General features: G+C 41.6%; 2 protein-coding genes across 2 annotated transcripts; both read right to left on the minus strand.

The window, feature by feature from the left end:
- Positions 1 to 21423: 21423 nt before the first annotated feature.
- On the minus strand, positions 21424 to 46319 carry pdgfra (platelet derived growth factor receptor alpha). Its single transcript, XM_023339553.1, has 29 exons — positions 46134 to 46319; positions 43894 to 43969; positions 43531 to 43803; positions 43197 to 43454; positions 41920 to 42059; positions 39481 to 39643; positions 38869 to 39061; positions 38352 to 38467; positions 37957 to 38253; positions 37617 to 37874; positions 37375 to 37499; positions 37091 to 37259; positions 36795 to 36984; positions 36566 to 36681; positions 36316 to 36442; positions 35965 to 36161; positions 34935 to 35029; positions 34619 to 34751; positions 34252 to 34356; positions 32699 to 32809; positions 32155 to 32308; positions 30191 to 30351; positions 29787 to 29896; positions 29180 to 29302; positions 28979 to 29090; positions 26685 to 26784; positions 26404 to 26509; positions 25446 to 25681; positions 21424 to 23922 (listed from the first exon to the last, which is right to left on the minus strand). The coding sequence occupies exons 2-29, from the start codon at positions 43949 to 43951 to the stop codon at positions 23775 to 23777; spliced, it is 4374 nt and encodes a 1457-aa protein (XP_023195321.1). The 5' UTR covers positions 43952 to 43969; positions 46134 to 46319; the 3' UTR covers positions 21424 to 23774.
- Positions 46320 to 53571: 7252 nt separating this feature from the next.
- gsx2 (GS homeobox 2) lies at positions 53572 to 55044 on the minus strand. The gene is made up of 2 exons (XM_005809942.2): positions 54340 to 55044; positions 53572 to 54151 (listed from the first exon to the last, which is right to left on the minus strand). The coding sequence occupies exons 1-2, from the start codon at positions 54719 to 54721 to the stop codon at positions 53808 to 53810; spliced, it is 726 nt and encodes a 241-aa protein (XP_005809999.1). The 5' UTR covers positions 54722 to 55044; the 3' UTR covers positions 53572 to 53807.
- Between the last annotated feature and the right edge of the window lie 17045 nt (positions 55045 to 72089).

The raw sequence follows: 72089 nt of genomic DNA on the forward strand, positions 1-72089 counted from the left end.
TCTCCACACAGCATATAGACCACAACACCTTGTGTTTGTTATTTTCCTCCAAAAAGCCCCTCTGTCTTTCTGTCGACATCGGTTTTCGTCTTGCCGCAAAACTGCTGGTTGTCCTTTCGGCTGATTGCCATAGCAACCATTTGGCCTCGTGCCGACTTCGCCATAGGAATGGCAATGTTGCAGCGTCTGTGCAGCGTTAAAGTTTGTGACAAAGAACCGTGTGGTGCGGAGTATGGCAGGATATGCATTCTTTTGCAAGGAAAAGAGAAGCTGCCTAAATGTTCTCAAGCGATTTCAATCAACATGAACGTAGTTTTGTTTTGATAGTTACAGCTCAGCGGACTGTAGCGCAGACAACATTCAGCCGAGCTCGGCAGAAAGATACAGATAGCATTTTTTTTTATCTTGTTTGAAGATGGCAAAGGCTTTATGTTTTGGCTATTGAGCTTTTGCTATCCAAAGATATGCGTGTGTTTGTGTGTGTTTGGACTTGTCTCTGAAGAACTCTTTAGGCTCTTCGCTGAATCGTTTCTCAAAATCTTTTCCCACAATGGTAACGATTCTCTATAAAGTGGACAAAATAGTAGCTGTAAAATAATTTAGTTTTTACGAAGGTCACAGTTTGTTTTCTGAAAACAATCAGCTTTCCCCGTGTGGGCGATCTGCATTTCAAATATTAATCTCAACTTTTTTCGAAAATTGTCCAGAAACTCATAAAAGAAGAAAGATCAAAATCTAAACCAATGCAGGTGTTTATGACTTGACAATAAGAAAGAGATTGAGCCAAAATGGCGTTAATGGGTTATTAATGCCAAATTGATTACTAACGAATATTAATGCTCGTTTCTAGAGACCAACACTGACATGGAGAGAAATGATTTAAGGGTTTAATCATGGCTGTTCAATAATACGAATCAGACAACGGTCACTGCTCAAAATGATCACTGATCAATATCCCTCAAAACTCTCTACTGTGACTGAATTCAAAGCAGTTCTGCAAATATAAATGTCAAATTTCTGCCCAACACTGTAAAACAACCACTGCCGGTTTAGCCAAAGCGCCTGCCGGATCAGATGTTGTGGCAGAATCTAAAGGTGAAAACGTTTCTCCGAGTGTTGCTGTTGCCCCCAGAGTTTGACTGAGCGGTGGAGCGGAGGAATGATCTGAAACGGGAGCGGACACGAGCCCCACTTTACACAACGGCTCGTCCTTAAACAGTTTGTTCCTTTAATCCCGTCTCTGTCGCTGGAGTCATGGGAAAATAAACGTTCCTATCACTGCCAACGCAGTCATGGGAAAAAAAAACAAACGGAGCGGCTGCTTACAGGCAGGTGCTGCTAATAAAAACCCTCTTGTTTACCTGACTGCCAGAAAGTGACTATCTGTATCAAAGGAGGCGTTTTGGCCGCTTGGATGCGGTCCAATTGAAATAATTGTAAAGAAAAGTAATTCACAAGTGCATAACTGACCATCTTTCCTGGAATGAATCTTCCTTTAAATTCATGTCGAGGTCAAACCAAGACAAAAAAAAAAAAAAAACTGAGCTCAATCTCAGTAAGTAAGACACAGAAGATGTGTAGTGAACAAATTTAAAAAAGACCTGACCAACAGCAGGTCCATCACCAGATGAGTCTCAGCTCTGTGTAGTCAACTTCTGAAAACTAGCTAGCATCACCGTCTTAAACAGTCGTAGCTATTCATTTACCTTTGTTTTCTCAAGCTTATTTTAAATGTTCAAAGTCCAACAAACAAAAATCTTTCCAGGCAAATAACAGCTGATAATAGCAGCCAGGAACATGTTGAATAGCAGAAGTAAAATATCGCTTTGAAGAACTTTACTCACTTTCTTTATAAGGGACTGCTTGATCAGCTGCAGCTGATCCAGAATGCTGCTGCTGGCGTTCTCACTAAAACCAGGAAGGTAGAGCACATAACACCAGTTTTAAAGTCCCTCCACTGGCTCCCTGTAGCTCAAAGAATAGACTTTAAAATACTGTTGTTAGTTTATAAATCACTGAACGGCTTAACACCACAATACATTAAAGATCTGCTGTTGTTGTATCAACCTTCCAGACCTCTCAGGTCTTCCGGTTCTGGTTCTGCTCTGCATCCCCAGAACCAGAACCAAACGAGGAGAAACAGCTTTCAGCTTCTATGCTCCACAAATTTGGAACAAACTTCCACAAAACTGTAGAACAGCTGAAACACTGACTTCCTTTAAATCTAGACTAAAAACCCACCTGTTTAGGATTGTATTTGAAACGTAATCAATTACAAATTTATTGATGGAACTTGACTTAATGCTGTGGATTGATTGTATCTTGCATTGTTTGTCTGTGTCTGTAATGATGTAAAGCACTTTGAAATGCCTTGCTGCTGAAATGTGCTATACAAATACAATTTGATTTTGATTTGATTTGAAAAATACAACTACGTAAAATCAATTTCTGAATTGAAGCCTCAACAAAAGGTGAAATTCTGGCTGAAAGAAAAACAAAGTCGCCAGGACTTTTGTTTCTTTTTTTATGTGCGCTATAATTTTTATGTTAACTGCTTTGAATTTACTGTGCCAACGTATTTTATTGCACAGGTTAATGTCGTTTTTGGCTGGCTGGACATTTGAATATTATTGTGTTGATTATGTAAAAGCCCCAGTAGAGACAAGAGATCAAACTTAGCAGCAGCTTTGCACTCTCAGTGTGTTAAAGTGCCTCACAGTCTTGTCCTGCTCATGCGACTGGACAATGGTCCCAAACACTGCAGCATATGATATCATTTGTTTTTCACGTTAACGAGGATGGGTTCGGGCCCACCGTTTGAGCACATGTGCGTGCGTCGCCGCTTCGGCTCGTTGAGATTTGCTGACATTTGTTTTTTTGCTCATGACTCTGGAGGTTCTACAGCAGTGTTTCAGTCGAGAAAAAAAAAAGATATATGCACAAATGTAACAAATGCATATGCACAAATTATACCAAATGGAAAACTGCTGCTACTCATTGTCGGTAGAAGTAGATCTGTAAGTGGCTTTGTTATGCAGTTGAACGTAATTGGTTACTCGGTTGCTTATTAATTTGACTTTTTGAGAAAAAAAAAGTGTGGATCATACCAGATTTTCCTTCTAATCTATTATTTATTCAAATCAGTTGTTCATATTCTGAAATAGCAATTAGTTGGGTTGTTTTTTTTAGCCAATTTATTAAAACTGGTGTTTCATAGACATTGTAGTCGATTTAGCTGTTTTTAAGTCAAATGATTAGTTATAATTATTTAGTTGTTTAAATTGCAATAAATTACACTAAAAGGGTTTGTGGCTTGTAGCAAAACACTAAACCAGTATGAAAGAGTTTATAACTGGTCTAAATTTATTCTGGCTGCATTCACGCTGTGAGCTGGGTGTTCAATAAATAAAACGAATCTCACTGAATGTCTGCTCGCATCTGATATGCGCGGCATCAAATGCGCCGCACAAAAGAAGGATGTGGTGCAGCCAGAGAAAACGAGGCCTCCTTTAAAAGTGGAAACAACAGAAAAAGTTTTCCTATTGTGCACGTTTTGTGGGTTTTTTGTTTTTAAAAACATTTCTCAGTCACGTTAGGATTTTTCCCACGAGGTCCCCACAGGACGACACGGCGACCGACGACGAGGGAGCGCTCGAGTCGACAACAGGGTCAACCTGCGGCCGCTGGAGCGCCGGCAGTTTAACTTTAGAGCAAATAAAAAATAAATAAAGCGTGGAAGTTTTTTGTTAGGGTATGGGCAGAAACCCTTTAGCGTTTAGACAAAGCACACCAACACCCGTACACGCACAGGAAAACCAAAGTTAAATATTTGGTCCACACCACACTGGGAAAAGAGCTGATGGAGAACGGCCTCGGGAGAAGAACCCACAGACAAAACTGGCTTTGAAAAAACCCATAATGTGACACAGAATGTGATGGAACCTCTGGCTCTTCTGCACCAGAGGGGCAGGAAGCCTCTGAACGGCACGCCATCGAGACTGAACGTTTACATCCACTGTTATGAAAGAGACACAAGCCTTTAGTCTTTATCCGTCTCACTCCCTGGCATCTAATTGTTTTGCAGGTCAAATCAAACAACCACAATTATTTCAATTTGCAAAAAAACACCAGAACATTATGTATTTTTATTGCTTCCATCAAACACAGGCGTTCACACACACAGTAAGAGTGTCATGCTTTCAATTACACGAGGAAACCCGGATGATAATGCAAACCCACGGTAGGCGGCCATGCCATATTTCACTCAAATTCACACTTGTGAATTTATTAAGAAACACACTGCCTACCTGTGCTGCAAATAATTAAAAATCAATCTATTAAGATTAATTTACCCCTAGAAGTCTTTTATTTTTTCCCCTGAAGGAGCCATTATACCGTTGAGGAATGAAGCAGGTTCTGTGTTCCTGAGATGAATGATTGTGCAATTTTGTGAATGAAAGTGGAATTTTCTGTTAAATAAGCCTGATCATCACCCCTCCACCATCACAATTAACTGTTGTTGTTTTAGTTTTTGTCCAGATGTGCTTGCCGTTTTCCAATCATATTACCACCCATTATGGGCAAAACATCTCAACCTTTGTTTCTCATCTGTCAAAAAACCCCAAAAAACAACGTCGTACCAGAAGATGCAAGTCGTCAAACTCAGATTGCGCTGCCTTTTTAGAGACAATAAGCTGTCTCCTAGCAACCCTTCTGAACAGGGTAAAGCTGTCGAGTCAACTTGTGAGTTAAATTGAAGCAAAGTTCGCAATGAAACCTTTTCTTTATTTTTTAGGTCTGCCAATGGGGTGAGTTTGTCCAAACGTCTGTTTGTAAAGAGTTGCTGGTGATTGTTTATTCAGATTCAGGAGCAGGATCTCACTTTCTATCTGGAATCCAGTGGAAGCTCTTTCAGCGTTGGCGTAACCAATGCTAACTTTCTTTTAGGGGTCAGCAGAGGATCAAATGTTATACATCGGGTTAAGGTTCGGAGATGGGATCATCTCACCAAAGTTCCCAACTTTGAATTTCGAATCTCTCTCGCGTTATTTGTTGGATTTGATCAGCTTTGAAGCCCTTTACTTCTCATTGTCTTTTAGGTAATTTATTTGACCAAATTGGCTTTTCACACACACTCCGCACCTCACATGTACAGCTCATGTGATTTTTTTGTTTGTTTGTTTTCTCCCCCCTCTATCACTTTTTTCCTTTCTCTCACATCCTGGACAAGGTTACGTTTAATAACATTTATAGATTAAAATTAAGCTCTCCTCTCCTCTCCTCTCCTCTCCTCTCCACTCCACTCCACTCCACTCCACTCCACTCCACTCCACTCCACTCCACTCCACTCCACTCCACTCCACTCCACTCCACTCCACTCCACTCCACTCCACTCCACTCCACTCCACTCCACTCCACTCCACTCCACTCCACTCCACTCCACTCCACTCCACTCCACTCCACTCCACTCCACTCCACTCCACTCCACTCCACTCCACTCCTCTCCTCTCCTCTCCTCTCCTCTCCTCTCCTCTCCTCTCCTCTCCTCTCCTGCTGAGTGAACTCCTTCAATTTTATATGCGTCACATGAACTTGTTGCAATCTGCTCCAAATATAATACTTTGCTTGTTATGGGCCGTAAAACTATCAACATGATACCAACAGGCTGCAGCGAGCCTCCGAGAGTCACAAGAGAGGAAGTTGCGAGCCCGACACGACTGTATACTTTCGGTACAGCCAACTTCAGATAAAGGCGCAGCTGTCACGATGTAAATAATAAAAATCTCGTTTTCCCAGCCAGAGCGCGCTTTGCTGCTGCTTTCGCTCCTGACACATTTACAATATTGACACGCACTGCAACAGGGCACTTTGAGGAAGGAGACAGCTTTACGGTGGAAGTATTATTTATCCCGCCATTGCTCGCTTGCTCTATTTTTTTTTTTGTTCCAGGTATTGTTTAGAAAAGGTCATGCAGCTTTACGATCCCTGCCCCAATGTTTTTGTTGACTCGAGCACGTATCGGCCGCGTTCAGGCGGGAAAAAAAAAAAGAAAGATGGTAAACACAAACTGCAGCGTTCGTTAACATTGTTGCGTTTCCACGTTACAACCCCAAATGAGATGTAGATGGAGTGATTTAAAAAAAAAAAAAAAAGATTTTCCTTCAATTGCTCTTCTGAGCAGGAAGTTGAGGAGGCATGATGTCTGTCATCGTGTTGGATTGCCTTTCGATGCCAAAGTCTGGATAAAGATGCATTCCACTTTTTTTTTTTTTCAAAGAAAGTTCTTAGCAAAACGTATTAAAAGCCTTCTCTGATTCTTCCTTCATTTATGCACTTTGACTTCTTATCATTGAAAGTAGGTACATTTGAGGTTGCAGTGCGACAAACTGAAAGAGGTCGAGGCGTATCGGTAGATCGGAAGATCGCCGCGTTCTCGTCGACCAGTAAAGCGACCCTGCAGTTTGCAAAGGTGTGCCAGTTCCTCCCACTGTTGAACCTGTGCGGCCCCGTTAAGAACAACAATGCGTGCAGTAATCTCATTTTGGACTTTAAAGGAACACAGCACAAATGTGACTGGAGGAGAAAACTGCGTCGTTCTGAGAAGATGCGGGTCACAATTTTACAGCTAACCGGACTTGATCATCCTCATACTACACGCTTTCTCTTCTCAAAAAAAAAAAAAACAAGACGTGATTGACAGCGGTTTTTGTTTACGAGCGACACTATGATGAGGCTGGCTTGTGGGAAATGAGAGGAACTCTTAAACACTTTGGAAAAAAAAACAAAAATCACTGACCTCCTGCCAAAAGCTGCGCAGCAAATACCTTTGAACCATTTTCATCCATGAATTTGAAAGACAGCCTACATTTCTGTTCTTTTCCCACCACACAGAATCATCCAGAATAGATGAGTCTGTCCTGAGGATCCAACTGCAGTATCTGAGCACTGTGTTTAAAGTCAACACGCCTGATAGGTGGGGCCTGTTGTACGGTTACATGTTGTCTTCATAAAGAACAGGAAAATAATGGCACAACTAACAATGGCTTTGACCATTGCTAGCAACATTTAGCATGCAACATGTGCATTTTACAGGGGTCTCAAACTCCAGTCCTCGAGGGCCGCAGTCCTACAGTCTTTAGATGTGCCACAGGTACAAAACACTGGAATGAAATGGCTTCATTACCTCCTCCTTGTGTAGATCAGTTCTCCCAGCCTTGTTAATGACCTAATTATTCTATTCAGGTGTGGTGCAGCAGAGGCACATCTAAAAGTTGCAGGACTGCGGCCCTCGAGGACTGGACTTTGAGACCCCTGTAAGCAAAACCTGAAACGTCTAAATCTAAATTTGAATGTGATTTTCTTTTCCTGTGTTCGGTCAGTAAGAAAAACCAAAAGTCCAAAACGGCTCAGGGAGGAAGAACCATTCTCTCTTTATTATGACATCTAGCAAAAATGCAAATATTGTATTTTTTTACTCAAACAGACCCACGTGAAAGAAGAACAGTTCAGTCTGGTCGAATATCAGACTGTATGTGTTTGTACACATCTGGTTTCAACCTGTGCACCAACAGCCTGTTTTTGGAGAATGGCGACGTCGACGGTCTCGCCGGATCGACGAGTTGACGTGTTTCACCGCCCGCTCAACTCGTCCTAGTAAAAATCTCAGTCGACGGCCTTTGCGCAACAGTTTTGTTGTGGCTCAGAGTTTACCGTCGTCTCCTCCAATGTGATCAGGTCTGAGGAAGTGCGTGGCGTTATCTGTCTCCTTCGATCGAAAGATCAGCCCCGTTCCTGTTATCTGGAGTGACTTCCCCAGTCAGACCGCTTATCTGTGACTAACTATTGCAAGATGCCACATTTACTGTCATCATTTGTTTGCTTAAACAAAAATAAAATAAAAATGTAAAAAAAAAATCTACTGCTTTTATTCATTTTATTCAAGTGAAAACTTGAATAAAACTTTTTAAATAATTTGATCCCATTTTTAATTAAAATCCGATTTAGGTTTCAGTTCAACTAAATTCAAATTCAAAAGTACTTTGTTTGTCCCAAAAGGAAATGAAATGTTTCTAACTCATATCATCCAAGTATCATCAAACAAAGGCTGATTTAATTTTAACATCCGGTTAAGTTAGTGTGTTAGAGTAAATCAACGTCCGTACTGGTGTTCATGGGAACAGAGTAATCAATCCGGTCCAAGAGTGTCAGAACCGACCCACTGCTACCGTCACACTCTTCATGCTGGCTTGACCCACAGTACAGCTGACCAATTGGAGCAGTTGTTGAGCAGTGTTTTCCATAAATGTATATTTAAAATTCTACATGCAATACATGCGGCTATTCTGCAGCTTCCTCTCTGCGACTGGTCCTGATTTTCCCCAATAAAAAAAAAAGCAAACAAAAGAAACCCAAAGTCTTAAATCACAGTAAATCGGTCCCTGGTGTAACACTTGGCCGTCTTTCCCTAAATAAAAAGGGGAGGTAACTGGAAAGCAGGTGGTGCTATTTAAAGTCACATTTATCAAGCCTTGAAAGACAAGTACAAATCGACTCCTTCTGAGATAAACTGTGATGATTTTATATATATGTACAGTACAGACCAAAAGTTTGGACACACCTTCTAATTCAATGGGTTTTCTTTATTTTCATGACTATTTATAAGGCAAGAAATCCCACTTATTAACCTGACAGGGCAGGTTGACCTATGAAGTGAAAACCATTTCAGGTGACGACCTCTTGAAGCTCATCAAGAAAATGCAGAGTGTGTGCAAAGCAGTAATCACAGCAAAAGGTTGCTACTTTGAAGAAACTAGAATATAAGGGCTATTTTCAGTTGTTTTACACTTTTTTGTTTAGTGCATATTTCCACATGTTATTCATAGTTTTGATGCCTTCAGTGTGAATCTACAATGTCAATAGTCATGAAAATAAAGGAAACTCATTGAATTAAAAGGTGTGTCCAAACGTTTGGTCTGTACTGTATATATTTTTTTCAATCATAAAGCTTTTATGATTGTAGATAAAGTACTTGTCTCCGTCCCCGCTGCTGGCACAATCGTCACGCTTGGATCCTCAAAGCCTGAAAACGATTTTTTTCTTTCCTCATTTCACACTTTTCGTCGTTTCACTCCCAGTGATCTGGCTGAGAAAATTGCAATTATTAGGACCTCTAAAACCAGCGCTCCAACTAAGCCTTTTCAGGATGCTTCATTTTGGCTGTTCTTGACGCGATGAACGTGTCTCTGAATATGTGGAACTTGTCATTCACATACTAAAGAGAGAATCAAGAATAAAGTCACGCCGATATGGAAGAGTCATCCTGTTTACGCTGCTCTTTGCGGTAACACCACTGGAACAGCGCGCCGGGCTGGCAGTGGTTGCAGAGAAATAAATGAATGAATGGATGAATGAAATGAAAGCATAAAGAAAGGAAAGAAAAAAATGTTAATCTGTTAGATTCCTGATTGACCTTGACTGCAACTAAATCAGATGCATAACGCTGATATTCCAACAATTTCACGGCTCTCTTCACTGTGATTGAATTTTATTGACTGCTGTGGCCGACTGAACGTCTCAGATGGGATTTTGTGAGACAAGCATTAGATGATAGTTGTTTTTGTTTTTTAATAAACTGATTCACACAAAAATAATTTAAGCTTTTTGTTTGTTTTAAAAAATTAAAAGTTGAAACATTTTGACAATCTAACTTTTGTCTGATGTCAGAATCAAGATTATGTTAATCATGCTGCAGCTTTTGGGGCTATGAATCTTTTGATAATAAGTTGTTTTGTTTTTTTTTTTTAATTATGGCACAAATTAGTAAACAAAAAACCTGGAAAAGAGGAATGAGATGTATATTTTTAAACCATCATATCAGTGTCCTTTTCCTGTTAGTCATTTCTTTTGCTACGTCCAAAATTTTGGGTTTGCTCAAAAACACATTTTACGTTTGTAGGCTTCCCTTCATCACAGGGAGATGCTCACAATTGGCTTTTTAAACCCCCCAAATTCAAGTCAAGCCAAATGGTTTTTGAAAGGAAAATCCAAATCAAGTTTCAAGTCTCTACTGAGACTTTTGTCTCAGAGAATAGTGCATTACATTTCAACCTTGGAGATATTCGCACAAGGACAAAGCAGCTCCACGGTGATGATAAAGACCTTCTGAACGAGTCTTGGTCAAAGTGTATAGTTGTTTAGATTTTTGTGCATAACCCTGCCGTGCAATGCTAACTCAGAAGTGACACGCATTTATTGAAATGATCTAAACTTAACCATTAATACCAACAGAAACCATTCTTGTAATACATCCCTGATGACAGGAAACAGATTTTTCTCAAGCCTCAAATGCAAGAACTGGAGATGAAGTCAAGTCCTGGCTGTACAGCTCTGGAAAAAAGGAGGAGACCCTTTAAGATGATCAATTTCTCTGATTTTACTTCTTATATATGTTTGAGTAAAATGAACTTTGTCCTTTTAGTCTATGAACGACTGACAACATGTCTCCGAAACTCCAAGCGAAAATGTAGTATTTATTCGGAGAAAATCAATACTACATTTCATAAGTATTCATTTGTTACTTTTTGTCAAAATAACAAAAACGATGCAGCGCTTTCAGACCTCAAATAATCCAAAGAAAACAAGTTGATATTCATTTAGAAACAACAATGCTAAAAGTTTAGCTCAAGAAGAGTTCAAACAACATCAGAAACATCAGAAATCAACATTTGGTGGAATAACCAGGAGGTTTTCAATGGGGTTCTGTGCAGTGGACTCTTCATATTTTCCAGAGCTGCTTATGCTGTTAAGTCTTCGCTTTTGCGATTTAAGTGCAACAAGTCTAGGTCCTCCACTCAAGTCACCGTCTCTGCGTCACATTCAGATGAGGAGCCCTCCCACTTTCAGATCCGGTGGAGAAGCCCGGTGTCAGATAGGGCGTTTAAGGCTGCGGCAGTCTGGGAGACAGATGAACTCTGCTGACTTTGGAGACTTCAGTCAGTCAGGCACAAGGAAAAAAATATGTCTGCCCACCGAGGCCCAAGGCCTAGAAATACATCCCACTACAGCCCACTGCCACTGATCACATGAACAGAAGGATATCATCCCCAGGCCAAGGCCACAAGTCAGCAAGCACATGACTACTACTGTCGTTTGGTAGCATGCGAGCGCACAGTGGTCCACACAAACACTCATTAGACACACCAGACCCAAGCTAAAGATGTTGCAAAATACAAAAACTTGTTTTGTGCACAAGCAAGACTTCACATACATACACACAAGTACTAATTTCTTTGGGTAAACATTGATTTATCCAGGTCAAACCACCAGGAGGCAAGAAGAGGCACAATGTTCCATACTGAATGGTATAAAACACAGAGGAGGGGGCGAGGGAGGGCCTGAGAAAAAATAATATTAAAAAAAAAATATATATATATATTTCAAAAAAACTAAAACAATCATCACTCTGTCCAGCACTTCCAAGATACTTGGGTGTGTTCTGGGTTGATGGGAAGGAGAAGAGGGTAATACAGACGCCCCGGGACATGTTCCTTTGTAAAAAAAAAAAAAAAAAAAGTATGGAGGCAAGAAGCATCAATAGATTGCTTGTTCGCTATAAATGGCTGAGGAGCAAACAAGGCTGAGCACTGAGACGGCTCACAATCACATTTATATGTGTAACAGCAGCAGTGGGCTGCAGCACAAAACCCACTTAAAATTGTCTGATGATTGTGTGGTTTGGGATCCAATTTATTTATTTTTATTTTTTTTTCGTAATTCAGACCGCTTAGCAAGAAACGCAAAAATGGATCTCATTGGTGTTTGAGATCTGGAAAGATATCCGTTTAAATGAAATGTATGACCTGAAACTAAATCCTTTAGGTGCATAAACTTCCTGAAAGGCTTGTTACTTGCTATTGGTGAGTTGGTATAAATAGCTCTAAAAAGAAACAAACAACTTTTTATATTTACTCAACCATCATAATATGGTTTATTGATTTACTCCAATTAAAAGCTGCACACATTTTTAAAAAATTAAGTATAGAGAGATGACTTTGATTACTCAGATCTGTCGTTTTTACACTTTTCTTTTGGTCCAAATGTTAAATTCCTCCCGACTGTGAGGGATCGACCGTGCTGACGGCTGCGTCTGTCCAGGGGACACCGCTGCACACCTTTTTGAACCGTCCTCGCTTGTTCACCTGATTGAAAACTTATTAAAACTTATTGGACTGGATGTCAAAAGGTCCAAGTTCCACAGAGCGGATGGTGAAACCGTTTTCACCAAGTGGATAAAAGTTTCTACGAGCCCACAGGAATCCCTTTCATCAGGTGCAACGAAGCAAATTGTCAAATAAATCACACAGTAACATAAAGGAAACATACTACTCAGCTTTTTAGGCACTTTTTTTGGCCTTTCTTGGGTTTTTCTTGGGCCATGGCTTTAAAACATTTATCCAGTTTGAATATTTTAGTCGGACTTGTATGTCACTGTCCATTTAGAAGACTCATTTGACCCCGAGCTTTAACTTCCTGGCTGTTGATTTTAGATGTTTCAAGAGCAATATGTTCTTTCCTCATAATTCCATCTATTGTACAAAGTGCACCAGTTCCTCCTGCAGCACACAGCACCACAACGTGATGCTGCAGCACCCATATGCTTTACCGTTGGGAGGCTGTTTCCCCGTGTTTTTCTCCAAACGTAACAATGATCGTTATGGAGAAACGGTTCCACTTTAGTTTCATCAGGCCACGTGACTCGTCTACAGAAGTGAAGATCTTTGCATTTGAAAACTGCAGACTGGCTTTTTAATGTTTCTTTTGAAATAATAACGTCTTTCTTGCCTTTTAGTCCATATCTGTACAGAAAATGTTTGACCGTGGATAATGACACTGCCTTACAAGTCTTCGGCTTTTGTTCTGGGTCTGATTTACACATTTTCGATCCAAACACGTTCATCTCTGGGACACAGAGCCCGTTTCCTTCCTGAGCGGTTTGATGGTCGGACATTCCTATCATGTCCGTACTTGCACAATGTTTGAACAGATGAACGCCCTCAAGCATCTGGAAATTGTTTCCAAAGATGAACCATATTTGAGCCTCTCCAAAATTATCTTCCTGATATCTTGGCAAATTTTTTTTTCTATACTTTCCCATCGTCTCAAGCAAGACAGCAGTGTGGTCTGGATGTGACTTTAACACACCCGCAGGTGAGCCTCCAGTCTACTCAAATGTTTCTGTTAACCTATCAGAAGTTTCCGAAGTTATTTGGATCATCATCCACACTTTCTCTCTATGTTTAGAGAGACAGTAGTGATTCTGCATGCAAACCTCTGATTTGAAGTGTGTAACCTTAAAGAAAATACATGCTGCCACGTTTCAAAGGCAACAAGAAAAACATTAAATATGTACATCATCTAATCATCGGTAATGTCAGGCACATGATATTCCACTTAAAGCAGTGCAAAATACATTAATCCATAAAAGGGATTTTGGAGTCAATTAAGAACTTTACGGATTAAGATGGCACTAAGCAGTCTCAGACTTTCTAATCGAGGGGGGGAAATGGGACCAAACAAAAGTTGTCTTGGTTACTTGAAAGAATAAATATAAAAGGAATTCTTAAAAACGCTGTTTGGGATCTTGTACTATCCCAGCCTAGAGCAGGCTCATATGATTCCTGAGAGCAAATGCTTCTCAGAGTCATGAGTTAGCATGTTTTCCTGGCTGGCAGCAATTTCCCAACAACAAGGCCTATGTGATGGGAGCTATAAATTTGAGGAGCTCCAGGAGATCAATATGTTTGTGGCTTTACGCAGGATGCATGTGTTCTATATGTCTGGCATGCCTCGGTCAGGCTAAAAACTTACTTTCTCGTGACTGCTGCTTACTGCTCCCATCCCACGCAGACAGATCAATGGCCGTATCTGTTACAGTGATGGCGTTTTAATCTGGATATGACGCTGGCCTGTCAAACAAAAAGCTTGTGGGGAGCACAAACGAGGCGAGCTCCTCGGAGAACCTGAAACAAGACACCAGCCTTGAGGACACGCGGCGGCCCAGGGAGGAAAATATCTTTCGCAACAGATATGTCCGAACCTTGAGCTGCTCCTGGACCCGATCTCCCAGAGGAGCGCTGGATGGAGACCACACCGACGGCAACGGGGGCGTCGGGTTTCACGAAGGAGACTGATGTTACATATCAAACAAACCAAAGAGATTGCTAATCCAATTGTCTCACACTCACTCTCGCAGCCAAATATATCAAAATCAGATTCCCTCTCACTCTCGCAAAGTAAAACCTAATGCAATCAAATTTTCCTCAATCTCTTCTGCGGCTTGTGATCTGGCAAGGCCTCGCTGAGTCTTTCCAAATTGCTAAAGATATCTTGATTTGTCGTGGTAAATCGTATCCCCTGTCATTGCGGTTCTCAGAGCATATAATCAATCTCTCACAGGCTTGTAGTTTGTTTACCAGAACATATATTATTTTGCCAAAGTACTGGAACAATTGTCACCCCCAAAATGGCGGCTCAAAGCAAGATACGTACGTTTGATGATGGGGAACTCTAATGGATCTGTCCTGACAAACATCTCCTCCAACATCAGTGCCTAACCTCTGAAATGCTCTCTTCTAACCATGGTGACATACAGCTCTGGAAAAAAAAAATTAAGAGACCACTTAAAATGATCGGTATCTCTGATTTTACTTTTTATAGGTTTATATTTGAGTAAAACGAACATTGTTTTTTTATTCTATGAACTACTGACAAATTGTCTCTGAAATTCCAAGCAAAAATTCTGTATTTATTTGCAGAAATTGATAAATGGTCAAAATAACAAAAAAGATGCAGCACTTTTTCAGACCTCAAATAACGCAAAGAAAATATTCATTCATGTTCATTTAGAAACAACAATACTAATGCTTTAACTCAGGAAGAGTTCAGAAATGAATATTTGATGGAAAAACCTTTGAGGTTTTCAACGGGGTTCAGTGAAGTGGTCTCTAAAGTTTTCCCAGAGCTGCGTTTCTTTGGATAAGCTCCCTAATCTTGTGGACAACTTCGCCTGCCGGTCAAAAGAAAGGAGCAGTATTGGTAGAGAAGTAGGATCATCCAAAGTTTTCATGTCATTCGCATCGCTACATGTTGCTGCGACATATTAACGTGCGCAGCGGTTGTGCACAAGGTATGTCTGACATGCGTTGACAGAGATTATTGTGCTGCAGGGCTATAAAAGTTCTGAGAAGCTCTCTGAATTTCCATGGGAAATAAAGGAAACAGTGTGAAGCGCATCAGCAGCTTAATAAATAAACAAATGTTGACACAGTTGATAATGCGCGTCTTTGTACCATCGCCCTCTCCTCTCAGAGAGATGGATACCGTTGCGTGTTAGAGCCCATTGGTCAGGTTAGGATACGCTGTTCAGAGGATCCGCTTAGCCTCGATACATCCGACTGTTTTTTTTTGTTTGTTTGGCATATGTGGAAACAGCAATGCAGAACGAGGCTGGAAGAGATTACCTTAATTATTTAGATCCAGCTCACCGTGTACTTTTTAAAAATGTCTTATATCTAGCACGAGTGATTAGAGAGGACTCTGAGCTTGACTGTTTTAAGGCATGAAATAAAACACACATACTTTTGTCCACATGTTTAGGGGGGGAAAAGGGTTTTCTTCCTGTATTCAACATAGGAAGAAAGCTTCCTGTATTGTACAGGGGCTGTTGGATCAAGCCTATAAATTGCTCAACCAATAAGTAAAGAAAAACCATAAGGTGCAAAGATTTATTTCCAGGAGTCTGCAGATTATTACACTGACAGGACTTACGCTGTGTTTAGTGCTGCTCATTGGGAAATTTTCCTGTTAAATAAGCAGAGTTGGGTAGGAAAGAGTTACATTTACTTGAGTAAATTGTGCTTGTAGGAGAATTTTATTACACCGTATTTTTTACTTTGCTTGAGTAAAATGTCTGGATTCTCTAACCAACGTGAGTAACTTCACTGCATCAAGAACAAGCTTGATTTCTCCACCTGCAGTTTTTTGTAAAATTTTATGAGTTTTATATTGAAACAAAATGACTTGGAAAAACTTTCATTTTGCCTGATTTTGCTACTTTGTAATTATGTTAAATTTCATGAATTATTTTCATTTCAGTCCTTAAAATACCAACCTGTTAAATGACATTGTATTTTGTTCCATCTGACAATGTAATTTTTAAATATTAAATGATTGCGCAGTCTTTTTAACAAATACTGTTTACTCTTGAACAATTTCTTGGACTGCTACGTTTTTTACTTTTACTTGCATAAAAATATGTTGAAGAAGTTTTACTCTTGAGACCAATTTTTTCTGGCTCCTCTTCCCACCTCTGCGAGGTTTGAAGTAAATGTGAACAGGCAAAACAGCAAACAGACGAGTTACGAAATCACATTCATCAGAAAGGTATTAAATATGAAGGGATGTGGTGAAATGTCGTGGCCTCCAATTAGACAAAAGAATAAGTTTGAAGAACTGAAAAGAACACGCTGATGGTCTCTCAAACACAAGCCTCAGTTGTATTTGGAAGAAAATTGGATGTGGCGCTAGAAATGACCAAAATAGAGATAATTTGAATTAGCCTGTTTCCTGGAACATGGATGGCTTTTAATCACAGTCCACAAATTGTTAAAAAGGGGTTGAGGCCAGAGCCATTCCAGGATCTTAGTCTCACCCAATGCTATTTTAAAACCAGTTTTAATGAGAGCTTGGGGTCACTGTCCTCTTGGAACGACTAATTGTGTCAAGTGTTCGACTACTGTGGGATTTCAAGTGAAGTTGAGGATTTTGGATGTGTTGATTCGTCTTCGTTACTCTATGTATCATATGCTGGTGACACACCAGCAGCAAAGCAAACCATCTGATAGTCCCACTAGGCCTGACAGCTTAAACTAAAATCCCTCTAAATTTTTCTTGCCTGACCAGAAGACTTTTCTCTAGAAGGCAGTTAGCAGCTGAAAATTTACTTAATTTCTTTTTGTTGTTGTTGTTGTTGCACCAACTCTGTTCATGGCAATGGAAGTATTGCATGGTGGAGAGTGACACTGTCAGAAACTTCTAGTTTCCAATAGGCTTGCGTTGTCCCCGGGTTGTTCCTAAACATCCTGTCCGATTCCTTTTAATATCTGGGAGCCAGTTAGGGTCAGATGTTGAGATGCAAATATATATTTAGGACAGAGCAATAATCCAGAATACAAATAAAAACTGGTTTTAGAATGCATAAAGTGGATTAAACATTTAGCTTTTATAATGGCTCTTATCTCGATTTGATTGAAGATTGATTGATCTGACTCGGTTGCACATCCATTGGTGATGTGTCTATTTCTAATAACTGCACATAATTTTCTGTCACTGACTTTTACAGTATGTTCTTATAGTTATTATTAACTTTAAGCTTGTTTTTTAAATTTTGCTTTTAACATTTCAAGAACTGAACCATTAAACGTGTTGCCACTGTTACAACTAAATTTCCGCTTTGTGGGACAATGAAGTCCTTTTCTATTTTATTCTATTTATTGACTCTGATTAAAATGTTGTCTCTGTGCAAAGAAATCCACCAATTTGAATAAACTCTAGTATTTCTGATCAGACGATTTGTGAAATATCCAGTCAGATCTCGCTGGGGACTCCAAAAATAAAACGTGGTTTCGCTGCAACTTCCTTAGGGACATTTTTCCCCCAAAATACAAGAGCAGACATATGTACAATAAATCTACTATAAATTCAAACTTACATTTAATTAGTTCCTGTTTGTAAAAATTACCACAAACAAATTACCATAAACACAGTGGTTGTTGGGAATGCTCCCCGCTGTGAGTTACGATTGCTGACGCGAACGCTGAAACCAAAGCAAATTAACTCCAACTCTGAGGCTCACAGAGGTGCTTTCATGCTAAAAGTGAAGCCAGTTTTTCCACTTATGTTCAGAAGGCGCATCTGCTCGTGTTTTCCTGAAAGAAATCTGGAGGAATTACAGGGTTTTTATTTATTTGTACGTAAGAGGGAGAACAGTTTAATACCCTTAAACTAGCTGGAAAAGCTTCAGCTATTTTATTGCTTTATGTTCACCAGAACACTTTGCATGCATGTCTCGTATTAGGCAAAGTTCAGTGAATGCCACATTTGTTATCATTATGGGGTGAGGAGAGACTACTACTCCCCCCAAACCCACATCCACACCCACACTCGTCCGCACTCTGCATACCACAAGGGGGGAAAAAACACAAAGCTTTCTCTGTGGTTAATCTGGGACATGGTAATCTGTTTGCAAATAAAGAAAAAAAAACATCAGAATATGCTCCTGACATTTATAGTAATAATTTGGGGTGTTATGACATTTATTTGTTCCCTTTTTATGCCCATGCTGATAAACTCCGGACCAGGTGTCCATCGAACAGCCTGTAATTGGACGCCAGATGTGAAGATTATTGTTGCTTTCTTGGCCCATCTGTAGGTGCTTCTTATGAAAACATAAAAGACAAACCTGATCTTTTTTTCTTCTTCTCGTCTGCGTTGTTCAGGCGCAACTCTGCTTAAAACACAGCCCTAGGGCACATCTTTATTGAATATTATTACTCGTTTATCCAGCCGTGGCTGATTTGTTACTTGTTTTTTTAGTTCCACCTGTTGCTTGGAGGAAGCATTTATGCTTTGGCGCGCACTGAGTGTTTCAATTTCAGGACTGTCAGAGAGTTTAAACAAAAAACTTGGCAAAAACATCCCAGCAAGAGCAAATAAACAGGACAAATAAACAAAATGTTTATGTGTTGAAAATCCAAGAAAGGTTAGAAATATCCTGAGGTTATAAGATACTTAGAATGTCAGCAAACAGTGTAAAGTTAGACTGTAGCTGTATAATAAGCTGGTTTTGGTGTCCAACCTAAGTCTTCACTTTCCTCCGTCCACATCAAAACACAAAGGTCAAAAGTAAGAGACTGCTTAATGAATGGGGACCACTAATGTAGGCTGGCTTCATCTCTCTCTGCATTGTCTGCCAACATCCCCTTTCTCGCCAAACCCCCCGGTAAGCATTATCTGTATAATGTCTCCCTCTAGTGGAGGTTCCAGGTAATAACAAGATCTGCTTTCTGGGGGTCTGAAAAATGCATCGGAAACGTTCAAATTTCACACAGATGAGGAGTTTGCTCCACAAAGCTAATTCCAGTGAAAGAATGGGGATATTTGTATTGTAGTTTGTTGCAAAGGCAACCTTAAGGTGCAGATCAAATGCAATTTTCAATGCTTCCATTCACTGGAGAGATGAGGGGAACGAACTTATCCCACATAAGTGCTGTTTTGCTATGTTGAAAAATGTCTCTTTTTACGTTTAGATCAAGTTGTCGATAAAAAAAAATTGATATTGTTTTTATAGGACAAATATCTCATTACTTTTATCTGAAACTTGTATTTTGTGTTTTAATCAGAAATAAACATAGTGAACTTATAAAATACGTGTTATAATTAAACGGATTATGAGTTTATAGAAAAAGTGTGAGGTAAAATCCCAGTTTCAAGTTTACAAACAATCTTCAGTGACATGAATGTCATATAAACATGATAAATTAAATTGAACATTTTAAATTTGTGCATGTAATCTATTCTTTCTGAGATCCACGGTTAGTTATAGCAACAGACTTTGTTTGAAAAATACTTAATTTAGATGTAAAAACAATACAGTAATAACACTGTAGGTTATTTAGTTGATAGCTAGACGACGCCATGTTGTTTACGCTACAATGCATTATGGGTAAAATACCTACGCTAGTTCTGACTTTGCTAGCTTCGTCCAGCTAAAACAGCGAAAAGTAACGTTAAGACTTTTCAAATTGAACTGGGGCCAGATGAAATTGACTGGACTGTAGAAATCACAAGAGGTAATGAAGATGAGGAGGACCAAACAGAGGAAGAGGACAGAGAAAGCCGAAGAAGTTGGTGTTTAACTGCTGCTGCCGCCTTTAGCTTTACAAATTAAACAATGAATGACACATACCTCAGTGGGAGCCGGTAAGTAGTTCTGTAGCTCTGTGTCCGGTCCAGTAACAGTTGTTTAGGGTCCGGTGTTCAGTGTCAGTCTGTGGCTTCACATTCGGCAGCAATAGCAATAGCTCCATTAGCATTTAAAATAGCTTCCAGAGTTGCCTGTCTCTGATGTTTCCCCCAGCGTTTCTCGCCTTCTAGCAAGCGGCAGCGCGGATTAGGCGCTTTGTGGATAAAGACAGTCGGCCAGCATTTGGTTTTAGCCAGTGATGGCATAGTTACTTTGAAAAAGTAACTTCAATCAGATTACTGATTACTCCTTGAAAACGTAACTCAGTTAGATTACTGACTACTTGATTTGGAAAAGTAACATTAAAAGTAACTTTTTTTTCAGCTGCTAACAACAACGCTGTGAAAATTACATTGATCTTTGCCAATACTTAATTATAAGCTATTTTATAATGGTAACATCAACAATGTGTCTCCATTTATAAGGTTGAACTGAAGGGGAGATTTTTTAAAGGTTACAGTACAACAACAACAAAAAATGTTAGTAATTTGTGCATGTTTTTGTGTTGTCCACTATTGTCTGGAAAACTCTAAGAAGGATCCTTCATTAGTTTTGCTTGTATAAATGACTCAAAGTCTTCTGGAGAGAAATGTTGAGAGCACAAATAGATCCTTCAGAAGTTGTGTTGGGCTCTCTTCTGGGCTCTTCTTTTTTTATGTGGGAAGCAATGCAGTCTCACCTAGCAATCTCTTTTTTTAATCACAGCCAACAGCGACACAATGTGGCATTATCTGAAATCACACCAGTCAAACGGAATGTGATTCGACTACAACTTGGGTAAAGTTAGCCTTCCTGTGTTTTACTCTGTAGATTCCAGTACAGAACTGGAGCAAACTGAGCAAACCACGTCATCAACACAGCAGGTGACAAAATGACGACCTCCATAGGTGAAAAATATAACAAACGATGTATATTTTTGGAAGTAATTATGAGTTTTGACTCAAACAGCAATTTTTAAGTTAATATGATAATTACAAAAATATTTAGGCTAACATGTTCAACTGATCATGGATCTCAGATAAATTCTCCAAAGTACAGAAAGTCTGTGTCTCTCATACAGTATGTTAGTGTTTAATATTTTAAGAAAACATATTAATAGACAGAGGGTTTATCCGTTTCTGCTCTACTCCATAATTTATGTAGCATTGGTGAATCAAAATATGAAACTCCCGCATAAAAATGAGCCCCATTCATCTTCCCAATGAATTCCTATTTTTCTAGCATAGGATGTCTTTGAGAATAAAAAATAAACCACCCATTTTTATCCGTTTCCGAAACGCCTCATTTTTCATTTTCCCATGTCAGACATATTAACAACGGAGACAAATGGAACCTGGCGTTTGTTTACATTATAAATCATTTATTGAAATATAAATCATCTGAATGTACATGATGTCAAATAATGAAACAATATTAAAAGGTCATACTGGGTGTGATTATCTTCGACTACAGATAGAGTACCATCATCAACACATCACTCACAGACACTCACATCCACACTGCTTTATACAGCTGAGGCAAAGGAAGAATACAGTATTTTAGGTTCTGCTTGCGTATTCATCTGCAACACATTAGACACATGGGACAAAAAAAAGCAAAGTGCAACAATGATTGTAGTTTGTATCACAGTCAACGGGATGAGGCAGAGGTACAGTAAAGCGAGAAGATGCCGGTGGGGTAACACATGTAACAGATGTATCACAATACATTGAATTCAATAGTAATGTCTCATTAGAGCTAGCTAGAAGCTACTGGAGGTCAAAATGGCAAAGACAGTTGAAACACGACATGATAAAAGGTCTTTGGCAGGTATTATGTTTGATTAAATACTACCTTGGCTTTGATTCATTTCATTTTATAGCTCCCAGGGATGTAAATGCTGAAAGCCTTCTGCTTGGACTTCAATCCATCTCTTTAAAAAAGTGTCAATTGCTGTTTGTCTTCTAACAAGGCATGGGCTGGTATCAATATCAAAGGCTAAAATTTCCCATCATACAAGTCTTCCAACTTAAAGTCTTTCTTCCAGTGATGTTATCAAAGTGTTCTTCAGCTGTGGAGCATTAACTAATGTCTCCCACCTGCTGCTGCACACTGCCGATCAGCAGGCTGAAGGAAGGGTAGTTTACTTTCCTACACTTTTAGAAGTATTTCACTGTGTTTGCAGTTTAAATATTTAAACTGGTCTTGCTCTATAAAAGAAAAAGAAAATAAAATGTTGTTCTGGCCAATAAACCCTTAAAAGCCACAATTAAATTTGTCATGATTATTATGATACTTTTGGCATAAGTCTATGCATCAAATTAACAAATAATGTTTTAGATAACAAATATTATAACTTCAACCATCAATATGCAATTACATTTTTGAAGCGATATGATTTATATTAAAGAAATCCAATTGGAACGTGTTATACGTTTCAATTAAGAAATTTTGTGCATGTACCCTGGAATCTAGCTGGAGATCGGCACCAGCACCCCTCCCGACCCCACTAGGGACAAGGGTGTTAGAAAATGGATGGATGGATGGATGGATGGATGGATGGATGGATGGATACCCTGGAATCTCAAACCAGCCCATGATTTGTTCTAATCCACACATTTCATTGAGATGTCCCCATGGTGTTCTGTAGACCTAACAGATGTATTTTATAAAAACAGTGTCTTCATAGTAGCAGATACGGATGCAGAAGCTTATTTTTTGTACTCGCATACAATACTTGAGTATTGCCCCCAGTAATTCTCTCTTATAAAACAACTCTGGAGCTATTTACATTACAATCACACTTCATTTGGAAAAAAAAACAAAACCAAAAAACAGGCCCACGTGTCAAATGTGAGCTAGGTCTTTATCTGGAATAAAGCTGAAGATCTTTTTTTTGTGTGTGTGTGTGTTTGGGGCAGAAACTGAGAGGTTATGCAAAGACTAATGCAACTCAGAAGCTCTTCTTGCACCCACTCAGACAGCTACGATCTGTTACTAACTATTGGTTTCACAACAATACATGTTCTTATATTGATGACGTAAAAAAATAAATTTGAACTACTGCACATACTTAGCTATTTGAGAACACTATATAGTCACAGAGAGAGAGAAAAAAAGACGCACTCAGTCCAAAGGTTGTGCTTTATCTCAAAGTATTGCTACTGATTGTGCCAGCATCAGGTGCTTCCCTTGTAACAGTTCCTACTTCCTCGTAATACAGTTCCTGGTATTGGAGTCGTATAGCAACAATAGTGCATTTGTAGTGGTATGTTGTAGGAGTTATGCAAAGTTTCTGACCAACACGTTCGATTTGTTCCTTCTTGCTTATACTGCAGGTAAAAGAATGCCCAACACAATAAAGCTTTTCAAATGGAAGATGTTTCTTCTTCTTCCTTTTTTCTGATTTGTTTGATCCGGATACGTCCAACACCAACACTTGCTCCCTCTTGGTATCCATCCTGTCAGTCACTCTTTCTTTATTGCTCATCCCCATCTCCGTTGCCGAAAAAAAAAAAAGAGTCATCGTCCACAGAGAAGGGATGGCCGTACCTTACGTCACCTCGGACTCACCGAGACTGCGAAGTGGTTTTGCTCTGTCCTTGTAGAAGGAGTGTCACGGCCAGAGTCTTTGGCTGATTTACAGGTCCCACTCTAGTGTCCCACTGTCCTTGCAGCTCTGCCCCATGCCACTCCTGCTGAGGCTGGGCAGCTGTCACAGAAAGCTGTCCTCGGCCAGGTCGCTACAGTCCAGACACATCTCGTCCAACAGCGTGATATCCTCCAGGGTCTCGCCCTCGCGCTTGGCGTAGGTGGAGCTACTGGAGCCTGTCTCAATGGCGCTCTCCTCAGACGTTTGAGAGCTACATGGGGGAGAGAATAACACATCGTTGTTAGTTTTTGTCACAGAACTACGACAAAACTATTTTTATTTAAAGTGATCTAATTTTGGCCCATTCTTCTTTCTAACATACGTCAAGCTCAGATTAGATGGGAAGCCTCTGTTAACCGGGATCTTTCCACCGATTATTGAACATGATCTAGTACTAATTGGATTAAGGTATAGACTTTCACAGGACTGTTAAAAAACATCATAATGAATTGATCCAAACCACCGGATTGTAATTCAGGATGTTGCCCGTTTACACAGAGCTGTAAACGGGCAAATGCTCTTTAACTCTTTTACTCTTCAGCTAAAGAGTCACATTTTTCACAACACAGTGACCGGAGTCGCTCACGCTGGCACTTTTTGAAACCGGGTCTCAGAGTGAAACTTTCCTGTAGCACCACCTGTGGAAGTGTGAAGTACTCTGCAGGTGCGAAAGCTCACAAAAATAAATAAATAAATCAATGAAAGTAACCCGCAGAACTGTAGGATTTACTCAATGCATGAACTGGCAGATAACAACAAAAACAATGGTGGATGGCTGTGTTGTGCTACTTTACCTGTTCAGTTTAGCGTAGTTTTTAATAACGAATGTATGTGTTACATGAGCACTTCATTCATGGAAGATGGAGACAGGTTACTCTTTACTATCAGGTGGAAGCTAATGGTCAAAAGCACACATAAGTCATTCGATGACATGATAAAATTACAGCACTATTGTGACTTGACATGTCATCTACAGCTGACTCTCGATGTCTTGGTGGTGTTGACTAAATGTGGAACTTTTTTCCCAATCAATACTGTCAGTTTGCAGGTAGCATTAGCTGTGTTTCCATTACAAATGTGCCCAAAACTGTGTTGATATTCCGCTAAGGTCCAGAAAACACAATTTTGCAATTGTGTTGTATCCATTAAATAAAACATGCAATTAAAATTGCATGTCAATAAAGTTTGTTCACGTGATAAATCCTTATAAAACATGCAGCGCCATCATCCTCCAACTACTTCCTGTTGTCGTCTTCTTCATGGTTTGCGCCTCTGGCAACATCCGGTAGTTGATCTTGTGACTTGTGTGATGCTAAAAACGTCTTTCCATTGTGGCTTTGCGAAATAAACAACTTACAAGATGGCCAAGAAATCACCTCATCTTTGTTTTTCAACTTTTCATTGAAAAACAAGTTTTTTGTGGGTTTTTTTTGGTAAATTAGCATGTTTCTAACAAGCAAATTTATTTAAAAAAATATGTGGTCAATGGAAACGAGCTACCATCATTGTTCAGAAGTTTTCTTCATTGATTATCCAAAGTTCAGTTCATTCAAACCTTTTCCATGTTTTGCTTGGCCTTCTGGGACTTTTAAAAATAACTGTCCTCTGGCCACTTTTCCATAAAAACCATGTTTATATATATATATATATACTGTATATATATATTATATATATATATATATATTATATATATATATATATATATATATATAACAAAATAATGACTCTGCATACCTGTGTCTGTTCCTCTTTCCGTAGTCATCATCAGATATAGGGTCCAGGTCAGGGAGTGGGATGATGTAGCCGCTGTCGGAGCTCAGCCGCTGCTCGTCGAAGCCGCTTTCCCTGTCCTTTAGCTTGCCCTGGTTCTTGTAGGGAATGTCGACGTAGTCCGCTTCCGTCTCGATGCAGACTCGGGTAACGGCGGGATGGTCGCTCTTCAGAAAATCGTGGTTCACCTTCTCATAGTGCTGCGTAAGAAAACCGTACGTGGATTTAAGAAGCTGATCTAAAATAGACACTTGTTAAATGTCTCGTGCTGCAAAGAATAAACGCGGTTGGAACATAGTCATTGGGGTGTGCGCGCGTCAACAGAAAATGCGTCTCCGAGAGAGAAGGATTGGTGTGTGAGGATTTTGTCATCTGCTGGATGGTGTGACCCAAGCTGGAAATCACAAACATCCCCGCCAAACCAAACGTGCAAAAAGACTGACTGCTCCTGAGCTGCTGGCCATTAAAACTGGGAGTAGGACAGGGGCAAAGCTGTTCTGACGCACAACATGTGGTGTGGAAGTCTAATTAAGGCTGGGTGGTGGAGGCGAGAACCGAGGCTGTGTCATTACCCAGACTGAGGCCAGCCACTATGACCATCCAGCAGCTCTAATCACTTTTACACAGATGGAGGGAGAGAGCCTCCAGGAACCCTCCCAGTGTTCTCACAGAGGTTGTGGACTGGCTTTTGAACTGTTAACACTGGGAGTACCAGCTACCAGCAGCTTTAACAGGGGGAGGGGAGAAAGGACTCTCAACCTGTATTTTGCTCGGCAAATAGTTGGCGACAAGACCAGTAAAGCGACCCAAGAATGAAAACAACTAAGACGGGAGGCGGAACGTATCGGTCAGTAATGAGTGGTGGTAAAACATGCAGAGCAGGTGTTCCAGACACAGAGAGCACTGAGATGGGAACGCTCACCCTCTTGTAGCTGGAGGGCAGCAAAGACGCCACATTTTCACTCAGACCCATGAAGGAAGGCCTCTTCTCCGGCTCTGTGTTCCAGCACTTCATCATCATCTCGTACCTGAAAAAGGTGCGCACAACATTGCTGAAAAAGGACGGCGCCACCCAAGCCTCGTAATTTCACCGTGGTGAATGTCAGTCGTTGGCACATTAGAGCTCTCAGAAATGACATCGTTCGGCGTGACGTCAAGGAGGTCCTGACAGATACGGCATGCCTACAACACGAGATCACGTACACATCTTGCGGCGCGTGCTCAGGTTTTGACATCCTGTATCCGCTCTTGATTTTGTTGTAGAAGCTGGAATCCACCACCATCCCTGGGTACGGAGTGCCACCTTCACACAAAGAGACGGTTATTTATGACTGAGAGCCAGCTGCTGTCGTCAAGTAGCTGTTTCTCACTTTATTGCACATAGTAAAACTTTGATCGATGCGTAGATATGTAGCGAATTAACTCCTCTTTAACTGCAGGAATATAATCTAAGGCAAATATTCTCTGAAATAGAATAGAATTTATTACCAAGGAAAACAGTAATAGTTTATCCCAGTTCTGCTTAGCACAAGAGGACCCTTGAGCATCTTGTTTTACAATAACTTTTTAATCTCTGATTAGCAAACCATGAAAATTGGATACAAAATGTACATATGCAAAAGCATCTAATTTACCAAAATATTATAGAAGTAATGTTAAGTGTGCCAAATATGGGCCACTGAAATTGTTAGATATTCACTTTCTAACACACAATCGTTTTCTAGCTTACTTAATGTAATTGAATTATAGGTACAAGTTTTCTTAAAACAAAGCCTGCAAATGTTTTTTTTTTTTTTTTTGCAGGTGCCAATAAACGTGGAGAATGCTATAAACGTCTGTGCAAATAAATAATAAAGACAATATTTCTACAACGAAGAGCTCTTTGTTAATTAAAAACATTTGTTTAAGTAGGTTATGTTAAAAGATCACAAACTGTCATTTTATCACATGCAGTTGCTAACTCAGTGACTTTTGTGAATCCACGTCGGTTGGCTGAACTGAAGCGAACAGGTAGTCTTAGAGGGACCAACACTGCTATAAACTCAAATTCATCATGGCGGTTTATGCAAATTATTATTTTTTTGTTTTGTTTTGTTTTTTTGCTAGCGTTTCAGCTGTCATTGAGTTTCCATTGTGCAGTTTTTACACAGAAGCTGACAAATGTTTAATGGAAAATAAAGGTAGGTTTTGCACCCCCAATAATGTCTCTGTGTGAAACATGGACACATGGAATAAGCATCGGAAAAGTCAATAAAAGTGTTTACTACTATATTATGTCTCTCTACATCATTTTACTTTCCTATTCCATTTTCACTACATTTCAGAACCGTCGACACCTTCTACCTCCAGCTGCTTTGTAAATATGCTCCACCTTTTTTAACAAACACCCAATGAAAACGCGATGATGGTTTGATGCTTTGTAGACGACCGTCACAAATTCATCTCAAGCCACCGCATCGGTACTCTACTTATACACATTGATGCCAATTCAACACATACACAGGATTATGTTTGATTTACTTTGTCACCATCAGAATTGGTTGGAATTATGCGTAATTTAGCTAATTTACATACTGAATACATGAATGTACATTGATTGTTTTTGCTTAACTTAAAATGTCTATTTAATTTAAAACAATATCAGGTGGTAAGGGGTTAAAGATATGATTAGACACATGAAAGTGTTTGGTTTTTTATTTTATTAGATTTAAAATGGTAAAAGTCCACTTTAGTCTTTACCTACTAGCTAGCATTAAGATACAGCCTCAAAGATCATCTACTCTGAACATCCATCCATCCACCCTTGTTTCTAATGGGGTCGGGAGGGTCGCTGGTGCTAACTATCTCCAGCTACGTTCCGGGCGAGAGGCGGGTTCACCCTGGACAGGTCGCCAGTCTGTCGCAGGGCAACACAGAGACAGACAGGACACACAACCATGCACACACACACACACTCACACCTAGGGAGAATTTAGAGAGACCAATTAACCTGACAGTCATGTTTTTGGACTGTGGGAAGAAGCCGGAGTACCTGGAGAGAACCCACGCATGCACAGGGAGAATGTGCAAACTCCGTGCAGAAAGACCCCAGGCCGGGAATCGAACCCAGGACCTTCTTGCTGCAACAGTGCTACCAACTGCGCCACTGTGCAGCCCCTACTCTGAACACTTACAAAAAAAAAAAAAAAACTTACAAAAAAAAACACCAAGGAAGTTTTTCTCTTTTTTTTTTGCAAGTAAGATTTTTCTATAATTCTCAACCATCCTATTTAACATCACAGTGAAAACCATTTGTATCATTAATGTCTTATGGCTAATATTGAATGCCAGAAAAATATTTTTTTTAAGGAGTCGTTTAAGAAATACACCCGGCTTTGGGATTTCTACACGGGTGTTCAATATGAACCACACTGAAGCACCTTTTCATATTTACCACTACAACAACTTTTATTTATCATCGCATAAATTTATGAACTGAAGTCATTTAAAAAACTTACCTAGGGTGAATATTTCCCAGAGGAGGATGCCATATGACCAAACGTCGCTAAGACTGGTGTACAGGTTGTCAAAAATACTTTCCGGGGCCATCCACTTCACTGGCAAAAAGGTCTATTACAAAAGAGAGGTAATGAAAAGAATAAATATCATTAAAGCGCTGCATGCCTTAGCTAGAAGTTCATGTCTGAGCAGACACTCACGCTTCCTTTGGAGACATAGTTGTTGTCATGCATGATGTCTCTGGCCAGCCCAAAGTCACAGATCTTAACAATCTTGCCCTGAGAGAGAAGGACGTTCCTGGCTGCAAGGTCCCGATGCACGCACTGTCAACAACAGAAGTTGATTAGCAGCATGAAGGAGTCGCTGTCATCTGTTTGCTCCAGTACATTCTGCTCCCACAGCCACAGACTATTCCTGTGTCGCATTTTCAGCCAAGGTCATTTTTAATACTGTTTCATTTTGCTTTAAGAAGCATAAACGCCGCGTAAAAACAGGCTGGTTGGTAGAGACGGCCATGACCGCTGGGATATTTAGGGATAATAACTATGAAGTTGGATGAATAGTTTCTGGCTGCAGCGCGTCTCGGCCTGGTAATTCTAGCTCTAGCTTCGCTGCTGCTATATTCGGCGCCCGGCCTTTCTCCTGAGCGGCTTCGGCAACCTTTATGGGGCTGCTTATCATACGCCCGCTGCTTTCCCCGGTCCCCAACCCCACCCTGGGCAGTTCGTCTTATGCAGCATAAAACAAAATCTGCAAAATTCCGTTTATAGCCTCGGGAATCAGAGCACCGTCTTTCTTCAAACGTACATTTTTGGACGCAAGAAACTCCATTCCTTTGGCCACCTGGTAGGTGAAGCTGAGCAGGTCGGTGGTCGTGAGGCCTTCGCTCATGTCGTCTGACAGCAGGTTGTCGGATTCTGGTTGGGAAAACACACCATCAGGGTACCCGTGAGTAAATGTTCAGTCGCAAATATAGCCAACTTTTCTTAGTCCTGGCTTTTAATGGCAGCCTCAAACTGGGCATTATTATGTGTGTGCTACAATTATCTTCTCCGGGTAATTACAGGCCACTGCCAGGCCTAAATTCTGACAAGGGTGTACCCCGTTTAACCAACAATGACTCAAACACAACACCAAGGCCCGGCGAGCGTGAGCCAGTAACTCTGAGGACAGACAGAGAAAGAGAGAGAGAGCGAGAAGAGTGTACACACCGCCTGAGTCTTTCTGTGAAGGAGGGTGGTCGTAGTCGGATCCCTGGACGTCAGAGTACTTGGAGGTCGTGCTCATCTCCAGCATGGGCACATACTGTGTGTTGTCTGCCTGCTTCATGTCCATGTAGTCTCCTTTACACTCGAAGGACAGGATCACGTAACTGGGAGCAAAGACGAGAGAGGAAGAGTTGTTGATGGCAGCGAACTGAGAGAATGTTGATTTCTGTAACAAAAAAATTTTTGTCACACTGCTGGATCTTTTTTTTTTTTTTTAAACCATTTATTATGTTAAAGCTGAATTTCGCGTAGTAAATTACACCAAAATGTTTTGCATTGAAGAACTTTTTGCTCATTAATCTTTGCTAAATTCTTCAAGCTCAGCCAGACTGGGTGGAGAGCATCTGTGGACATTGGTTTGTTTCCAGAGACGCTTTGCTTGATTTACATCTGGACCATTTTAACAAATAAAATAGTTTTGATCTAAGCCATTAGGCTGTAGCTCTGATTCTACGTTCTGCATGTCTTCCTGCTGGAAGCCGAACCTCCACCGCAGCATCACGTCTTTTGCAGCCTCCTCTAACATGTTTTCTGATTTATCTCCCTTCAACTCTTTTCAGCTTCCCTACCCCTGCTTAGCGTGATGAAGTCATCTCAGAGTTTCAAGGTGTGGCCATTGGTTATTTTGATGGCCACACCATCAAAGTAACTACTACTTTCCATGTAGTCAAAAAGTTCTGTTTTATTTCATTTGACTGATGAAATAAAACAACACGTTCGTTTTAATCAAAATCCCTACATGGTTGCAAACAGGAGTTCTTATTCCTTTCTCGGTGACACCTTCCTTATGCCTAAAAAAACAAAAGATGTTTGGAGGGCACAACCAACACATAAGAGTACCTTTCTAGCTCCTGGGAGGCTCTTGGTTGCTTTTCTGATGAATGCTGTCCACGGTGGATGACTACATCTTGGTAGTCGTACAAATATCTTTCCATTTTACGATGAGGGATTGCACGGTGAAGTTCACCGAACCCTGCTTCAGACCTCTTCAAAACTTTATCACTGACCTGTCTGCTGTGTTCTTTGCTTTTTTATCGCAGTTTCTTCATTTATGTTCTCAAACAGTAGTTTTGAGATGTTCGAAGAACAGGAAGAGTTTTAATAAGATTAATTATTGCACAGGTGACCAATTTGTGGCCTTCTGAAGGCAACTAGTTATATTGGATTTTATTTAGGGGAGTCGGAGTTAAGGATCTGGCATACAAATGTCACTGGAAGACGCACTTTTCATATTGTTGATTGTAAAAAAAAAAAAATTATTCTTTTTTCTTCCTCTTCACAATTATTCTGTTCTTTGCTTTTCTTAGTCGCATAAAATCCTGACAAAATACCTTGACGTTTGTGGTTGTGCTGTGACATAAATGTGGGAAAGTTGAAGGAATAGCTTTGAACTAAAAGAACTAATAGATGCTGCGACTGATAACCAGCATCTACTAGTTCTTTTGTTCTTTGGGCTGAGGTTGGAGGGAGATGTGGCTGAGGCGAACGTAGTAGCCGGGATTAAATCATCTTATGGGCGTTTCGAGGTGCGGCCACTGTGAGTCATCCATCAGCACAAGAGGCTCCTTAAAAAGGGGAGGACAGGCTGATGTTTCACTGAACCTCAGCCTGTTCAGTGACCTGTTAATTGGGCAGATACAATTAACAGGTAGCTGAGCAGCAATGACATTATAGGCTGAAACGTAAAACCACTCGAAGCTTTGATCTGATTAGGGGAAGATGCCGGACAGTCTCCTCCACCGCTGAGTTACCATTTAGGACGTTTTCACGTGGTTTTGTGTCTTCTCCCTACATTAATTTTTGCAACTAAAAATCAAAACAAGATTGAAAATCTTGTTTTAGTCTCGGATTAAAACAAGATCATTTGAGAGAAGAAAAAGCGCACTGGACTGCTCTGGCCGCCGTACCTCCTGCTGTTCTCGTCCGCAGTATTGATCCCAAAGATATCCAGCTCCTTCTTGTTTTTCTCTGGACTCGGGCTGAGGAAGCTCTCCCTGTTCTTGTGCAGATAGTTGACCAGGTCGCCGTGGAAGCAGTACTCGGTGATAATGTAGATAGGGCCTGGGAACAACACGGAAGATAAAGGCGGGCACCAGGCGTCAGTCTGCAGGCTAATCTTATCAGAGCCTCATAAAGGCTAAAAGCTCAGCCAGGAGAGCAAGCCTCTACTTTCCCATAAAAAGCCTATTAAAATGGCACGCCCACCAAAAGCCGTCAGTCTGCTGCGGCTCTTAAGAGCTGTAAAAGTCTTCTACGATCTAATCCGAGTGTGTGTGTCCGCGTGTGGGGGTGTGTGCGAGCGAGGCAATAATTGTGCGTGTCTGTGTAAAGGGGTGACTAAATCACATGAAAGAAGCGACAATGGCAGCAATACACTGCTGTACAGCCCGTCTTTGCCTTCGAGCGAACATGTTTGTCCAGGTCTGCTGTTTTTGCGTGTGCTTTTATCACCTGACTTGGTGCACGCTCCCAGGAGGTTCACGATGTTGAGATGGGGTCCGAGGTGAGTCATGATCTTCAGCTCAGACATCAGAGCCTGCTTCTCACTGGAGCGAGCCGTGGCTGGAAGAAGGTGCAGCAGCCATGACTATCACACGACTCAGTCGGTGCACAGACGAGTCATCAAATCATGCACCACCTATCTCTTTGATCCGAATAATTTCCTTACTCTTACCCTGGTTTGCTTGGGAGATTCTTGCTGTTCCCACTCAATCTGCTATTGAGGGTGTTGCTATAGCTACATGTTTTCAGTGATTTGTTGTGAGAACGGTGTAGACAATAGTAGAATGCAAACGTATCACCGTTTCAAAAGCAGAATTTTGACTAATATAACAGAATGGCATTGGTTTAATTAGACAAATTGGTACTACCGACCGTTATACTGTCAATAAATAAAATGTTTTCTGAATGATCATAACAACTGGAAACGTATCGACAACAATTTTGGTGCAAGATTAATAGAAAACTTGAGTACTTGCTGGTATTTTTTTATTATTAAAATAAAAAGCAAAGAGCTGTGAAACTTTTGCAAAATCTTCAGTGTATCACAGTAAATATTTGCCTTGATCTATTTATATGGAAACACAAAATTCTGAACAACAATTCTTTAAAAAAAAAAATCAACATCACCTTCAGTGCTGGTATATTGTGAGTAAGTAAATGAAAGGCGTCTAGGCTATTAAACAGGTTCTTTTCACAGTGCCTTGCAAAAGTGGTCACACCAGTTTAACCTTTTCCACAAACCCAAGTTTTATTGTTGAGATTTTATGAGCGAGATCAACACCAAGCAGAGCAAAATGGTAACCAGAAAGGTTTTGAAAGCCATGCTTTACCTTCCATTTTTAGTAAATATACTGCCTTGTCTTTTGCTGTTTATCACATAAAGTCCCAGTGAAATTGTTTGGAGTGGTAAGACCGAGGCTAAATTATACGCAAGTATACTCTGTTCCCTAGGTGACCACTGAGGTCAAATGAACATATTGGATTTATGGGTAAAAGACTACGTATGAGTGAAGCCTTTTGCAAATTATATTATATAGTAAACTGGAGTCTTCGTCCCCATTAAGCCAAACAAAACTAGGAAGAAAGAAATGCAAAAATGTTTTAAAAGATTAAATGTTCAACTTTCAGTTTACCAGTTTAGAAAACACAAAGAACAATATTATTACTTGCGTAAAGTTAAGACACTATTAGTAGTTCATGCTTTTACAAGCGCACCCCTTTCGCCACAGCCTGCGAGAACAAAGCCAGTGAAGCTATTTGCAGGTCATGTTTATCACCAATGACTTAAACAACGGCTTTTAAACTGCTTAAATTGCAGTCAGCAATGCTTATGCTGACTTTGTAAACACGCTTCACCTCTTTGCCTGAAAACCTATAATTTACTCGAAGAAGCAGACGAAAAGACCAAACTGGTCAACAAGCTCATGCGATTGGTGACTAAACAGTGGCTTCTAGTGGCGCGGGTTCGCTGTCTTTTAGATAAAAATTTCTTTTAGACTTACGTTTCAGCATTTTCACTGCCACCTTCATAACAGGCTGAGAGCGACTGAGTCCGTAGGCAGTGCCCTCAACCACCTTCCCGAAGGCTCCAGAGCCCAGGATCCGGCCTGAGGATTACAGGAAGGCACACGGGTCAGTCATCCGGGGCGAAACGAGACACAGACGATCTGCTTTATCTTTTGTGACTCTTGTAGTGGTTGCATTTCCCCTTGATCTATGGGACAAACTGAATGGCAGCTGTCAGAAAACCACTCATTCCGAGCTATCTTATCACAGCCCTTACTTCAAAGGCAGAGTGAGATTCACGAGTTGCAACATCTCCACAGGGAACTATCGGGTTCCAGAACATCACAAAGACATTTAGCTCACCAAGCACAAGTCTATCTCGGGGAAACTCCCATCTGGAGTCGTAGGGAAGCTGCATGGGGTCCACATAGATGTACTCGTGACCGTCTGGACTCACAGACTCTATGACCCTCCAGCGGATCTCGTACCGTGGTTTCTGGAAGGCGGAGGACGCATAAAGTTATGGTTTCCCCATTTTAACAAGCACAGCAGTAAAACCAAATGCACTATATTTAAATCTGGTGTTTCTTGGTCTGATTCACAACCTCACATGAATGCTTGAAATATGGAAATGAGCAACAGAATGGCGTGAAACTGTGCAGTATGATGTCGACAGTACCTGCTTCCAGATAACAACCAAGACAATGAGTGAGATGATGATAATGACCAGGAGCACCAGCACAGCAGCAGCTACCGTCAGCTCAGGGTGAGGGCCTGTTTGTAGGGAAAGCCAAGGATGGCATATGTTACATTCTGAACACTCTTCATCACCTGTATGGTTGCTATAAAATACATGGTAACACTTTATTTGACGGGTTGTGAATAAGACTGTCATTACACCGTCATAAACATGACATAACACCTGTCATGAACATGAGTAAATCTTCATGAATATTTATAACTGTTGTCATAAAGTGTCATTTGGTAAATCATGACACTTTTAATACAAAGTTCACATTATTCAAAATGTCTTCATTACGACAACTTGACATTAACCAAGAAATCATGATCTGACATAAATTTGTTATAAAAGTATTACTGATTAAACTTTAGCTTTAATAACATAAAGCTACATAATTTTTAAAGTTTAATCAGTAATACTTTTATAACAAATTTATGTCAGATCATGATTTCTTGGTTAATGACAAGTTGTTATAACAAAGACATTTTGAATAATGTCAACTTTGTATTAAAAGTGTCACAATTTACTGAATGACACTTTATGACAACAGTTATAAATATTCATGAAGATTTACTCATGTTCATGACAGGTTGTTATGTCATGTTTATGACAGTCTTATTCACAACCCATCAAATAAAGTGTCACCAAATACATCATGTGTGTTACAATGGAAATTTCCCTTTAAGACGCAGTTTCAAACCACAAGGTGTGTTGACAACTAGCTCCTAAACGGTGTTACACCAAATGGTCTAAAATATGTGGTTTCCGTGAATTATCTCCCACAATGATAACTCATAGACCTGTGAGAAAAGACACTGGTCTTTCTCACAGTAGCTGTAAATGTAGTCTTCCAGCTACTGCTCCTCTGACCAGACTTCACATTGTTCATTAGAAGGCCCATTGCAGCTGCAAAGAACATCTAAAGTCAGATTAAAGTCAATCAGTTGACTGGTAGGTGTGTTCTTACCATTGGACACCAATTTGATCTCCCTGCTGACAGCTCCTATTTCATTCTTGGCAAGGCATCGCACAGCCAGAGTGCTTTTCAGATGGCCAAACATGACCTGACTCTCCAGGTTGCTCTCCTCATCGAAGTGGGATTCCATCGTGATTTCTGTTGAGTTGGTGGGTAGAGGCGCCCAAAAAGACGAGTCATTGGCGCATCTTGAAGGGAGTGAGATAAGAATATGTAAATTGAACTGGTTATGGCTACTGAACATATATATATATATATATATATATATATATATATATATATATATATATATATATATAAGACAAACATGTAGTCATTTTCAGAGTAAATAGTGGATCTTACTGTTTGATGTTCTTGCATATGAACCACTCCACAACAGGAGTAGGCTGCCCCCTGGTAATGCACACTGCAGACTGTCCTGTAGCGGAACCATGGTGGATGTCCATGAGGTCCACGATGACTGCAGGCACTGTAACGTTGTGAGCAATACAAGGTTTGAGTCAATCAAAGTAGGCAGGCCTTCATAGTGGCTGCCTACTGTTGGTATCATCAATTTCCTATTGATTTGGTAAGATGAAGTTTTCCTCCTGACCTTTAACCACCAGGTTTAAGCTGATTTCATGGCTCTGGTTTCCGTTCTCCACCCGCAGGGTGTAGTTCCCACTGTCCTCCTCCCTGACCCGGATCAGGGTGAGAATACTTCTGTAGCTGTGCAAAATAAGAGCAACAGAATGTGAACTCACCACAAAAGTTCAAAATAGCACCAGACAATTTGTGGTGGCTCTTCATTTGCCTTCAGAGGAATAGTGACAGAGACTAACCTGGTCTCACTGGTCTGCTTCAAACTGGTGGAGATCTCAGCGATCAGGTCGCTGAGCGGGACGCCGTCCTTGAGCCAAGTAACATGGGCATCAGGAAAGGAGGAAATTGTGGCAATGAACTCCCGGACGTCATCCAGCTCAGCAGATTCGTGGTCCCGAAACTCCGGCTTGATGGACAAAAACTCACCGGCTGTTGGAAAAGTGGTCATCGGCAATGCTCATAACGACTTCAGAAAATGACCTGAAGAAATACTGCAACAAAATATTCACTGCAATTAAATATTGAAGACTCATACCAAACACTTGAATAGCTATTTCCTTTGTCTGGGTGTCTCTAGACGCTACAGCGGTAATGGAGCAGGAGTAGATGCCGCTGTCTTTGGTTGAGGCTTGTGGGATTGTCAAGGTGTACAGGATCTGGCCTTCGTTCTTATTTTCCCGTACAGTTTTGGTACCCCGATTAGCCTGTCATACCAAAAAGGATCATCATATACCTTTACGTCAGTCCTATCTTACAACTAAAACATGTAAAAAAGATTGGAAAACTCATTGGACTTGACAGATTGCCTTGTGACCTCACCGGTTTGCCAGGGTATTTCCAGTTGTCTTCCAGTAAATAAGGTCCTTGAGCCAGGCAGTTGACAGTTATTGTGTCTCCAACCAGAAAGGCAGTTCTTTTGGCAGACAGCTCGACGTGCAAGACATCTGAAATGGAGCAATTGATACCAGTTAAAAGCCTTGTGAGGGATCAGAGAGCCACTGAGCATTTGGGTCACAGTTTATTTAAAATATGTATAATTCACAAGTCTCAAATACACGCACCTATGGAATCATGGACGATGTATTGCTCACTGGTGTGCTCCTTTCCGTTGATGATGGCCTTGCAGACATACGTTCCAGTAGGAAATATTCCCAAAGCGCCCTTTTTACTGTCATAATCACTAGGTACGGTTTGGTTGGTGTCAACATTCACCAGGGTCACAATAGCACTTGGATCAGACACCCTGCAGGGAATCTCGATCTCATTTTGGTCAACCGGCACATGGTTAATGAAATTTGGCACGAACAGAGAGTCGGGATCTGTGTTGGGGTAAAATACATCTATTAAGTCAAAGAAAAAAGTCAAATACCAAAAATCCATAAGCAAATGTACACTCCGTACCTGACACATAGACGTAAATACTGCTGGTCTTGGTTTCCTCTGCAGTGTGGTCATTGTAGAGGCAAACGTAATAACCTGTGTGCATCGCTGTGGCTTCGTCAACAGCGATGGTGGTGACGAAAAGGCCACTGTTGTCCTCCTGCGATTGCTCCAGCATGTCGTACGGTGTTTCCCACATCAGCTTCGCACCTCCGCGACACGTCAGCGTGAACGGCTCATGGAGAGGGACGACAACCTCATCCTCGTCCGGTAGCAGGATAGGGGGGAAGGACGGTCTGAGGTTAAGTCTAGTGGAACCTGAAACAGGACATGTTAAGAGTTTCGGTCCTAATTTATGAATTGTTACCCACTTATGCATCTGTCTAGTATTTATTTTTCCAATCTGTTTGTTTTACCTGCCACTTGGAGGATAAATGAGAACTGGGCGGTGCGAGAGCCACTTATGGCTGTGATTGTGTAATTTCCGCTGTCTTTCTCCATAGGCTGCCGGAACGTAACGATGCTCTGATACCTGCGTGAAGAACATTGGAGCTGATCAGACAATCTTTAAAGAATTTTTGGCAAATATGAATTATTCGTTGCATTTTAGCTTTTCACATGTTGCTACAATACAACCAGAATCATCAACAAACAGAAACATCAAAACAATGCAGTGCATCGTTGTGAAAGGGAAGGTTGCCTGCTTTTGATTTGTTTTTGTTTTTTTTTTACAAAATAAATCTTTGATGAGCGCCCCATTTCACTCATCCCCTCCCCAATTATAACAATCTTCGTCTAAAGCATATAATCCCAATGAAATACATCGAAGTCTGTGGTTTTTAGGAGACAAAATGTGAGAATAATTCAAGGATTTCAGTCATAACTCATGTGTTCGTGTACATTTTGTTCAAGAAAAACAAACTTTGCGCTCACCGATTTCCTTCCATGTGGCTAGTTTTGGAAGAAATGTAGTAGTTCTCCGACAGTGCTTGGCCGTCTTTCATCCATGACACTTTCGGAGCCGGGTATGCATTAATGTAGATGGTGTACTGCGTCTCTGCCAGAATGCCAACAGACTCCATCTGCAGAATCCCTCTGTGGTCCAGGGTGACAAAGGAGTTTCCCCCTTCAACAACAATAAAGGAAGAAGATTAGTGAATAATGATGATTATTGATTTGCAAAAAATGTCTAAAGACAGAGTAAACATGAAAAATACGGTGTCAGAGGAGTAAAATGAGACAGGGCGATGCGGAGGGCTGGAGTGAAACGAGGGCCTGACACACATCTGCTGAAACCATCCCATAAAACACACTGGCTGATGGTAAAACCAGAGCTCAGGCTTTAATGTTGCATAGAAGAAAACGACTTCCACACAGAGCTAAGCACGCCACGCGCACATATGTGAAACACGCTAATTCACCTGATGATGAGGATATCAAATATTTATTAGGGACTGCAAGTCATCGAGCAAGCGGCGTTACACTCCAGCTGGAGCCCTGTTCAAAACTACTTGGTGAATGTTTCTGACGGGGGGCGAGACTTACCAAACACAGCCACAGCCACGCTGCTCACCCTGGTTTTTCCACTGGCCTCGTGCCTGACCGAGCATTCGTAGCGGCCGCCGTCCTGAGCGGCGGCTCGCGGGACGTTCAGAGTGTAGATGACCGAGTCAGGAAGACTTTCCGTCGTCTGAATCGCATTTACAGCCTGCGAGAAATGGGGCGGGGGGAGAAAGTAAAATATGTTTTGCGAAGCTGCTCACAATTAGAATGGGTAATCACATACAAATGATTTAATTTATAGCACAATTTGGCTGCTTAAGCTTTGTGCCGTTTTTTTTTTTTCCATTTTAAAGTTACTGCACAAGGCCGATGGCTAAAACACTGGTGAGGCCAGAGGAAATAAATCAGGATCTCAGAGCCTTTTAAAAGTCTGTAATTGCAGCTGAGACCAGAACCAGGAGTCGGGCCTCCTGCATCCCTGCCTCACTATCTCTGGAAAAAGGCTTAAAGGAGTCCCTCACAGAAGATACAGCACATTAAAGAATGTGGGGCAGCACAAACACAACTTGTACAGCGGCTTGTAGAGGTATTCGTACTCCTAAACTTCTTCAACTTTTGACACATTGCGACTGCAAGGCTACAGAGGTTTGTTAGAGAATAGGAGGGAAGAAGAAACAGCATCATGAAGACCAAGGAATCCAGCTGTAGAGGTCAAGGAGAAAGTTCTGGGGTTCAAAGCTGGTTTAAGTTGTAAAACAATCTTTGAAAATGTCACAGAGCGCTGTTCAATCCATTATCCAAAAGGGGGAAGAAGACAGCACAACTGCAAACCTACCAAGACATGAACTAATCAGAGAAGCAGCAAAGAGGCATATTTACTGTATCTCTGAAAGAGGAGCAGAAATGGTCAAATCTGATGACAGGACAACTATTAGTCACCCACTTCACAAACCTGCACAGCAAACATGTAGAGGGCGGTATAGTGGTCAAATGAGAACAAAACGTAACTTTCTGGCTGACATGCAAAATGCTGTGTCATAGAAAACTAACACTGCACTTCCCCCCTACACCGCCGCCCACCTACTACCCTCCCTGAACACACCATCCCAGCGATGTGTGGATGCTTTTCTTCAGCACGGACAGGGAAGCTTATCAGGGAAGATGGATGGAGAGCAAGCCTGCTAGATAACAGCAGCTGTACTGGAATGGAGTTTCAAAGTGCTTGCATTTGTTAGAATGCACTAACAAAAAAGAGAACGGAGCTTCAACGTAAAAAAAAAATAAATCATTCATTTATTTCCATCCATTATCATACACATTTATCCCTAGTGGGCTCGGGAGGGGTGCTGCTGCCTATCTCCAGGGGTCAACGGGCATCACATTCCTAACCCCTAACCCAAAAACAACATTTCTCCTCATGGGGACCAAGATCTGTCCCCACAAGCCACAGTGTAGACAGAAATAAGTCCCCACAAGGGAATAAAAACCAGGTTCTCACACACACACACACACTGAAGGTGAATTTTAGAGAGACCAATTAACCTGACAGTCATGTTATGTTTTTGAACTGTGGGAGGAAGCCGGAGCACCCGGAGAGGACCCACGCATGAACAGGGAGAACATGGAACCCGGGTGGGGAATCGAACCCAGGACCTTCTTGCTGGTCCTCCTTGCTGCAAGGCAACAGTGCTACCACCTGTGCAGCCCAATTGAGTTAATTTGTTGCATGCAATTTGTCAAACTTCATTTATTTATGTTTATTTACGTGGATGAACTTAATTTGATTATTTGTAGCAAACTAACTCAGCGAACTAAGACTTGAGTATTGATGTTCATTAAATATCTCCATTCACTGAAGGAGTTTGAGCTATTTTTGCTGAAGAAAATGGACAGAAAGTTTAATAAAAACAACTTTTGATTTTTATTTGTAACCTTTTCTTCGTAATTAAACTGCTTCATCATCTCACCACATATATACTGAAGTGTCATTGAGCTGTAGTAAATGGGAGGAAGCTCATGGGGTGTGAACACTTTTGTAAGGTTCAGCATGTGTAACTGTCTCGGACTCTTAGAACCGATGCCTTAAAAGCCTCAGATGTTTGACCGACTGTCACGTGGAGACGGCATCCACCCCACCGGTCCCACGGTCAGCAGGTTCAAAGGATTTACTGTCCTGTTATTTACCGTCCTTTGAGCTGCCTCCTTTCCTTCAGCCATACATCATGAACCTTTAACCTCCCTGTCAGGCTCTTTGACACGGGGGTTAGCTGGCACACCGAGGTTTTAAACGGACGTTGATGGCATTTTAAAAAACAAACACATTGCAACCCCCTAAAAGATGGACTAGATCGCAACAGGCAGGTAAAGATCTGAGTTCGATATCTCAACAGTATGAAAAAAGGTAAATATGACCTCATAAGATTCTGGATAAGACCTCAGAAAAGACCAATAAAGAGGAGGGGGGAGAGAACGACATCTTACCTGTGTTTTCAGATGGATCCACTGCTGGTGGAAGGCTGGGCCAGAGGGTCCGATGCAGGAGACGTTAAAGGGCTCCCCGACTCGCACCGTCTCCGCGCTGGCTTTGACTTCCACCTCAAAGTCTCTCACCTCCGTGGATCCTGCAGCAGGGACCACCACAGAGAGGCTATCAGCACCGACATCTCACAGGAACCGAGGCGGTGACAGCTTGATTACCGTGACCACATTCATCACGGCGTGATGGCTGATGAGTTTCAGTCATTCTCACACACACACACACAATACATGCTAAGCTTGTGCATACATGTGTATGAATTCAATTCAATGAGATCACAAAGCAGCTACTGCACAAAGACGTAAGAGGTCTTGCTGCTCTTTAATCGTTGTTGTTTCACTGCAGTTTCCTAACAACCAGCCTCTAATCTTTTTTTTTTTAAGTACTACAAAGCGGTATTTTAACTATGCAACAAATTCTCACAAGTCATAAAACCCTAGCTGTGTGGTAAATTATAGTTCTCCATGAAATATGTTTCTAAAAAGAAAAGGAAAAAAAAATGCTGATGTTGCTTTTTGTCTGTTTCACTCAGCGACATCGCAGGATGCGTAAAACTTGAGCTGATCGGGTGGCATTAATAAACGCGATGGGGAACGAGTCAGTTTGACAGATTCCAACTTGAACTGGAACTTATACTTGAGTTGCAGGGAGGCTCGGCCTCACATGTTTGACCCGATGACCCCCACCCTCTAACAGCAGGGTGGTGATGACGGCAGAGATTGTCTCAAGATCTTTAAGTGATGCACACAAACCAGACCACATGCTTATCAACATTTGTCTTAAAATGGTAGCTGAGGATTCTAAGATTATTGCATCTGTCCATGCCGGTGTGTTCTCCAAATGTGTTTTTGTTGCCAAATTTTCCTGAAAGCCGCTGAGTGTTTTCATATAAGGCTTAAATGCCTCGCTGCAGCTATACAGAGTACTTATTTAAAGTGATTTGATTAAAAACATGACAAGAGGGACAAAATAGCAGGAAAAACAAAATAAATCAAGTGGACGTAATTAAAATAAATTCTGATCAGTTGCCTTTGGCGACGTCGTCAGAGGCCTGTGCTTATGGAGGATTGTTTTGTTGGGTCTTGATTAAAAGACAAATAACAAGAAAATAGCAAAACAAGTCGAAAACGTGAACATGGCATGTTGCCCATAGCTGACAAACTACATCTAAGTGAGTGGTTTTGCAGCTTCAAATGTATAAGAAATACTATTTCTGACTTACCCAGACTTATTACGGTGTAGATGTCACTTTGGAAAGTCTGGCCTTTAAATGTGGCCTCACACCTGTACTGGCCAGGAGAGAGGTCGCCCATGAAGCCCACTCTGTAGTCGTAGTACCTGTGGAGCTTCTCTCCACCGGGGACTCGGATCAGTTCCACGTCGTGGGTCTTTGCCGTCACTCGGCATGGGATGATCAAATCAACCTCGTAGGGAACGAGCAGCTCCTCTGCTCTCTCTGGGACAAACACGACCTGAGGATCTAGAAATGGACAAGAAAGAATGTGACCTTTTGTAAAGTAACGGTTTATCTTCCTCCTTTTTTCCCCCCTCCTTACCTTTGACTAGGACATAGATTTCCACCAGATCGTTTTGGTCGCCCTCCTTGTTTTTATGCCTGCACCCGTAATAGCCGGTGTGCTCGACCGTCGCGTCGTAAATGAGGAGAGCTGAGGTGAAACCGTTTGAAGTAACGACGGCGTCGTCCGCCGGAGGTTCTTCCCAGACCACTTCTGATTGGCCCGTACAGCTGACGTTGATGATGGAGTGGGGCTCCAGCACCAGCTCGTCTCCTGCTGGCCAAATGGTGGGGGCGGACAGTCCAGGCGTAACTGTGGGACAGTTTGCTCAATGTTAGACAGCGTTTTTTAACTTAAAAAGCAAAAGAAACAAAAGGTTATATGTCTCATACAGGTGTTTACCTGAAACCATCAACACAATAGCAACGCCACAGACCAGGTACATCCTCACGCTGTCCATGACTGTGGATGCTCAGGCCTGTGAAGGCAAGAAGAGGGACTAATTATATCAAGTAATGTAAGGATTTCTTCTTTTTTTGCATTTTTATACTATCATCTTGCACACTGATACTAAGTAAGTCATTGCGCTACATATATATAGACAGGCTACATGTGTGACTCCCAAACGCTGCATTTTCTGACCATCCAAGGAAGATACGCTGAATATATATATAAGCCTGCCCTTTTCTCGTGTATGTATTTACTTAAATATTTTTGATTTCTAAGCCAAAGGCGGAGAGCTCACAATTTGCTGAATCGTGAGCAAATTCAGCTGACACCACTGGACTATACCTACAGAATATCATCCTTCTGCAAGATTTATGTCGAATAATTTTATCCACTGGAGCTACACGGGTTAACAATGGCCGCCTTAGTTATTTCTCTATTCGTTTGCAGCAACATTTTTAGTCCGCAGTTGTTTTTGTTGGGTTTTCTTGTTTGTTTGTTTGTTTGTTTGTTTGTTTGTTTGTTTGTTTGTGTGTGTGAGGATGTTGAGCCGCAGGTCACTGCACTTCCCTTCCACGGCCTGTAGAGGGCGACACAGTCCAACTTTTAGAGGCGACGCGACTCTAATCACGTCGCTTCTCATAACTGTTGGATTTTGGTTGGAAAAAGCTTCACCTTTTCTTGATTCCGCCTAAGCGCAAACAAGTCCGAACATAGATGCTGCCAGCATGCCAAACATAGAAGATGCTAATTAAGACATCTTGTTATTTTATTATTATTATTATTATTATTATTATTATTATTATTATTATTATTATTATTATTATTATTTCTGAGACTTAAGTTCTGGGAACAATTGTTTCCATTTCGGTGTTCACTACGCCAGTCTTCAGAGCAACGTCTTCACGGCGACCACGTTTTAAAGCAAGAGCTTTTTTTTTTTTTTCATTAAAACATCATTTATGTCAGGTCTCCCTCGTTGATGAGGCAGTTTTACACTAAACGGGCAACTTGTGTTTCTCCGTTTTATCTTTTTCAGCGTCGTGTCTTATTTGCCGGGGGGAAAAAAGGGAGAATAAATAAAAATATATATATTTTAAAAACTCTCCATGTCATCTTACTGTTTCCAACGATTGTCCGCTCTGGCTCAGCTGAGACAGGCTAAATAATCCATCGGCAGCGCGGTTCCTCAACTCTATAATTAGGACATCCACCACGCGCAAAATTACATATCTGCGTGGGAATCCGATGACAAAGTGTCTAATGCGATTTGACGGTTTTTTTTTTTTCTGTGCACACGCCTTGTCTGAGCGAAATGGTGCTGAAAACAGTCTGCAGAGGCAGTCAGGCTCCCTGCGTGCCCCTCTCTTTCTTTACCCCCCTCTTTTTCTCAGAAAGCGACTCAAAAAGTTGCCAAACTGTGCGGCAGGTCAGCCCGGAGTAAGAAAAATAAAAATAAAAGTATTCCATCTAGTGTCTAACAGATACAGTCCTCTTCCAAAAAGGTTGAATTTTCACGTTTTTTTTTTTTTTTTTTTCTAAGTCCAAATGCATCAGATCCGACGAAAAGACCCGTTTGGTCTCACAGCAGGGCAGGGGGTCAAAGAAGAATGCGTCGTGTCTCCAAAAGGGAAAAAAACCTTTCTCATTCTGAATCAAATCCAGACTTTAAAAAAAAAAATCCTCTCTTTCTCTCCACTGCGAACGAACATATTCCACTTTAATTCCTCCGCATCCCCTTCTGTAGGTGAGGAAAAGGCGATGCACAAATTCCAACGTGTTTCCCATTAGACGTCCAGGCAGCATCCCACAATTGTGCCTTCGGTCTTCAAGGTGACACCTCCAGCTGCGAAGCCGAAACTGAGCGCCTTTATCCGGAAGAGTGAGCGACATTTCGCCGCTCGGCGTCCAAGGAGATGTGAGGGGGGGGAGAGAGAGACCATATGGCGCAAAGCGCCGCTGAGATAAAAAAAAAACAAAACAAAAAAAAAAACCCTAACACAAATGACTTGTGCAAAAGTTTCGCACAGCTTGCAAAGTGCTGAATAAAAGTAAAAACTTTTACTGTACGGACTTTATTCCGCAAACAGAAAGAAGGATAAATAGTGATCTACAACATGCATTCTGAAGGTTGTGTTAACGTGAGTAAAAGAGAGTTGGGCACGAAACAAATGCTTAATCGACCTTTCAATTACCTTTTTCCTAATCCCCTCTATTCACTCCTTTCTCGTAAGTATATCCACAGTGAATTGGTCCCTCCAGAAAGGGCGCAGCGAGGGTCCCCCTGTACGCAGCGGCAATAATCCTCAGAGATCCGGCGCTGTGTGCGCCCCTTCTGTCCGCATCCACGGCCGCCTTCACAACTGCACTCCAGCTACAGCGACCTGTAACTGATTCAATGTTACAGTCCAACCCCCCTCACCCGAAAAAAAAAAAAAGTAATCATCTGGCTCAAAGTAAATAACTCTCAGGAAATGCCCCCCTCCTCTCCCTCAGTCTCCCCTCTGAGCGCTGCGCTTCTTTCAAAGTAAGATACTTTAGGAAAAGACGCACAGATACAAATAATGAACAAATTCGGGTTTTGTAGTGCAAACGGACTTTTAAAACCTCGTGTCTGAAGTTTTTTTTTTTTTTTTTTTTAAATGTGTGTTTTTTTTTTAAATGTGACTGTTTTGTGACCGGGCAAGTTCACCAACCCCTTACCGTTCTTTCTTTTCTTTTTTTTCTTTCTTTCTTTACTTATAAAGAAATGCATCTATTCGTCGCTTGTTGTCGTTGCGAAGAAACGCGGTTCTTGTGCATCACACAGAAACTCTGCAGAAGTGGTTCTAGATGGCGCTCACACACCGCCAGAGAACTGCTCGCCCCTCTCATTCATTTCATTCAGTTTTTTTTTTTTGTTTTTTTTAATCAAAAGAGCCCAAACCATCAGAATGATCCCCTTCTCTCTCCACTTGTGTGACACGGAAAACTGAAGATTGGGACCCCTGTTTACTGCCTAGACCCGTCAGTACGGACAGTTTCTTAAATCCGACCCTTTTTACCCCCTGCGCCTCCCGGCCCCCCGGGGCGGGGAGCTTCCCTGACGGGCATGGGAGGAATAATGAACCCCTGTGAATCACCTATCTATTGGCACAGAATGGGGGGTATCAGACTGGTGTGTGTGTGTGTGTGTGTGTGTGCGTGTGCGTGTGCGTGTGTGTGTGTGTGTGTGTGTGTGTGTGTGTGTGTGTGTGTGTGTGTGTGTGTGTGTGTGTGTGTGTGTGTGTGTGTGTGTGTGTGCGTGGGTGTGCGTGTGTGTGTGTGTGTGTGTGGACAGGGCCCCGGGGCCTCCTCCTCCTCCTCTTCTTCCTCACTCCATGCAGCCGCTTGGCGCAATTACTTCCACATGTTAGGGGAAAGAACAGTGTCCTTGTTCTCCAAACAAAGGATCTGAGCTTAAGGGAGACCCAGCTTACCTCATAGCAAGCTCAGGCTCTCACTGCTGACCAATTACATCCAGGTGAACCGGTTCAAACACCTCCAAACCACCGCGCATGTTTTCGTTAAGGCTGTTATCTCGAAATCCTTCATTATAAGGTAAAGCAGTCACTAATTGAGTTTGTTTGTTTGTTTGTTTGTTTGTTTGCTTCTCTCATGTTTTGTTTCGGTTTCGTTTCTAACCAGGAAAATCACAGTGGTCTTGTAAGTATATGGATTCCTGCTCCTCATATCATCCCCCTTGGGAACAACTTTAGTCTTACACTCTTTTTTTTTTTCGTTTTTTTTCCTTCTGTCCTGTCTCAAACCGTCCAGCAGGGGGCTTCGCAGTAATTTCACATCTCACTCAAAAATCCCTCGGCTTCCTTCCTTATCGCACCGCTGCTGAAGCGAAAAGAAAAAAGAAAACAAAACAGAATGTAATGTTCTGAAACAACTGGCACACCACAGATTCACGCCCTCAGTGTGTGTGTGTTTTTTAATAGTGACAATTTGTAATGAGCACTTTTGAATTGTGCTTCTGTTCTAAAAAAATAAATAATATATATATATTTTTTAAAGCCATGCTTTCTCTGAAAACGTTGTCTTTTCATGTTCTGACCCATCCTGTAAGTGTGCCTCTGTTTGAGGGGAGTGTTAATCAAAAGGTTGTGGAGAATGATGATGATGATGATGATGATGATGATGATGGGCCCTTTGAGTGGAGGGCCTCAACAGGAGCTGTCCGTGGTGCTGAAGTATGATTTATTTATTTTTTCTGTTACCAGTTTACTGCACAGCAAAAGTTTTCACATAATTTAGTCACATTTTTGTAACGTTGCAAAAGTGCGACTAAAGATTCAGCAAATTTTATGAAGATTCACCAACAGTAGATCGATCGATCTATCTATCTATCTATCTATCTATCTATCTATCTATCTATCTATCTATCTATCTATCTATCTATCTATCTATCTATCTATCTATCTATCTATCTATCTATCTATCTATCTATCTATCTATCTATCTATCTATCCATCCATCCATCCATCCATCCATCCATCCATCCATCCATCCATCCATCCATCCATCCATCCATCCATCCATCCATCCATCCATCCATCCATCCATCCATCCATCCATCCATCCATCCATCCATCCATCCAAAGAAGATTTTATTATGTAATAGAAAGATGGCGGACATTTCTTGCCATCATGTTAAATCAGCAGAGAGAGCAGCACATGTTGTCATTCACTAAGTACTTGAACTTTTTTTCTTTTCTTTTCCACATTGGAGGTTTTTTCCTCTCTCATGTGTTTCCACCAGAGGCATCGACGCATAAAAAACCTGCTTTTCCCGGGAGTTTTCTCGCTCACGCCTGGGCGAGTTGTGCTCAGATTTACTGACAGGCCGGTTGTTTCCGGATGGGACAATGATGGTGCCGCCGCCGTGTTTCACTAAGTGTTCAGAGACGCAGTGCTGGTTTTCTACCATGACCATTATACTCCAGATAGGCCAGAATCTGACGTTTTGGTCTCATCTGACCACAGCGTGTTCTTCTACAGGTTTGCTTGGATAGTAAACACTTTCCCATTTACATTTGAAATTAGAGTCTTGCTGTCCAACTTGGCTTCTCAGGATGTTATGACCAATGTTTTATGAATTGTAGAGAGAGAGAATTTCTGAGTGAAAACATTAGTATGTTTCTAAATTATGTATGAACATAATTAAATTATGTTCGTTTCTAGGGTACAGCAATAATGTTCGTGGGTCAATTTGACCCGGGGAGTGTTTAATCATGCTATAGTGTCAGAAACCAAAACATTCCTCCAAAACATTTTTGTATCTGATTATTAACTCCATTACTAACCATTTCAATCAATATTTGTGCAATGATGTTTTATTATTTCTCACAAATTAAGGATCAATGATGACAACCTGCTCATTTACTCATTTGGACATAAAAAATGGAATTTACATTTTTTATGTCCACTGAAAAAAAAACCTAGACACACAAAAAAAACAATAATTTCCTTGAAATTGATCTTTGGTAAATTTTTTATATTACTTTTTTTTTTTTTCAATGGGTGACCTTTATAATTGAACTTGAGACACACATACTGTTCAGGGTCAAATTGACCTGCTGATTAAAATTAATACAAATGAGTCATGCAGAGAGTATTTATGTTTTCCTCCACTTCTGCTGAGTGTCACTCAGTGTGGGTGGAGTTTGTCCACAGGAACAGAAAAGGTTCCCATCAAAAGTTGTGTGAACACCTGCTTTCTCGCAGTTTCCTAGTGAAGTAAAGAGAATAGTGAGAAAGTGGGCTTGAGTGTGTCGGCGTGTGGATGTATGTGTTTGTGTGTGTGTGTGTGTGTGTGTGTGTGTGTGTGTGTGTGTGTGTGTGTGTGTGTGTGTGTGTGTGTGTGTGTGTGTGTGTGTGTGTGTGTGTGTGTGTGTGTGTGTGTGTGTGTGTGGTGAAATATGGTTCATAGCTGCAAGGAAACATATAGAATTGGACATTTTAAAAATCTTTTTTTGCACTTTAACCTGACTGCCGGGTCAAATTGACCCGAACAGTATGTATGTAAAAAGTAGACCTAAGGGTTGCAAATGTGTAAAATGAATAAAATTTCAATTTATATGTAGAGTGCACCTCTTAAGACAAATAGAAAAAGTTTCATGCAAAAAAAAAATACTTCCAACTATTAAAAAAAAAAAACTTCTTAAACTTTAAAACGGGTCAATTTGACCCGCAACATAACAGGAGGATTAATATGAACTTGTTTTCTTTGCATTATTTGATCGTCTCCCATTTTCTGCAAAAAAAAAAAAAAAAAAAAAAAAAAAAATGCAAATTTTTTGCTTGGAGTTTTGGAGACATGTTGTCAGTAAAAGAATAATGTTCGTTTTATTAAAACCTATAAACAGCTAAAAAGTCAAATCAGAGAACCTGATCATGTTGCAGTGGTCTCTTCATTTTATTAGATTTTTTTCCCAGAGTTGCACAAATACATATAATGTTAGTTTATCACACATAATACGTTGCATGCAGGCCAGAAAGCTCAGTTTTTGGTCTCATCTGACCGGAACCTGTACGGTTAGAAACTGTTTGGTTTGCGTGGCCTGTAGAAATGATCGGCGCCATCTTTTCGACCTGCTGTTTCAACCGATTCAACAAGTCGATGTGCGAAGCAAAAAGGCACCCGCAGGATAATGCTGCCATGCTTTGTTGGATTGCCATAATGCCAGTTATTTGTGAGTCACATTTATTGTTATTATAAATTATTGTGTATTTACTCATTTTAAAGTCTCTGTCTGGAATTTAAAAAATGGGTTACTGCAAACTTCGATGAAAGTTTTGCCGCTCCGTTGTGTGTTGGCGGTTCTTTCTTTAACCCCACCGCGTTTTTGCACAAAGGTAAAAAAAAAAAAAAAAAAAAAAGAAGCAACAAGCAAACAAAAAAAAAAAAAAACTCTTTGGACTATTAGTTTCCACCGATGATCAGAAACGCTGTCCTACTCACAGCCGAGCTTTTCACTTGTTGCTTAGCGGGATTTAGATTTTGGACCCAGGAATGGCGCAGTGCCTCGCTCTTAAACTGAGGAAGACGACGCAGTTTCCCCCCTTAACTACTCTCTACCCCCCCGCCTGCCCCCCAAACCCCTTTCCATCCTCCTGGGCACTTCAATTTCTTCTAGCCTCCATCTCTCCGCATGAGACAGCAGCTGCGACCAGCTGAAAAGCGCTCTTATTAATTGTCTTTTGTCATGCGTAATTGCCTCGTTTTCAATGGTGTCCCATCTCCTCTTTGCGGATAAGTTGTGCTTATTCTTCAGTCCATTGGCAGGTAAAAAAAAAAAGAAAAAGAAAAAATCCCCCTTTTCTTAGCAGCTTTGACTCCAAAGTTATCTCTGTGCGTGCGCCGCACGCTCTGTTCTGGTGACGTCGCGTCTGCTTGGACGACGCGCCAAACTCAGCCTGAGTTCACGGCGGCGCTGAAGGTCCAGGTCACGTTCCTGTGTGAGGCTTTAAAAACTTGGGTTCACTCTATCGGTCACACACACCTGCAGCAAGAAAACTCTAATTCGATTAATAGGAACTTCAATATATATTCATTAGATTCCCCCCACCACCATCTCTCACCACCACCACCAATAATATACGATCAGCAGCGGGATGTGAGAGGGGGCCATTTATTCCCGCTCTGAAAGGACCTGCGTGGGACCAAAACTTCACCTGCTTCCCCTCTCAATTAGGAATGTATCCCAAACTCCCGACAGAAACGAGTTAAATTAGGCGCCCGCTAATTTCCAGTGGCCCCTCCCATCTAATCCCCCCTACCCATTTGAGCATTCCCCTCCACCTCTCTCTCTCTCTCTCTCTCTCTCTCTCTGTCTCTCTCTCTGTCTCTCTCTCTCGCTCTCTCTGTCTCTCTCTCTCTCCCTCTCTCTCTGTCTCTCTCTCTTTTAATTCACCATAAGTTGAAAGGTTCAAATAGTGCCTAATGAAACAGTGACTAAATCGTTCTCTGTGGCTCCGAGGAACCCTGTCGATGTCCCTCAAAGCTCTCTGAGGACGCAGCCGTCGGGGGTCCCGGGCTAAATGCGGGTCCCAAGGCAAGACAATCTAACCTGTCAAAGCCTTTGCCCACTTCTATATATCCTTGTTCTGGGGCTTCAGCCACTGCACGGCCTCATAATCAACCAACGTGGGACCCGAAAAAACGCAATTAAACTCGCTTTGGGACGACTGAAATCTTTTCAGAGGCGAACATTAATGGACGATTGGCGACAAGGGGGGCAGGGGGCGTTATCGGGTCCCCTTTTGTGGTCAAATCTAAGGAGAAATTACGGCCAAAAAAGCCCCTCTTCTCCAACCATCCATTTTCAGTTTATCTGGCGAGCTCGCTCAAACTGAATCCTCGCGTGACGCGTCTGAAGTGCAGCTGACAGAAACACGGCGGCTTAGTGGGAACAAGGTGTTCATATTAAAACGTGACGCTCCACAACACGGTAAAGGAGGCAACGAGTTAATATTAAATGGAGCATTTCCATGGCGAGGTGAAAGTTTGAGTCTTTTCTTCTTCTTTTTTTCAAGTGGTGTGTGAGAAATGAAATTAAAACACATTACACTGTAAAACGATTTTGCTGATTTTACCGCAAATATATCGTATTAGCAATGATTCTTCGTCGTTAAAGCAAAACATGTCAGCATGCCGCTGTTCAGTTGGGGGTTTGGGGGAATTAGCACCCTGATAAATAGGCTGGTCACCAAGGAAGTGTTATATATGTATTATGTGTTTTATTTCTTCATTTAGTTCACGTATTTCACGTTTCAATATCCCTGGCTGCTCCTACTTCCTCCTTACATTTGATAAATGCAGAATGGATTCTGTCTGTTTCCATAAAGCGTGTTTGTGGTCTGTTCTCGGAAAATTCTTTGCTATTGCAATTTTAATTACAGCATAATTACTAATTAAATATAATTAACTGGGGGGGATTCAGTCAGCGTTTCCTCTTGATAGGATTTTTGATTATGTGGAACAGTTTTCTGTCAGAAAAGGGAACGTTCTTGTTTTGCAACCACGTTCAAACATCCCGTTCAGTTGTGCGAGTTGTCTGACTTCATTAAGCAGCAACTTGGAACATTTTATTATTATTATTATTATTTGTCACAAAGGCTACAAATTGGCTACAAATGCATCCCAAATTTTCCCTCGCATTTGTGAAATTTCAGAACTTGCCTTAGACCCTACATGTCCATTTTTTTGTCCCCTTTCGGATCCCCTCTTGGTTCAGGTAGCTGATGACAAATGAGAGATTAGGACTCCCCGATCGAGTGACGTCGTTTCCAGGGTATCTACCTGGTGGATTGCGCTCATCAGTCCTTAAAACCATATTTCTAGTCGTATGAGGAAAATAACAAGCAGCGGGGTTTGGAGACGCACTATATCAAGCCAGCACACTGACAGGTTCTGATAGTGTTTATTACAATAAATACACATATACACACTGTTTACACATGGCTGCAGGCCCCAGGTCTACACTCCAGACCTGGACTATTTCAAAGGGCTTTTAATGTTCTCTGATCGAATCGCTGCACTGACAGAACATTCACGACATTTTTTTATTTTTTTTATTTAGGTGAATCAACAGCGGGAACCGAACATGTAAAAAAAACCACCCCACCCCTCCCGCCTCCCCGAAAAAAGATGACAATTGTTTGTGCTTTTAATCTGTCACTGACATAAATTCACATCGTTTCTTATTTCAGTTGAACAAACTTCATGCGGGAAATGAGCCTCAACTTTTTTTTTTTTTTTTGGTGATGCCAACTGCAGCGTGCGGGGCAGAGCGAGTGCCAGCGAACGGGACGGGACTTTGCAGGGAGTTTTTGAGCGCCTCTCAAATCGGTGACACCTCTTTCTCCTCTGAGGCGGAGGCCGGGGATAAGGACTCCTCGTCCTCCGACCTGGAATAGTTCGCGTGAGCTCCGGCGCACTTGCAGCCGCCGTGCGCGCTCCTCTGCGTGGCTTTCCCTTCCTTCTTGTGCTTCACCCTGCGGTTCTGAAACCAGATCTTCACCTGCTTCTCCGTCAAGTTCAGATACGTGGCGATCTCGATGCGTCTGAGTCTGGACAGGTACATGTTCGTGGAGAACTCCCGCTCGAGTTCCAGAAGTTGCGTGCTGGTGAAAGCCGTCCGCATCCGTTTGCCGTTCTGCAGGTGGCTGTTCTCGGAGGAGCTTCCTGCAGTAAAACATAAAGAGGGTTTTGTTTGTTTATTTGTTTGTTTGTTTCTATGCAGAGATTTGTTTTGAGTTTTACCTGTCGGGACGGGACGCGTTACTAAATTTCGTGCGTAAAAGTGCAAAAGCGAAGGTGCGGCGAGCGTCTGTTACTCTAACAGGTGTCGGAGAGCGGAAGCAGGTGCTTACCAATAGACAGGCAGTGGTATCTCCTGGGATCCGTGACGCCGAAGGTGGGCGTGCAGACAGACGCGTGTCCAGGATGCGCCAGCGCAGAAGGCTGCTGCTGCTGCTGCGCTATCCGTTGACAGAACTGCGCCTCCACACCTGGAAACTGGCTCTTCAGGATCGGGATGCCACCGCGCGAAGACTGGATGTGCGACGTGACGCACAGCGGGCACACGCAGAACGTGCCGTTCTTCCTGGAGGGACACACCGGCGCGGCGACCGTCATGACGCCCGGGGAGTGCACGCTGATGGGGAGCAGAAAGTCCTGCGCCGGACGCTCGGCCGCGCCGGGTCGCACCGCGTCCTTGATGATCAAGGAGTCGACGTAGAAGGACCTGGACATGGCTGCGCCGCAGAGGAGAGATCGCACCAGAGCGCTGGACGACGGCCGTTTCTCATGTGAAGCCCTCGGGATCTCCAAAGGTGCTTATGTTTGATGGTTCAACAAAAGGGACCCCGAAGAGGGGTTGGCCCTGCATCGTCACCCACGTGCGCACCCGGCTCCAAGGGTTTGCGCTGTCACTGACCCAAACCACGTGACGCTTCTCTGCACTTCACAACTCGCAGATTTTGGCTCTTTTTTTTTATGATTTGAACGTTAATCATCAAAATGAGCACATTTAATGTTTCGAAGAGCTTTACTACAAGAAAAGTTCTCAGACTTTTCACATCCACTAGATAACGGTTGTAATACTCCACAATAATATATATATATATATATATATATATATATATATATATATATATATATATATATATATATATATATATATATATGTGTGTGTGTGTGTGTGTGTGTGTGTGTGTGTTCATTGCAATAATACTGGTTTGATTTTATGTGATTTACATAAGTCCTTGATGAAACGTTTTCAAATAACACCGTAAATTTAATAGTGATGACAGTCATAATAATAGTTGTCAATAAGATTAAAAAATATATATATTTTTTTCTATATTCAAACTGTTGCAGGTGCATTATTTGTTAATAAAGAAATCCAATAACAGAATTTTCATTCCTAATTTTTCTATTTTTTCTTTCTTTCCAGAAATGCGATTTAGGAATCGTTCACGCGAAGATAAGGAGCTTTCGTTGCTCAGCAGCCATAATCACACTTTGAATCCGGCTGGTCCAGGTTTCACTTCCAGCAATTAAAGAATTATGAACCGTCGGCGAGTCTGGGCCGCGGCTATTTGACGGCGATTAGGATTCAATTAGAAAGTGTTTATAATGGCGGCTCTGTGCGGGGGTAAACAGGCAGCTATTTCAGAAATGCGTTAATCCCTCATCTTGTGACGATAATTAGCGAGTTTGATCCCCCGGGCGGGTCACCGGGCAGGTTTAGCTTCTGCTTTCATCTGCCAAGTAAAAACGGAGGAGAGGAGAGAGGAGAGGAGAGGAGAGGAGAGGAGAGGAGAGGAGAGGAGAGGAGAGGAGAGGAGAGGAGAGGAGAGGAGAGGAGAGGAGAGGAGAGGAGAGGAGAGGAGAGGAGAGGAGAGGAGAGGAGAGGAGAGGAGAGGAGAGGAGAGGAGAGGAGAGGAGAGGAGAGGAGAGGAGAGGAGAGGAGAGGAGAGGAGAGGAGAGGAGAGGAGAGGAGAGGAGAGGAGAGGAGAGGAGAGGCTTTGGGATCCAACATTCAGGAGTTTCGCCGATAAAACATAAAGTGTAACAATGTAAACTTATGTTATTTCTAGATTTCTATCAAAGGTTCTCGCAAGTGAAACACATTGATGAGTTAAGTTCCAACTAGTTTTAAAAAAATGTATTTTCATAACAAACCTTGTTTTGATGAAACTTTTACTCATTTTCTTTAAATATTCACACAAATAAATTCGGTTCTAGCTGTTCTCTGTGTTCTATGAACTTAAACTCTAGAGGCAATAGACAATATCTCATAAAGTTGTAATATTACATTTAATAATGCAAATATCTGCTTGATCATCAGAATGAGACAATATATTCTTTTGAAATTGTGGAGTTAAAAACAACCCAACTGAACCAGTAATTTTGGTTTTTAAGCCAAAAAGTAGGTCCACTGTGGTTTAAATTAAATTATTTTAAAATCTTTAAAATTAAAATGTTTTTTTTTTCATTTAAAATAGCAGGAGTGTTCTAAAGCAGTCTTGCTCATATTTTTTTCTCAACACTCTGTGTAGCTTTTGATTTTAATTCCTAAATGAAATTCATTATAAACTTATACAGATACGTCACGCTAATTTGCAACTAGAAGAAATCATATTACAGAAATTAATATAGCTTCTGAGCATTTGTCTCTATGGCCAATTCAGGAATGGCAGAAATAGTTACTTGCTTTAACTAAAGAGCAAGTAAAAATCTGACGCCATCTTAAGTGAAGAAGTTGCTTTTAGTGGGAACTGGAGTCGGTGATGCAGCCGTGCATCCGGCGTCATTTCGCCATCTGACTATTTGTTATTTTAGTTTGAGGAAGAGGTTTTGGTTGAAGTCTGTCTGGGTCGTTGAGAAGTTCAAAATCTTCAAATTAGATCAGAGCGATTTGTTAAAACTATACCCAACTTCTCCCCCGGAAATCCTAAGCCCAACAGAACCAAGCAGGAAATGACCCAGCAGTTTTTGGAGCTCGTTTACAATTTCCGAATCCAGAATCATGTTTTCTGCTCAACCCTCTTTAAATCAGAACTATCATGTTTCTTTCAGCGGATCATTTGTTGGTTTGTCCCTCGGGGTAAAAAGCAACAAAAAAAGAGGCACTTTCCTCAGCCGCTGCAAACTGACATTCACAATAAAATCAACATTTGCCTCAATAATTCAATGCAGCACACTTACATTTATCTCACGGTGCAGCACATGATACAAAAATATGCTGCTAAGAACTCTGGGAAATAGTTTCCCCTCCCTTTCCTTCTTTCAGTTGTTTAAGTGCTGACTTAAAAAAACATAATTTTCTCAACTCTTGGCGATGCGACAAAACTACTGAAAACTTTAACACAACTTACAACTTGCAACAAGCTTATCTTTCACAAACTCACATATTTCAGTTCACCATTTCAAACTTGTGAGATTTCTCCGCCTTGAAGAGCAGAAGTTAGTCGACGCGGCGAAAAGTGGCTCAAATATTTTGCCGTGTAGAACAAATTCAAGTTGCAAGAAAGTCAAAAAGTGAGTGAGCGAATAAACACACTCACGCTCTTGTGAACAAACCTTTGAGTCTGAATGCTTTGGCTGCAGCTGGGAGGGACTGCCGCCTGAGGACTGGGCCTGTCAGTACTCATGGGTCGGAAATGGGTCCATTCTTTCTCTGCTTGTTGAAAATAGAAAGAAAATTGCACGATATGATGTCAAAACCTCCAAAAGTCAACAATAAACAGCTTGAAAAGCTAGTAAATTTGGTGTTGGTCTTTTTTTCCCCGTAGGGGTCTGAATAATTCAACTAATATTGTCACAAAGTTGGTAACCCTGTCTGAAGTAGCATCTTCCATTAGACTTTAATGACAATGGTTTAGTCTAGCGTGTTAGAAAATGTATTTTAGTCACTAATAATCGCTACATATACAAATTAATATCGTCACTTCCCTAAAACAATGTCCTAAGTAATTTTACCCAAAAGTGATTGAGGCAAAAAACCCCAAAAAACTCAATTAATACAAAAAGAAAAAAATCACCACCTCTTTCGTTCCAAAATATCCTTTTTGACAAGAAAAAAAGACTTAGGATATTATTTTAGGAAATTTTCCCTTTCTTTTGCCTTTTCCAGATGAAGTTGGAACAATTCAGACATGCAGTCCAAGCAGTCGTCTACATTCTTTCATTATGTGAGACATGCATGTATAGATCACGACAAACAGGACTCCTGTTATTGAAGTGCGGCTTTAAACACAATCATGAAAAAAAAATAAATAAGTACATAAATTAGGAAGTCTTTAAAGTCCAACCATCCCAAAGATAAAACAGGCATGTCTGTCACGCAGACAATAATTGCCATAATAAAGTGAATTTGGCGTTTGACAGGAAGGACGCGCAGTTGTTATGATACAGATATGAACCGCAGAGGAAGTGAAGTGAGGAGGAGGATGAGGAGGAGGAGGATGGGGCGGGGTGGGGGTGGGGGGGGGGTCTGGAGAGCGAGCAAACCGAGCGGAATGATGCGTGGCGCGCGCCCTCGGCACACCATGCGAGAGCTCAGATATTATTTTTCCATAATTCTGCATGATAAAATTTCATTGTCTTTTAAGTAAATCCCACAAATGAGATCCTTTATGAGGCTATAATGAGACCTAATTGCCAGGACTAGTGGAGCCACGTGGAAGGATTTAGGAGGCATTAAGCCGTCGGGTACTGAGCACAGGCTGTTACCTAGCCATTACTTTCATAATTCAAGGAGAAAATTAGTCCATTTAAGGAGAAAAAAACCCTTTGATTCCCTTTCTTCTGCTCAAGTTGACAGGACTACAGTCTCGCTTTCCCCCTCTCCCCCTCTTAAGATGCCTGCACACCAAATGAGGCTTGTGAACTATCGCCCACTGTTTAAATGTTAAATAATAATAATAATAATAATAAAAAAAGGTATAAAAAATAAAAAAAAAACACACACCCATGGTCTTATACTCTCAGTTCGCCTGTTCTTTCCCCTCCACTGCTGTGCACCCTTTAGTGCAGCGGTTCCCCTTCCCTATTCAGTGCCTTTTCAAACCCCATTGATGAGCAATTAATCACTGGCCCTATTCAGAAACGTACAAATTTAAGTTGAATGGGGGAATATGATACAAAGCTTGCTCTTCTTTTTTGAGCATTTGGGAGTTTATACAGAAATACTGTAGCTTGATGGACATTAGAGGTGGTTCATGGCGTCTCTAGAAAGGAGCAAAGTTGTCAAAGTGCATTGCTGAAGCCCAACACTCGTTCGCGTTGCCTTGCAAGAAAGCCATTCAAGTTTTAGTTCCACAAGCGTCATTAACTCGTATAAACGCAGTTATATATATTTTTTTGTCTTCTTTACACACTTTGCATTGTTTTGGAGAGGATGATTTGCTCCTACATTAGTCTCCAGGCAACACACAAGAGATCTATGAAACCCTCCGTATGCGTTTAAGTGGCGATGGGAGGGGGGGGGATGAACAATGATCCCACGGACGGCGTAATGTCACGCAATGACTTTTCATTTAGCAATTATCTGTTTGATGTGAACAGCAGCTGCAGCGGCTTCTCCCCGTTTCGGGGTCCTGGCAGGAGAAAAGGCAAAGGGGCAGAGAAAAAGAGAGAGTCGTCTCTGAAAGGCATCCTGCAGGAGTCAGGGGGAGCTCCGTGAGTGTGGAATTTAATTTATATCTCAATGAATAATTGGGTTTGTATGCAAAACTGAGTTGGAAATAATCACACGTTAAACACTGTGACAGCGTGGAGAGGGAAAAACAACCCCCCCCCCCCCCCGCATCATTGTCTGCCACCAGGAGTTTTTGAGGATCTTGGGATCAATAAACAGTACAGGATTTTCCTTAGCGTTTTGTCACGGAAATATCCTTTAAATCTATCCACAAACAGTTCTAGTGATTGGACTCAGACATCATTAAGAGGACCCGAAGCCCCTCGGCCCTTTAGAAAACTAAAGTGACAGCCTCAGTGGAAGAAGAGGTTCCCGAACAAAGCCAACGAGGGCCCTGTTGATGGCCTATAGAGATGTCCTGCACCGGGCTCCCTCTAATTAGAGAGACGCTCCTCGGTCTCACTGAGCCGCTCAGACCAGACACTCCAGACTTAAGTGTGGGTGTGTGTGTGTGTGTGTGTCCATGGTGTCCAAATGAGAGCGCTTGGACGTCCACACTCATACTAAGCTGCGCTCCGAGGCTCACACAATCAAGGAGCGTCGAAAACGAGATAAACACCGACCGATTGCGACACTAAAGTTCACTGAGAAACATCTTTATTGGCGTTCATTTGTTAGAGCTCCGATTCGTTCCCATATCTCCTTTCTTGTTTCCGAAAGACTGAGCAAACGCCATTAGAGAGAGAGGGCTCAAGAAAGAGGAAAAAAAAAACACCCTTACTCCAATCTGCTCTTGCTTGAGTTGTCAAATAGTCTTGAATTTGTGTCCGTATTGTAAATAAGAGGCTGCAAACATTGTTGTTCACTTTGCGGCGCATCTTTGGTTATCAGCTGTGAGGGCTTGTTACTCGCCTCGGACCCTCACTGGTTTCCACGAAGTATCAAGATGTTGTTTCGTTTCTGCTAATGATCGGCCTTTTAGGAAAATTACTTGGCCTCAGCCTGATGCCTGCGAACTTTGTCAGAAGAGTCTTCGCCAAAACAGAAGATGTTGAAAGCAAATTGAGCCAAGCCTGAAATATTCTCACCCAATTCTCCTGACTTCCAGTTAAACCTGAATTTAGTCAGAGTGACTGGCAGGAGCCCCCCAAGTTCACCACTCCCAGCTCATTTAAAAAAAAAGAGGGGATATTGTAGCCTCTTTTTCTCCCGGTTGAAAGGGGTGGGAAATCCCTGAAATTGAGCTTGTGTGCTGGAGCGGAAGCGGGCCGGAATGTGTGTCCGGGCCGCGTCTTTTGTCACCTGCCAAACCCATGAATGGACGTGGGCCGCAGTCGTCTTCTGTCTTCTGTTTATCGGCTTGCGAAGGAGCAAACAAACGCAAAAGTGTTTCACCTCTAAGTCAGTGGCACCTTTTCACACCTTGTCTGTCACTCGGCTCCTATCCCACATGCTGAGAGTTTGTTCTATGTTCATTTTCCTAATTAAATCATTATTCTAATGAGATTAGTGAACGACCCTGAACCGATTGTTTTACCAGCCTCCTGCATATCCTGTGTAGATAAGAGTCCTTGATTGACATGACGCCACCTGTCAATCATTCTAGGGTGTTTGTCAGCGACTGACCAATCGCTGGTCGCTATGTGTCCCAAAGTAGACGCCCCTTATCTGGAGGAACTGAACCTCAGACAACATTGCCGAGTTTGTCATTACTAACACTCTGTGATCATAAAGATTTTGAGGAAAATAATAGGAAGTCACAGTCGAACGTTGTCAGTGGGGAACATGCAATCCCAACAGCCGATACCCAGAGAGTTTAGAGGGCAGAATACAATTTATTCAAAAACCCAAATGGGGTCTGGAATAAATGCAACAAATAGATCAAGGCCTGCAGCCGACCTCATGTCCAGTTGAATGAAATTGTGATCGACCACAACTACCACATGTTCATCGGCACGAAGGTAACTGGTAGTAAACATCCCAAATTTGGTCATAGGGTCACTTATTGAAAGTCAACCCAAAGATCAATAATGAAGGTTGCTGTGCTTGATTTTTTTGTGCGTGAATTCCAGTGGTTCCAACTCGTTGGAAGCATGAAAACATGTGCTGCAGTAACTGCAATGTTTACATTTTAGAACCACTTTATGCTAACCTGCATTTATAAGCATTTTCCTGAAGGCAGATTTTCACAAGCTGGTATTATTTAAGTCATTAATTACCCGTTTTGTACGTGCAAAATGCGTCCGACAACTTTCACACTCATGCAACTCATTCGTCCTCTGGTTGCGAAAGACCTGGGCTTTAACATGGATTTCTCTATTGTTTCCCGCAAATATCTTTACAGACATGATGTGCAACTCGTTGGAGAATTTTCTTGCCTGGCGTCTTTGCCTCAGGTCTGGCAGAAGAAGCAAAAATGACTCAAAAATGTCTTGGGTAACATACTGAGTTCCACCATCTCTGCCGTTATAACACTGTTTTGTTGTCGGAGGTTTGCTCTACGTAGCCGGCATCACGTCAATTCATAAGTGCAAAAGCACATGACTGTTCCACATTTTATCCAGATTTTACCACTGCGATAGACCAGTTCAAAGCAGAAAATATATGAAGTGGAGGGAAAATTCTGAAAGGTTTGCAAATATCTGAGGTTCATGTTTTGCTCGTTTGGTAAGAAAGCTTTGTTAAGATCAATGACGCTGATTTTCAATTAGATTTAGATTTGTACTTCAACTGGGCCGTTTTAACACTGAATATATTTTTGATCTATTCAACTTTGTTTTATCTCTGGCTGTATCAGTGTGAACTTCCACCCAAGTGTTGTGTCTTTTCCAGCTTATAACAAGTTGTTTTTTTTTTGTCCAGGATTTCCTTATGTTTAGCTTCGTCCTTTTTCCCCCCAACAACAAACTTTCCTGTGCCAGTTGATCAGTCCTGGCAACATGTTGCTGCTGACCACCGACCTCCAACACGGGGATGGTTTTTCCAGGGTAATGTGCAGCGTAACACACATGGTGTTCGGCATGTTGGCTCAGAGTTCACTTGTGGTTACGTTTGACAATCTTCTTTGTTTGCTGGGTCTCAGGAAAACGGTAAACAAGGCTTTATTTCAACAACGGCTTTTCTGTCACTCGTCCATTGGAGCCATATTTGTTTGAAAGTGAGATTAAACAGCGGTTCTGTGAACAGCACCAAACCTGGTGGAGCAGCATTCAGCTTCTGCGCACTACAAATCTGGAACAAACTTCCAGAAAACTGCAAAACAGCTGAAACACACTTCCTTTCAATCAAGACTAAAAACACGCCTGTGTAGAGTTGCCTTTGAGCCGTAATAAATGAGCACATCTGCATAGATTTAGAGAGTTTTTCCCAGGTTAAATATTGATCTGGGGAAGAAAGCCTCTTGTTGGCTGGAGTTTGTCATTATGTTGATTTTCCTCGATGCGTCTAAGACAGCTTGTCGCTTTTCCCTACAAGACAGTTTTCACATGAGTCGTGTCCTAATTGAGATATTTTCCTTGCTTTCCCATCTATTATGCGCAAAATGGAAACCGTGTGGATGTTTACAGAGAGGCTGAGAGTCTGCAGACTGCAATCACAGCCTGCTTTTTTCCTGTTTGCACAATGAAGAACACATCGATCTGCTCCTCTGCTATAGTTTACGTCACCGCTATAGCCGCTGACATTTTCACAATTGTATATCCCCCCCTCTGTTCTTCCTTCCTGTCTTCCTATGAGAACACAAGCTTCATCTTATGTTACTCTGAGCAGATTGTCAGATGGATGTGAGAGTGCTATTAGAGTTTAGCACAGGTAATGATTCACCGCCTTTGGGAGAACCAAAATATTCCTTCCTACATATCAGTTGTCAAGCAAAAACAAGCGGCTAAAACAATGCAGAATTTTTTTAAATTTTTTTTACAATTTTGTAGAGGTTTTATCGTCCTGTTTTTCAGAGACCATACCTTTCGTAATGTTGCACCAGCAGCAGTTCTGAACCTTGTTGCGTTTCAATTTTTGATATTTTGAGGGAACAGAATTCGAAGGGTAAAGCTGTCTGGTGTGGAACGTCTTGCAGGAATAGTGAGAGGCTCAAATCAAATGAATAATAATTGATCTATCAGCGTTTTTCCCAGCAGTGGGCCATGAAAACATTAGCAGAATGTGGAACCATGAGGCAAAATCTTGTTGCTTAATCTAAATTAAAGAAAATAAAAAAAATGTGTCTGATCTTTCACAAAAAGCACATTTAGGTTGAAAATAATAAGGCAGTGAAAATTGTTCTTTTGCTTTGGTTTAGTTCAACTTTAGAAATGATCCAAGCAACAGAAAACACATGTCACGACGTCTTTCTGACTACGACCATTTTGTGTGATCTTCTCACAACAGCATCTTTCACACAAAAAAGTAAAACAAATAAGCCAATTTGATGTTTTATCAATTCCATGCACTGCATGTTTCAAAATAAATCTTACAGATTTAACACAATGTAAGACATCCCATTGTGACAACTACAGAAGAACAAAATTTGGAATAGAAATCAATTTCTTTTACTTTTCTTTCCGAAATACTAAGTTCATCTATGCATTTCCATCCACTGCACCCACAGACATAGATAGAAATGTACATTTTCAATTTCTGAGCCGCTGCCTCCATAGGTGCTTCGCTTGTGTGTGTTTGGATGAACTCTATCCTTGTTCTCCTTCATACATAGCGGTCTAGAAAGACGCTTAAGATGTTTGACGGTCAGTTTTTTGTTGGTCCATTCCAACCATCATAAATGTTGAAACATTTAAAGCCTGAATTAAAAAAAAACAACCAAACAACAAAAAACAAGTGATACACATCTCTGGGCATTCTGCTAATCTCCTGCCTTTGGACCAAAGCGAGTCGATATAAATTTAACAAGCGCTCGCTTTGCTCTGTTTGTGTTTCCAAGTGGAGTGGGGCTTCCTTTGGAGCGCACAGAGACTGTGGCCAGCTGAGGTCAGGGCCAAGAACTGCTGCTGCTGTCTCCACCGTCCCGGCTCTGAGCGCCGCCAGATGAAAGCAGAGACTGTTTGCGAGCCGTCTGAGCTTTTGTGTGTGTGTGTGTGTGTGTGGGGGTGTGTGTGTGTGCGTGTTCACGCAGTCACAACCTAGAAAAAGGGAGCTTGGGGGGCAACTAACCAGGATTTGTATGCAGAATACATCGCTCAGGCCCCCCCTCTGGTCCACTCTGTGTCCTCTCACCTGCCTGCTGCAGTAAATCACAGAGCTATCAAGTGAAGCGTGTTGATGGGTGAAGCAAGAGCTTCGCTGCACCTGCCGTGGTTGTTTTAAACATGATAATAAAAGAGCCGAAAAACCTTGTTGTGACTGTGTTCACGTTCTTGTTTTTCCCTCTACATACATATTATTTTTGCCTTCGCACGATCCAATTAAAAGTCTAGGTGAGTGGGTTTTCTATCTTTAATCGCCCTGAGTGTGCGTGCTGGTCTCTCTCTCTCTGTGGGTGTGTTGGCTGTGGCGACTGAAGAATTGAATTGAGGCAGTTTGGTGTCAAACAGGAGGTCTGCAGATGCCCGTCCGGCGGAGAGCTGCAAGGTCCCCCTCCTTTTGACAAAGTATCTATTCAGAGTCAATGAGCTGGGTCAAAGCCTGCACGTCGGGCTGCAGCTCGGCCCAGCACCGGGGCGGTCCGAGAGGTCAGCCTCATTCACGCAACGCTGTCATGCAAATGAACCCACCCACGCTTAAACAACTCTTGGAATTTTTATGTCTGCTCTTTGGCCTTCTTTCTCTCTCTCTCTCTCTCTCTCTCTCTGTCTCAATTTCTTCCTTTTTCTCCCCACTTTTCTCTCACTCCATCTCTGCCTCTTCTCCTTTCCAAAGCGCGCGCTCTCTCTCTCTCTCTCTCTCTCTCTCTCTCCCCCGTTATTCACAAAGTCATTTGACGAGACATTCAAAGCTTTTTAAATTGACCAGCGTCATTGTCCCCGCAGTAAAGTGGGAGGGCGGGGAGGGAGACGGAGGGAAAAGTGTAAAGAGGAGTGGGCTTAAATATACTCCGCTCCGAAAGTAGTTAGATCATGTTCTTTTCATGGTCCGATTAGAATCAAATCGATCCCACCCCGCCCCTCCTGACACTCCAGGGTTTGAAGAGGTTCGACCGAACAAAGATTTCTCAGCTCAGACAGGAAGAATGAATGACTGATCCTGAATGCTAAACACGCTCTTAAAAGTGTCATTCTGCGGCGGGACAAAGACCGAGAGAGTAAATTCGTTTTTTTTTTACTGTGGATGTGGGATGTTAGCGTGGACGGAGAAAAGTCACAAAACTGGAAGTTTTATTTTTGCTACTTTACACTTTAAATTGAGGAAAAAGCAAAATTTCTTTTAAAGAAAGGTGCATCATTAGCAATGTCCTCTGCAGTGTGAAGGAGGGCGGTGGCCAAACACGAGGATCCACTTCAGAGCGGTGAATGCAGAAGGAGGTTTTTGTTTGTGCCGACGCCCTTTCTGCACCTGCTGCGTTCAAACTGAATCCAGCCATCGACAGTGCAGCGATGCATTTAACAGAACCGCTAAAAAAAAAAATGCAACTCGGTTCGCCTAATTCTCTGATGTCGATGTTTTTCCTCGCAGTTCAATTCAAAACGATGCGCTTTGCAAAAAACAATAACTAAAATCTTATGGGAAAAGCAGGACTTACAGATTGCTTTCCTTTGACATCTGGAGATTTTGAAATCTATTTAAAGCTACGGATGAAAAGTGGGGAAAATTTGTTTTTTTTTCGAAGCACATTCAGAAATTAACCCTAAAATGACCAAATATTAGTGGCATTGTAATTATGATAGCTCACAGAAACCCAAACAGTTTATCGCAGTGTGTTTTGTTTCTATTTTAAACGTAGCATATGAATTAATAATGCTAAGCAGAATTTTAAAAAGTACTGAAAATGACCTTTAAATGACATTTAAGTGTTAACATATATGAGTGAATACAGCTTGTTACATAGAAAAATCTTTTGGAGGTTAAAATATATATATTTTTAAATCAAGCTTGTTAGTTTTTTAATGTCCAATAATGTTTAAATACTAACATGAAAATACTTTGTTGTATAAAACAAAATCCACCTTTTCATTAGAATTTAATGAGAAGTTTTGTTCACTGTTATTATTCCGTGTTCAGCATCGACAGCCTTCTTATGACTTGTATATTGAATGCATAAACTTATTAATGTGCTCTTTATTTCATTAAATTAGCCAATTAATTTGATCAAAAATTATCATAATCTTGTTTAATTAATGCTTGTTAAATATTTGTTTAGATTTTTACACAAATTTACCTAAACAAAATGCCTGCAAATTTTTTTGCTGCAGTTACACTGGTTTAATAAAATTGTTTATTTTCTTACCGTCATTTTTATATGGCGTCAATGCGCCTATACAAATATCTCCATCACTTTGTTGTGAAAATCATTATTGTTAGCCTTCATTTTTAAAAATGTGGCTACAGTCATGAAGAAAATCCCCAAGCAGCAGAACAGTTCTGGAGAAGTTTCTAGTCTCTTCAAACCGTAGAAGAAGAGCACCTGTTGCTCATTGTGCATAATGTGCCTCAGCACTGCCCCCTTTCTGTGGGTGCTGATACTTTCTGCCACGCCAGGCACATTTTAAACTGCATATTTAAAGCCAATTTCATGAATTATATTAGGCAAACTACTGAAGAGGATTAGAGCGAGGGGAAAAATATTACTTTTTTATTTTACTTGTCACGATGACCGGCGTCTCGTGTCTGAACATCACTGCCATTTTTTTTTTTTTTTTGCTAAATGAGCATATGAAAACTAGGAGTTTATTATACTTTTTTTATTGCAGGAGTAGTACAAAGGAGGTTTAGCAAAAGTAAAGTCAAGGGCTGACAATGCATGTGGCTGGAATGAAAATAGCCTAAATTGATGTTTTATTTTACCAAAGAAAAATGCATGGGTCATGGTTATGGATGTTTTGGACGCAAGTTTTTTTTTGTTCACTTCAGGTTCCAGATCTTCAGTATTTTTAAGGACAAATAACAAAATGTAATTACGCTAGAAGTTTTCTTTAGTCAACAAGCGCTAACTGCTAGCCAAAATCATGAACCTGAACTCCTCTTGGTCTATAAATTCCTGATGACCACTCTAAAACCAGAAAGTCTTCTATAGTGGCAGCCAGACATACAAAATACTTCACTTCCAAACTGCGTAAATGTTTGTAAAAGCATCTGGAAAAGATGCAACACTGCAGCCATGATAAATATAGGGTTCATAAAAATCTCTCAGTGTAAACATGGTATAACTTCACTGAAGAACTGGGACAAGTCTGTGCTGTATACAGTTTAGGATTCCATCAGAAAGTGTTAGAAAGTGAATTCTTCATGTTGTCTAAAGGGGGAGATGGTAAGGCATTGAAGTAAACGGATACACGTCACTAAACAGACCCCATTTTGTCAGTTTACAGCAACAAACTTGAATGTCATTTATTTAGATTTTACATGACAGTTAAGCATAAAGATGCACATAATAAAGCCAAAGAAAAATTCAGAAATTTAGCATCATTTTATTAACAATTACATCAATCATCTCCGCGCTTTTCTTCCCCTTGTCATTTAATTTTTTTTAATCTTCCACTTTTTTTTTTACCCGACTCGGCAGCTTCGTATCTCCAGCGCTGCCTGCTGTCTGTCGGACAGAGCCGTAAATCGCAGCAGCTCTCACGCGGAGCTACTCTTCTGAACAAACAGCTTCATGAGGAGAAAAACGTTGTAAAGAATGTGACAAAAATGATGTAGATATTTACGGATAATTTGCTTATTTGCAGATTATTTTCTGTAGAGCATTTTTCCAAAATTGGAATGAAAATGCAGTTTAGGAAAATGAAATGCTTGATATGCTACTGCCTTATGTTAGTAAAGCAGCCAATCCAGGAGTACCATTACTTTTCCCTGGTGCTGATTGGCCATTCCCCCCATTAGCGAAGACTGTGGTAGTGCCAAGATGGCTTCCACTGTGCATATGAATAGCGCTGATCGTTTTCAGCAGGGTCTCAATTATTCAAGCATTTCAGCTATTTGCAGGCAATTGTGGTTCTTAACCAATAGCTGGAGTCCAGTGTGACAATAAATGTTCAAACATCTGATAGGACACTTTTGAATCAGTCAACTAAAAACAGAGAAATTAGGGCAAAACTGTCAACCTAAACTTCATAGGACAGGAAAGGAGAGCATTAATCAGAGAAGCATCAAAGATAACTATGGTAACTCTGGAGGAGCTGCAGAGACCCACAGGTTTGTTTGAATGGCCCAGTCAAAGTCCACGCCTTAAGCCAATTGAGTGTATGCGGTGACAAATGAAAACAGATGCTCTCCTTCCTATCTTTGTGTGAAAATGTCTCAAACTGGTTAAGACACTCAAATAGACTAACATCAACCAATGGTGACTCAGAAGGTTCCACACAAGGCCATGTAACATTTTTATATAAAGAAGTTTTCAAAAACAATAAAAGATTTTTCCTCCATGTTTCCTCCAGTTCTGTGCAATTTCATGTTGGTCTGTCGCACAAAAATCCCACAAAATTCTTTGAAATTTGCCATAAAGTTCTGAAAGATGAAAGAGATGTAACTCTACAGGACTGGAGCAACCTGATGCTGTGTTTAGGTGTAGAGTAGCGTCAAAAGTGAATTATTTGTGCTGGGAGAGACGATAAAACTGAAATATCTATCCAAATGGACGTCATTCCTCTTATTCTCGTTCACCCCATTGGTCCTTCCAGCCCAGGAGCGACCCGGGCTCAGAGCGCGTAGCAGGGATGACTGTTTGTGTTCTGAATCTCAAGAAGCCAAACAGCTCTGCCGAGTCGAAGGGACGGAGGGGTGGGACCACCCTGCAGCTGCCCCTTCCCTCCCACCTCATCTCTTCATTCCCTCTCCTATTCATCCCGCAGCTGCAGTCCTTTGCCCCTCTCTCTCTCGCTCACTCCATCATACAAAGTTTCCCTCGCTCTCCGTTTGTCCCGGAGACACAAAGATGGATGGAGAAGCTCCTGGAATGGGCCGCACAATAGCTTGTGCCACAAGGTGAGCAGCCTCAGCTGCATACGGCCTTTTTTTGGACTTGAGCGAGGCTCCTCTGCTGACTGGAGAAGAAGTGTGTGAGGAGGGGATGAGGGGGGTGAGTTTGAGCGGCACAGTATGGCAACAGATGCTTTTGTTCGGCTAAAAGTCTGAAAGGGGGCCTTAGGTGGGGGGGCTTAGTGGTGTCAGAGCATAGAGTCATTTTTCTCTCCTTTTTCTCTCACTCTGCCTCTCTTTCTCCACGGCCACCTCTCCCCAGCTGTGGCTGCCGTGGAGACTGAGCAAGAGGAAATGTGAGGGCAACGGCGTGATGGAATACGTAAGTGGGGCGCGCGGTTTTGGCCTGTTTTGTGGGCAACTTCATTAAAGGGTCGTTTATCTGGCCTGTGATCCCATTGTCGTGGGCCTTCTTTATCGGCCCCGGGTGTCAGGGGGGCGTAATTGGCCGATTGGCCACGGTCTGCACATGCTGAGGTGATTTATAAAGCTGTGAATGGAGCTGACTTCTCTCGGGGCCAGCACTCCCCTCGCCCGTAATGGGGACGCCGCGCCGCGAGCGCAACACTGACCAAATGCAGAAGAAATGTGAAAAGGATGAAACGTCCCCAAAGCTCTTTGTGCGAGTGTGAAATCCGAGGCATAAATAAAAGGCCTCTGGAATCACTCTTTGCCATGTCATCTATTTTCTCCACCTTTATAGTCCGTTCGACTTTGTTGCTTCACCTCTTTAGTCGGTCCTTTGGCCGGCCCAGCTCTGGCTCGTCCTTCATGACTCACTCATTTATCTTTTTTTATTCTACTTTTCACGGTGAGAGGTTAACCGACATTTTACCTTCTCCGCCAGGCGCATCCATGTTTCAATCACAGTAAAACTTTGAGAAAAAAAAGACAAAAACTTCCCATTTTCCACCAACGCTTTTGCCTTAATCAACAGCCATTTAAAACAAATGCTCACACATGCAAGCCCTGGGTTTGTGTGGCTGAGGTTGGGTCTTAATGACCTCCCAATTAAAGCGGGCCCCTCCTCTCAGTGGGCTGATCATGTAGGAGAGGTCAGGGGTCATTTACAGGGCTGCTGGTGGCCAGAGTTCCTGCCCCATGCTAATTGCCCCACGGGCCAAAAATAAAACAGTTTGCCACAACACGATCACTCTGGTAAACATTAACAAGTTCACCAGCCTCCGCCAAGAGGAGCCAACATCTGCATTTAAATCTGTTTAGCTTGTTAGCTTGTTTAGTTAAGTGTGAATTCTGCGGCGTTTGAACCGTCAGGGCAAACAAAGACTTGTTTTATCTCCAAGGAACTTCTTCATTGTTCTTCCACAAACGCAGACGCGGAGTTCATTAAGCCGGGGTGAGTGTTTACATAACGGCTCGACGAGACAGCTCACTTCTTTTACGAGAGCCTGTGGTCTGCGGACACGCACCGTCTAACAGGAGGATTCACAGAAAGAGTTTTCAAAGCGTTCACAGTGCCTGGAGAAAAAAGTGTTCAGAACCTTTGGAACATTTCCACATTTTCAATACATGGCAACCTCAATCTTATGAGTATTTTTTATTAGAATTCGATTTTGAACGGCACAAATTGGGGCGTACGTGTGAGGCAGGAAGGAAGTGATCCACATGGAAGATGGTGCTCTGTTGGAAAAATGATTCTCAAAAGTTTTTCATCCATTTCCTCCTTCACCAGATGTAAACAAAAATGGAGGGGTATCAGATTTTAGCGGTTTCTCTTATGTCTTTGGCAAACGTGGCAAACAAACACTCTACAGTCCGCGTCTGATCACAAGCCGTTTCTCCCGCTGGTGCTTCACTAGCGGGTTTGTTTTGGTTGTAATCCGCTTCCTGTGTTTTGGAGCGGTCTCCGGTCCGCTTGGAATTCGCACCGCACCAGAGTTCACTTCAGCCGAGCTCAAAGCTAGGGTTTTGCAGGCGGACTAGAATTCGTTTCTTTTTAATTTGATTGCCCATTCCCACCTCCCCAAATGAAACGGACTTTCTAGGCGAATGAACTGGAGTTTCATTATTGCGGACGAAACAGGGCCGGTGTGAATGCAGCAGGATGGTATTTTGCCTGGTGATGAGCCGTGCCTGGTTTCCTCCAAACATGACGCCTTGAATTCACACCAAAGAGCTCAGACTTTGTCTCATCAGACACCCACTCCAGACATGCTGCCATGATGGGCGTTTTTATCACAGAGTGGCTTTCGTTTGACCCGTGGTAGACGTTGGACAGCTGTAACGATGGTTGTCCCTCTACAACAGGGTGTCAAACTCCAGTCCTCAAGGGCCGGGTCCTGCAACCTTTAGATGTGCCTCTGCTGCACCACCTGAATAGAATAATTAGGTCATTAGCAAGGCTCTGGAGAACTGATGTACACAAGG

This window comes from Xiphophorus maculatus, chromosome 9 (genome assembly GCF_002775205.1).
Source record: "Xiphophorus maculatus strain JP 163 A chromosome 9, X_maculatus-5.0-male, whole genome shotgun sequence".
Taxonomy (NCBI): domain Eukaryota; kingdom Metazoa; phylum Chordata; class Actinopteri; order Cyprinodontiformes; family Poeciliidae; genus Xiphophorus; species Xiphophorus maculatus.

Coding starts and splice junctions, on each gene's coding strand:
- pdgfra (XM_023339553.1), bottom strand. CDS start 43,951: ATGGACAGCGTGAGGATGTACCTGGTCTGTGGCGTTGCTATTGTGTTG. Junction 39,644..41,919: donor GGATCCATCTGAAAACACAG/GTAAGATGTCGT, acceptor CATTTCTCGCAG/GCTGTAAATGCGATTCAGAC. Junction 36,162..36,315: donor ATATGCAAGAACATCAAACA/GTAAGATCCACT, acceptor ACTCCCTTCAAG/ATGCGCCAATGACTCGTCTT.
- gsx2 (XM_005809942.2), bottom strand. CDS start 54,721: ATGTCCAGGTCCTTCTACGTCGACTCCTTGATCATCAAGGACGCGGTG. Junction 54,152..54,339: donor ATACCACTGCCTGTCTATTG/GTAAGCACCTGC, acceptor GTTTTACTGCAG/GAAGCTCCTCCGAGAACAGC.